Source organism: Coccinella septempunctata, chromosome 2, assembly GCF_907165205.1.
Source record: "Coccinella septempunctata chromosome 2, icCocSept1.1, whole genome shotgun sequence".
Lineage (NCBI taxonomy): Eukaryota > Metazoa > Arthropoda > Insecta > Coleoptera > Coccinellidae > Coccinella > Coccinella septempunctata.
In genome coordinates, this window is record NC_058190.1 from 30403670 (window position 1) to 30475758 (window position 72089).

Consider the following 72089-nt stretch of genomic DNA (forward strand, 5'->3'; position numbering starts at 1 on the left):
ACCAATACCGACAGACCAATACCACTAGTTTAAATTGCCGTTGGTAAAATGAACACTCGTCCAAAAAACAGATATCGAACATGTAGTTTTGATTACCGTTGATCATTTGACTGACCACTTCACAGAACTGAAGTCGGCGATCGGGATCATCCTCATTCAGTTCCTGAACCAATCTTATCTTAAAAGTATGGAATTTATGCTGTCTAAAGCCGGCCACAGACACAGAGAGAAGACGGCGTGCAACATGCAACATGCAAAGAATGACAACCATCAACGCTCGTGTGTGGGCATGAATGTTGCATGTTGTCCGTCATTCATCTCTTCCGAACCATCCTGAAAAATTGCATGATGCGCGTAACATGAACGTCCGTGTGTGGCCGATTTTATGCACGAACGGACTACACCAGTGCAGTAGGCAATATACATACAGCTAATCGAATCGAGCAGCTGCAGCTTCAGTCTTCAGTATTGCTTCGGCTCGAAATGCACCAAGGACGATGTCGGACCTGAGAAATCTCTCCCGCGATTTCCTAACGGAGTTCATAGAAATTTGTAGGTCCTTCCCATCTTTGTGGAAAACAAAATCGAAAGAATATAAGAATATATGGACCGATCGAAAATGAATTACGCATATTTATGATGTAATACTTGCTTAGATGAAAGATGTTAAAAAATCCGCAAAAATTGAATCGGTAAAATCAAAAATTAACGCCCTTCGTAGTGGATTCCGACGGAACTTCAAAAAAGTATTGGAATCCAAACGATCGGGCGCAGGAGAGGATGAAGTTTATGTGCCGACTTTATGGTATTATAACCTTCTTCTTTTTGTCGGTCTTCAACTTTCAAACGTAATTCTTGTAGAATATGGATATGGGAAAATTGGTCCCTCTTCAAAAGCCATTCTTCAACCTATTTACTCCTTGATTTCCTCTCTCGAAGCGACTTCAATTTATTCTTTTTCATCAAACAAGCGTACGCCACTGCCATCAAACAAATATTTCTCATATCCCACTGATGACATTTTCGAACGGACGAATTCTCGCACTACTACTATTATAAGTGTTCTTTGCGCATTATTCCGCGTTCTTTTCTCTCATGTGTGTGGGCAATAAGTGCGAAAGTTGATGGTTGTCATTCTTTGAATGTTGCATGTTGCACGCCGTCTTCTCTCTGTGTCTGTGGCCGGCTTAAGGATTCTCATGATTGTTGTGCGTGAAACACCAGATACATCGGACAATTCACTAGTACTAAAGGTCGGATACATTGCTACATGGCATAAGACTGCCACGTCCCTCGATTTGCCTCTTATATGCACCCTCTTTTTGTTTCCGACTGAACCAGTATCGTCAAATTTGGCAACCAGTTGCACAACGTTAGCAGTAGATACATCTTCACTAGGATGACGTTCGCGCAGCGTTGTTATTTTAAAAAAATAATTTTATTATTTCCACCCTTTCTTCTACGGAAATGACAATTTCAATAGGGAATACTCCTTCTGACGAAAATGATGTATTTTTTATGAAATATCTTTGAAACGTCACATTTTGAAATAACCATTTCAACCGTTTCCCAAAAAAAAATATTTTAAGCAAAAATGAAAAATAAAAATGGGTAGGTATTTAAAGTTTAAATCGTTTCATATAGATTGCATAAGTTGGCAACATCGACTGAAATATGCCTTGATAATAAAGGACAACAAATGCATTATCTTGATGAGATAGACAAAGATGGCTGTCTATGAAGTCTGCAACGAACGAGGAAGGTCGTAAAATTTTATGGGATTTTTATGGCCGGTTGCAGTTGAAGCTCGCCAGTAAGTACGCACCTGTAGATCAACAGCTGTTATTTTATAAACAAGCTGATCGGACATTGTTCTTTTCATTGTCTTGTATGCGCTGTTGCCAAATCGTAAACTCCGCACAAAGCGATTTAAATTTTAAAACCCCATATTTGAAGGATGATTTTGAATAGTGAATTAAAAAAAATCATGAATGAAACTCATAATTATTCAGTTTAAACTTGCATATGGAGTGATAACCCAAATTGAGGAGAATTCCCCATTCTACTTCATCTACAGTAGATGGATATTTTGAAGCGAAATTTTAGGGTCAGATAGTACCCGATACGATCTTCAAAATTAGTTATCGCAACATCCCTCACCTTTATTTCAAATCAAGCCATTGTGCCCACCCACTCACATCCGTTAGGGGGTTGCAGTTACGGGGATGCAAAGAGCGGAAAAGTTGTTCTCCCTCGATTCATAAATGGACGGGTCCGAGCGATTCTCCACATTTTCATTTTAGTCGGAGTTTTCGTTGAACCATCCTGTATACATGAGCGGTTTTCTTATCGCTGATACATTTAAAATGAAATCTTAATTTATACGAAAATTAATTCAGCTACTGTTGCGTCAGAGGTAAAGTCTGAAAGTGCATCGAAGGTTAAACCTTCTGGAACTGAACCCTTATGTGTCTTGGAAAAAATCACTTTATGACTGCTATCCAGCAAGGGGGGTTGAAATACCAAAAACTCGTCCAGAGAAGAAGTGCGGGACTGATATCAGCGAAAACATTCGTAAGGTTAGTAAGGTATCGACGAGTACAAACATCCGAGGCACCTTAGAGACTGGATTAATGATAATGATTAATCTTCTTTTTAGCAAGTGATTGCGAAGACAAGATAATAAAATAGATACATTTGGTAGCAATTCTGGAAGCCTGAACTCTAGCCATCCGAACGACCCTGGGAACAATTATTATAATAATATAGTAATAAAATATTCCGATAATTATTTGGTGTTCTTATTCCGATATCAACTACGAGGATGTATTGATATCTAGTTAGCTTAGACTAGTTACATGCATAAAAAAATTTGCTTTTTTCAATTAATTAAAAGACGGGAGATGTCCACCGAAATTGTGAAAATCGAAAAATTGGAGTATCAAGCCATCATCAAGTACCTGTATTTAAAAGGGTTAAGAGGTAAGCAGATTTACGAAGATATGCTTGATACCCAGGATGATCAATGTCCTTCGTATGCGATCGTAAAAAATTGGACTGCAAGCCTCAAAAGAGGTAAATTTTACATTGAAGATGACGGCCGATCGGAAAGACCAGTTCCTGTGTCAGTCCCCGAAAATATCGATGAAGTTCATGACATGATTTTATCAGACCTTCGAATTGGGCTAAAACTGATATCTGAAGCTCTGAATATTTCATACGAAGGCGTTCATTATATAGTTCACGTCAATTTGGACGTCAAAATGGACGTCAAAATGGATCCCCAAATGTTTGAATGTTGACCAAAAGCGTGCAAGGATACAACCATCACGTTCGATCTGTGCCCGATTTGAAGACCATGTACACTTCTTGAACTGAATTGTTACTATGGATGAGACTTGGGTACATTTCTACGATCCAGAATCAAAGCAACAATCTATGAAATGGCGACACTCTGGTTCTCCAAGACCTAAGAAGTTTCGTGTCCAAAAATCTGCTGGAAAAGTTTTTGCTTCAGTTTTTTGGGATTGCCATGGAGTAGTCATGATTGATTTTTTGGATAAGGGTAGCACAATAACCGGGTATTACAATTCGACATTACTGACCAATCTACGGGAAAAAATTAAAGAGAAAAGGAGCGGAAAGCTATCCAAAGGTGTTGTGTTTTTGCAGGACAACATCCCTGCACACAAATCTCATGTTGCTATGTAAAAAATTCGTGATTTAGGGTTTGAATTACTAGAATACCCCATTTATTCACCACACTTGGCTCCATCCGACTATCTCTCTGAAAAACTCAACTGAAAAAAGTTTAAAAGGTCGTAAATTTTCTTCCAACGAGGAGGTAATAAAAGCCGTGGAGGACTGATTTGCAGAGCAAGAAGAAAAATTTTTTTGAAAGGTCTAGAGACGTTGCAGGTTCGCTGTAATAAATGTATCCCAGCAAAATGTGTTGGGTAATAAAATATTTTGACATTGAAATTTTGTTTGGTTCTATAGTAGGCTAAGAATTATTCAATATATCCTCGTATAAGAGCAGAGTTTGTTGTTATTTTTCACTAGACCAAAAAATACAAATGCAAAAAACCTAATTTATATAGGAAATATGCAGGAAAGTTTAATTTTTCGGCCTCGATTCTAAAGGTTCATTATTACTAATGAATGGATAAAGGATACCTAAATACATATGAAGAATACGTGCCGAGTGTTCTTTTCTTCACGACACTCGGTATATTCATTGTTGTATTTATAAAGGATATCTTTGACGGCACGGAAACAAAGACTTTTTCTATTTTTGATACACAGATAATTAATTTATATTCTTTTGATTACTCCTCAACTAGCATTATTCATTATTCGAGTTGAATGGGTTTGTTGTTCGTCTCGATCCTCTGTTTCTCCATTATATCGTCATTAACTCAACAATTATTACAGGAAATTGGGAATATATCATGATACCAACTTATGTCCGGATCTTCATTTCCACATCATTCTCATTCTGTCTTACAATAGTCAATTATAGGAAGAACTGTTACTCGATATGGAAGAAAGTAGGATGAATAGAACGATTAGTTGGCAACTATTCAGTTCTTTTTTCAAATAGACCAGAATACGAACAGATGAATTAGTTTTCGCATTCGATGCGTTTCTTGATCAGAATATAGCACAGTGTCGAATAAAATTCTAAATTACATATGTCTGACCATTGTCCACAAGGAATAACTTCAAATATTTTTATTTGTGATACAGCTTCGGAATAAAATAGGGAAAGGTTGATCCTTAGCTTAGTACTACATATAAATAGTTTATACTTATTATTTTCTTTCCTTTAAACTTCTTCTTTGACCATCAGAATTTTAACTCCCTATTGCAAGGATAAGGAAAGAGATGGAAAAAGTCTTTTTACCAAAAAACCTTCATTCATAAACATACATTACAAAAGTTAAGAGGAGAGGAGAAACATTAAACACATACTCACATTTGAAAATTTAGTCATATAATTGTTGTCAGTCTTTGTTAACTTTATATAAAATTATACGAAGACTACTCAAGATATTTTCATGAAATTAATTCGCGTTTTTGTCAGCGGAAGTAGTTGTCAACTTTTTTCTTCAGATGGTATATTTGATATTTCAATAAATTATCATATTTTTCTATTGCCCATTGAATTTCAATGTGATTCTGGCCATATATTGTGTCAATTTGAAAAGGTACCGCCCTCAATATCTCGACCCCCATGCGAAATCAGAAAATATGCAAAAAGTATGCTTTGGTTTGTAGTGGGGACATTTTATACGGTTGATTCCAATCAATTTGTAAGCGTGATTACAGACAGTAAGCCTTAAAATCTTAAATGGGAAGGGGTTGAGGTTGAGTGACACCTAGTTCTGAAGGTAATGCGATAGCCTTTCCGAAAATTCCATACACTCGACTTCTTTTGTTAGTTATTCCGAAAAATTAAAAAAAAAGTAGAATAGTTACGATAGAAAGACTCACAAAAAAAGTTGGAAATAATGAAAAAAATTTTACGATAAAAGATTTCCAATATGTTGTCTATTATTTTGTAGCCAAAAATATGACCTATTTTCAATTTCGAACCTGACGTTTTGGATAACTTCAATTTGAATTTCCCGGCATGCTATGCGTACTCTCACTCTCAATTCTTCTATATCTCGGGGCTGTGTTTTATACACAACGGATATTGAATGATCCCAGAGGAAAAATCTAAAGGTGTCAACTCTGGGGTGCGTGGTGGGTATTTAGAGTAATTAATATACCAAATGTACGCAATCGACTAATCCTTGTATTCAATATTTTTATACATATGATATATTGGACCTTCCTACAAGCCAATAGGAGGGTCGGTTCCTTTCATCTGCGGACAACCTGTAAATTTAAATTACAAAAAATTATTTTTCTGCTGAATCTGTAGAATATCTATCTATTATGGTACGCGAACTTTGCTCCACTTTCAAACATAGTACTATAGTAGAAATTCTATAGAATTGTGTTGCATAGAGACATGACAGAATTGAGTTTACTCTATAAAATCTGTGTGCGGGAAAAATCCCTGCTGCATTTTTTTTTCTACAAATAATCTGTTGAATGTTTTTAACATCTTAAACGTTATTTCAAAATTGTCACTCACAATGATGAAATGTGTAATTGATAATACACAAATATGAAAGGAAAACTACGCTATCTTGAAACAATGTAATGATTGAAACTTGATCTTCAGAATGAATCTTCTTCATGTGGGCAACTAGTTTGTTGAAGTAAGTGTTCAAAATGATTTCCTTCACTTTCTTCATACTTTTTGGTCCCTTTTTATGAGGCTCATAACTGATCGTTTTATTACATGAGGATTTCTTCGAATTTCGCCACAAAAAACATTTATTCGATATAATAATTGTTCCTTCATCAAGATATCTGTTTCATAGACCGTGTTCTTCAAATAATCCCAAAGAAAGAAATCGAGGGGTGTCAGATCAGGAGATCTAGCAGGCCAATGTGGGGCTCCTCTCCTTCCAATCCACATGTCTGTGTATTCTCTATTATTAAAATTAGTATTAGTGAGGCATTCTGGAAATAAGACCATAGATCTTCATAGATCCAATAATGGCAATAACCAATGAAGAATTCGAAAGAATATTTTTCATATTCGAATATTCAATTATTATCCCCACTAAGAGGCAAAATGAGGTGAAAATTAATTTAGAAAATCACTAAATTGTCTGTAAAAGACCATAAATCAGGGGCGTTCTCCTGCAAAAACAAAACACCTTTGGATAGCTTTCAGCATCTTTTCTCTTCAATTTTTTCCCGTAGAGTGGTCAGTAATGTATAATAGTAATCTCCGGTTATTGTTCTACCCTTATCCCCTTATCCAAAAAAACAATCATGGTTACTCCATTACAATCCCAAAAAACTGAAGCAAGAGTTTTTCCAGCAGATTTTTGGACACTTGGAAACTTCTTAGGTCTTGGAGAATCAGAGTGTCGCCATTCGATCGATTGTTGCTTTGTTTCTGGATCGTAGAAATCTACCCAAGTCTCATCCATAGTAACAATTCGGTTTAATAAGTCTACATCGTTTTCAAATCGAGCACAGATCGAACGCGATGCTTCTACCCTTGCACGCTTTTGGTGAACATCCAAACATTTGGCCATCCATTTTGCAGCAATTGTTTTCATGCCCAAATTGACGTAAACTTTATTATGAACGCGTTCGTATGAAATATTCAGTGCTTCAGATATCAGTTTTAGCCCAATTCGACGGCCTGATAAAATCATGTCATGAACTTCATCGATTATTTCGGGGACTGACACAGAAACTGGCCTTCCCGATCGATCATCACCTTCAATGGAAAATTTACCTCTTTTGAAGCTTACAGTCCAATTTTTCACAGTCGCATATGAAGGGCATTGACCACCAAGGGTATTAAGTATATCTTCGTAAATCTGCTTACCTTTTAACCCTTTTAAATATAGAGGTATATACTTGATTATGGCTCGATACTCCAATTTTTCGTTATTCACAATTTCGGTGCACATCTTCTTTCTTTTAATTTATTGCGTAACTCTGGTTTCCTTTTTTGACCTCAAACTTCACACTGACACTTCTAATTTGTTATTGTTCCTTGCTATGGTAACACAATATTTTTTTATGCATGGAACTTGTCTAGGCTAACTAGATATCAATACATCCTCGTAGCAGCAATGGGTCTGGTCCTGAGTTTTGTCAAATTTTAATGTTCTGTTTTATTGAAACTAGCAACTTCAACCTGAAAAAGAAAGAAATTTTTATACGTATCGATCGAAAATATCAGGAGTTATAGCAAAACGAATATTCGAGAAATTTGGAAAACCCCCTACATATCGGAAAATAAGTACCTGAGACACACAACTGAGCTCAATGCCCTCTATTCACGGTTTTCGTTTGTCCGTTTACTCATGAAACACTCTGTACATAGAAGTTAGAAAAATTGATAAAAAAATTGGTATTAATTGGTACAAAACAAAATCCTGTCCGCTGGACCAGCTTCTATTTTATTTCATCGTCATTTTGAAGTGCTGAGAACCAGACAACTGCAACGAGATAAGGCAAAACTAAACAAATAAAAATATGTTACAAAGAATCAATTAACAAAATGAGGGTCAAAGTCAAGCGCATCAATCCTCTCAGTGGTTGCAGGGCAAATAAAACAAAAGGGTGAATGAACGATGAAGTATGTCAAAAATAAACCAAAACAATGTAAAAATTTTATGGAGATGTTGAGATGATGAGAGTCATTTTAAACTATCCAATTATAATTTTAATGTGGACGAACAACTTATTGCAGAACTTCACACTGCACATGAATGCTGAGTTATTAGTACAACCTATTCTGGACACCAATTGAGATAGGGGAAAAGCCACATTGAGATGTCTAACTTTTTTCTTGGTCTAAGAGAGAGTTCCATGAATTCCCGGTTTGGCTTGCAGCACGAAACCAACCGCAAGAAACTAATTATAAAACTGAATGCTGATGTGATGGCATTTTTATTGAGTCAGCTGGCTAAATCAGTTTTTCTGTTGGCCAGAACGAAATAGACAATAGAATGGATATTGCCGCTTCAGGAAGATGTTTGAAATTATTGGAACAATAGCACGATATACGTCGGCAATTTAATATTTTTATTCATCGTGTTATGATTCGAATATTTAATTGAAAACGGAACGTGCTCGTGGCCCAAGAGAATAAATCAGTGGGGATATAATGACGGTTTTTTTCTTATCCGGAAAGAAGTGATTCATGCCAGCTTCGCCATTTTGAACATGTAATTAGCCGGATAGATAAGCCCTATTGACAGCATGTAAAAATTTAAGCAGATTTTATTAACTTTAAGTTGTCATCTCAATCTCAACTTGTAAGATGTAAATTTAAAGCACTCATCCAACAAAACAGCGTGCCATATATCAATGGCTTGCAATGGTCTTTCGTGAGTTATAGATTGCGCGATCTAGTGAAAAACAACGAACTATCACTTATAGTTATAGGATAAACGGTTTCAGAAATAAAGCTGATTGTCATCCTTAATGAATCACCTTGTATCAGTATATACTGCATTCACTTTTATTTTAGCACTCGGTTGGCCATGGAAATTTGACACATTCCATTCTGTATAGTACGAAAATGTGGGGTTATGACGCTTGTCAAAACATTTTTGGGTTTTAAATCAGTGCTATGTTGTCCGTTCTACGTGAAAGTCTGAGTAATTACATATTTTATTACAAGGTCGAATCACTTCGGAAAATATGAGGTCGTAAATATGTCACGAACATGATTGACGTTTATACAAACTGGAAACGTAAAATACAAGAGATCAGTTTTTAAACATATTTATTTTTGCTATGGAAGAAAATTGAATTATTGAGACATAATATGCAGTAGCTTGAGGATTATTAATGTTGGTTATCTTCTTTGGCCAGAGATTTCACATTTTTTCAGGTCATTTTTCTATATCACTTATTCTCAAATGGTGAGGTGAATGAATTTTTCTCTATAGAAGAAACATTATAACTTTCGTTATCTTGACCAAAGTTCATGATATCTATTCAAAAGGCAGTCCAAGTAGATTTTAGAAATAGATGCGTTATGTAACACTTAACTCTATTTCTGTTTTTTTTTTCTGGAAAATTTTAATTGCCATCCCTTAATTCCTACCTACTGATATAAAGCCAAACAGCATACACCTATCATTGACCTTTCTTCATGCATCTCTCTGTACAGGGCGATTGTTCATATTTTACTCAATAGTTATCTAAGTTGATATTGGTTTGACAAAAATGTTTAGAGGAACATATATGAAGTATTTTTTATATTTTTAATGGCTTTCAGAATTCAGTAACAGGAAATACAGAAAAACATCGTAAACATAATGCATAATTTTTAAATCTCACAAACGGTTCTATCGAATGAAATGAATTACGGAATGTAAATTTTCATTCATTTCATGAATCATTTTCGAACACAAGATATCACCCACGTCTTCCAGTTTTCTCATTATGATCATTACGTACCATAAAAATACCAAAAATTCGAAGAACCCAACTCTTGAAACTAAGTTGGACGCTATCTAATGAATATGAATGAACGTATTCCTCATATTTTCTCTTATAATATAAATTTCGAGTAATTTGATGTTCAAAAATTAAAAAGTATCCGTGAAATTTGAAAAATTGGGTAGTTTCACAGATTTAGCTAGTTATTCTGAAGGTAATTTTGTTTTTCCAGGAGTGGCACAGCTCAGTGCGAAAACTTAAAATAGATAATTCTTTTTAACAGGGCCGAATCGGCAAAATTGGCATATAGGAAAAAAGTGTTTCTTTTGAGCTCAAGAATCTACTCTAAAAATTTTTGTACCTACGAGTCAAATAATCACCCTGTAAATGTATTGGGTCGATTTTCGTTTGTTAGTTTGACTTTTAATAACTTATGGACGAAATAACGAATTGCCTTCATTTTTTGACCATAAAACAAGATGTATAAAAAAGGTTCTGGACTTACAGCCCATCTTCTGCAAACGCCATAGCTAGAGGATGCGAATGTGCAAATGTTTTGAGAAATTTCTTCAAAACCCGAAATAAGACGAGCTGAGATTCGTTAGCAGATCAAGAATATCACTTTCCCTGCCACTCAACTTAAATCCTACCCCAATCGTTGAACTTACTCAAAAATCGAATTGAATGAAGATACAGATTTGCCACTTTCAGCACTTCAAACTTCAATAAGAAAACTAAGAAAAGAGAAAGGCATTGCAGAAAAAATATTATTTTAACAAAATGCAAAAAAAAAGCTAAGGGGTATTCCCGAAACTTCGTTCTTCGTTAGCTGTTTTTGAAGTTCAGTGTTTTTTATGATCGTCTATCTAAGGTTAGTGAATCGATATGCTGGGGTTTATTATTGCACCAAACTATTTTGCAAATTTTTGCGAATTTTCACTTTGCTCCTTTCAAATAAAATGCGTGCGTTACCTACTCGAAAATTATTCAGAATTGAAAAAAGGAAAGTGAAAGTTCACGTAAATACTGAAAATCTCTTCGGAAAAATAATAATAACACCCTCAATTCAATTTTTCCAATATGTTTGTAACGCACTGTCCGGTATTTTATTCCTTGCTATCCGATGGTGATTCTTGCTATGACTTTGAATATTAAAATTACATTTTTCGAATGAAATATATGCGTTCATTGCTCCATAGATAAAAATAACAGAATTTCAGGTGTGGAGGATTCACCTAAGGCTCTGTCATAAAATAAAATTTTCCGCCCTTTTTATTACACTTTACCTTGGAATGACCTTGAAGATCAACGTCGAAGTAAGAGTTGCCATCGGATAACCAGGAAAAAATACGGAAACTCTTATATCAAAACTTTTTTTTCAACATTCCGTTAATTTCTAGAGTCCCTATAAGTAGGATATTATTATAGCACTTCTTTGAGGCAGGAGCAAAAAACATAATTCCACAACACGCGACAATTCTCAAGGCTCCAACCTTGAATTATTAAATGATAACAATATTCAGTTGCAGTTCAATCATCCGAACTTATTCGAACACAGAAGCTCCAATTTAAGTTTCATCGGTTGACGGTCTTGTTAGACCGAAGAATTATTAATAATTCGGCTTGATTTGTTAGTAACTTCGAGGAATGACTTTTATCAGTTCTAGCACCGTGTGAGACGAAATTCGATACCACAGATTAATATTTTTCCATAGTCGAATGAGTAAGTAGCATTGTAACTCAAGAATCGTGAGGAACACTTCGTTTATGAAGACCCTTTCAGGATACGGTACAGTTGTATTCTGCTTTTCATCTGTAAATTACAAATCTGTAGCGTACGATCGATCTGTCTGTGTCCGGTTGACAGATTCGTAAATAATGCAATTCTGGAAATGTTCCTGTAACTATCTTCTTTACAGTGTTAGTTTTGAACTACTTATCGTGAATAGATACGGATTCCTACGAAGGCGTAGAAGGGCGGAATTAAACAAAATTCCGAGTTCAAAGTCGGAATTTTACTAAATTCCGTCAGAGAAACCATACAACAAATCAGAACATTAATTTGTGTTGAATCGCACTAGTTTGGGCTAAACAATAATATAAGACATAAATTTTGACGGGCATTTTCTAAATGTGTGGATTGGCAGAGGTGGGCCGTGTGTGTAATAACTTTTTAAGTAGTTCTTTTTCAAACATTCACCTTGAATTACAATTATATATCGGGTGTCCCAAGGTGAGTGGCCTATTAGATTATTATGGAAACTATTGATGGTAAAGATTTCAAATTTTGTTGATCGATATTTGCCCATGTAAGGTACATTTTTTTAATAGTTTCACATTTCCAGTGTTGCCGGATCTACGACAATTTGGCAACAACTTTGTTAGTTTAAATGGGACATCCGGTATTTCTATTTTTTTATGATACTCCATACAATATCAAATTTATTCACTCTTACTTTTTCATACCTATCCTTAACGGTTTTTGAGTTATTAATTATTTTTCGAAATTTTTTATCAAATTGGTTACGAAAATGACTCTAGTTCGCTTAATATTTGAGATTTAAGTCAGAAATTTAGCAAGTCATTAGATAATGATCTGATTCATGTCACTGCTTTTGAATAATAGTTGTCAGTTATACAAGATGGACCAAAAAAATTTTAAATTTCGTTATTCTCGTGAAATACGTTCAATAGCAGAGAATAAGTGTAAACTGCATCAAGGAATACTTTTTCGTGAAATTGATCAAAAGCAGTGGCATGTGTGGAAAAAAAAAACAACCGAGAAAAACACCTTAACACAAAAGCGAAATCCACAATTTATGTTACCTTCAGAGCTGTAGGTAGTTCTGAAAAACTCTAGAAATTTTTATCTGAAATTAAGATACATCGATAGAATAAAGAAAACGTCCCGAAGTAATGACCTAATAATACACACAACGTAAAGAAAAACTCTATAAGGCCCCCAATATTTCTAAACTCGTAGGCAAAAAAATTTTCGCTTCTTTATGTTCACACCCTGTACAACAAAAAGAGCTTAAAACAGAAATACCGTGCGCCAGTTACCTGAAGATAATGGATCGTGGGGAAGAAATGAAGTTATAGCTAGAATTAAAGAAAAAAGATGAATGCATAAAATGGATATATTTCAATAGCAACGCAGAGTATTCGAAAAATGGCAAAGATGTCCGGCAATCTACCCAGCATCAAAAATAACCTCCTTCTCTACTCCCAAATTCTTAACGAAAAAACGGAACTTTTTGGCTTTACAGCAAGAAGGAATTTAAAAGAATACCTTGTGTCAGTGGCATAAAGAATAAGGACAGTACTTTGCATCTCGGGGTGAAAATCCAGCATCATCAAAGTAAAGTTATAGCTTGTCAAACTTAGGCAATTTTTTAGGCTTCCCACTTCACTGGATGCTTTGGTTATGATATCATATTGATTCATACTCGCCGTTGAAAGGTGAATAAGGAGTTCGTAAACGTAGTGTCTGGCGTTCAACCCGTGAGATAGTGGTGGAAGGAAAGGGAATCCGGCAAACGGTTTGGTGCTGGTAGCTTGGTGCTTGTGACTGACAGTAGCCATCCTGACAGCTCGGTATTCACCATCTCTTCCTATCTTTGGATCCAAAACCGCAACATTACACTATGAGGGAAATCGTACATCTTCAAGCCGGTCAGTGTGGAAACCAAGTTGGAGCAAAGGTAGGTGGAAAATTTACACTTTCCCTGGAATTTCAGTTGAAATATTCTCTAGTCTTTGCTCTCAAAAAAAATAGCATAAAAACTCATCTGTGAGGGTGAATTTTTCATCACCCCTGGCATTTCAGAAGAACTTTCTTATCTTCCCCATGAAAAGCTATCACATCATCTTTTTTTTATTTTTGGGGTACTTTGAGATCTTGTAACTAATTCGGAGGTGAAATTTTTCAAAATCGGAAATACTGCAGTGCTAATCCATTTTTTTTGTGTACTCACCTACAAGTAGGCATTGTTATTGCATCGTCTGTATAGTTTTTGGAACACGTTCATTCCCAAAAAACATCCTCAATCAGGAGATTCGAATTCTGCAATCATTTTCAAAACTTGAATAACCTTCGACTAGTCATTGACTTTTGGTTCCTAAAAGGGAGGAAAATAGGTATAGAAAACTGCACTTAAAGGTTCCATGAAAAACCAACGATTCAACTGTTTACAATGGAATTCGTGATCATTTAAATGAACTCAAGAGGTGAAAAAACATAGTTCAAAATAATGCAGCGTAATCTGACAAAATTTCTTGAAATTCTTATTTTTTTTCGAATGCAATTTTTAATGAGAATATTTATCGCGATCTTAACTGATTTACTCAACCAAACTGGCTTCCTCGAGTAAACTCCGAAATTAAACAGATGAAAAGGTTGAGTAGTTTGATTTTATCACTCAATGGGATTATTTAACAAACATATTTTTAAAAGTGCACACCTGATATAAAGTGGATATCAACTGTACCTAATAGTGTAAGAAGTGATGTGATCTGGATTAATTAATATGATTTCAATGAAAATATATGAATTATAATGATCGAATCGATTTATTTCAATAAATTGGTACACACTGTTGAAAATTCTACGTCTGAAGACGAAACGAACAATTAATTTGAGGTACCCTTAGAACAGTTTTGGGATATTTTCTAATCTATTTCGTTAGCCTTCTGCTGCTAAACATAGTTAGATAATTATTTAAGTATCTTATTTAAGAAACATTTTTGAAAATTTGAAGAACGTAACAAAATTTTTTGTTGACGTTGCGAGTGTTTTTATGGAAAAACCTAGCGTCTAGCAATGCACAAAAATATATTTACGGGAATTTAGAAGAAAATGACATAGACAGTCTTTGACTCGTACAAGCATTTTAACAGTAGATTTTTGAGGGCAAAGGGAATACTTTTTTCCTATACCATTTTTTCTGATAAAAGATACATCCATTTCAACATTTCATAGTGAGCTGTGCCACCCCTGGAACAACAAAATTACCTTCTGAATAACTAGCTAAATTTGTGACACTACACTTTGTGGATCTTTTAAACAAAGTTGTATTCAGCCAAAGTACCCAATTTTTATTTCACAGATACTTTTTAATTTTTGAACATCAATAAATTACTCGAAAACGGCGCATTATACGAGAAAATATGGAGAATACTTTTATTTTACAAAACGTTCAAATAGCGTCCAACTCAATTTCGAGAGTTGGGTTTTTTGAATTTTTTGTATTTTTATGGTACGTAATGGTCATAATGAGAAAACTGGAAACTGATGACTGATATCATTGTGTTCGAAAAAGAAACATCAAATGAATGAAAAACCATATTCCGAAATTCATTCCATTCGATAAAACTGTTTGTCAGATAGAACTAAAAATAACATTTTTTTATGATATTTTAACAGTCTGTATCTTTTAAACCGAGACGAATCGGAATAAATGGTATAGCATCTCAAGAATCTACTGTTAAAATATTTCTACTAGTCATTGACTCATCCTGTATATTGCCACATTTATATTATTAAGTAATGCTTTGACCAATTGATTCATATATCATTAATCTATTTCACCTGAAAACACACTTACATTTTTATAGTGTAAATTCCCACCGTCTGCGTCTCAATCATTTCATCGTAAAAAAACAGTTATATTTCTTTGGCATTCAAGTTAGTATTTTACAAATTCTGATTGTAGTAATTATAGTAGGTATGAGATGAATTAATTTTAGCTAATCACTGTCAATATCAATAAAAATGTTGTAGTTCGTTGGCGAAAGATAAAATTCCGAATTTTGTGCACTGCTGAGACTTAGCCAAGGTGAAACTGGAAGTCGTCCATTAATTGACCATTTTTATGAACCAATTCTCTTCTAGTGCAAATGCAACACAAACGCACACCATGGATACAGTCCAAGTATGAGGTGCTTATTCATTTAATTAATTGGTCTAGTCACCTCATTCTCTCACGATATTGGATCCAGCGCCAATTAAACAGATTTATTATGGAATATTATGATGTATTAGTTTTTTACTGATCCCATTTTACGTTGCACGGCTTCACTCATATTCGTCTGATATACCTACTTGGAGTCACATAAAAAGCAATATTTGTATTGAAATTTTCATCTTCGTGATACCAAAAGGTAACATATTTGATATTTGAAATGTGCTGTTCAACTTTGTGATTGATGTCTTCTCAGAAAATTGTAAATTGATTCTCGGATATCTGATCTCGGTTTTGTGAACTTTTAAGCGACTGTGAGGGTGCAGTGAATTTTGCAAGTTTTTTCCTCAATCGCTTTTTTGAAGCTCCATAACATTTTATTATGTGCAATCGCTTCATTTTGATTTACTGGATTTTCTTGAAAATTTTTCATCTTCGTGTTACCAAAAGGGTTTAGTGGAATATTTGATTATGAAGCTAAGTCAAATATCAGCATAAAGAGACATGAAATAGTATATCCGTCTAATATATTCGCTAATGCTGGCATGCTGAACAAATCTGCGAAAATGCAAAAGTCGTACCTAGAGTAATGTAGGTACTCTCTATGATATATTCCAACTTTTTTTTATAAAACATTCAAAGGTCATCATCAAATTATCAGGCTTTGAAGTTTTGGAACTAAATACTCATTGCTTGAAAGTTCAGCTTCGTATGTAGTTATCTCTTTCAAATTTGATTGAAACGAGAATCTGCTAGGGGTTTTTCTTAGGAAGTTTTCATAGGTACCGAAAATTTTCAGTCTGTGAAAATGTGGAGTCACGTTAGGGCTACGTTGAGACACAGAATATTGAAATTCAAAATTTCGGAGCCTACTTGACGACACCCATAATGTGGAGCACCCCCTGATAACAGTCACCTAAAAAAATAATTAGAATCAGAAATCACATTTACAACCTGCATATACAAACTCAAGTAAATTAATGTTTCGATAAAATATTAAAATTTAATTAGTCTAAAATTAAATTTGTGATCTTCTATTGAGATAAAAAAAAGTAATCCTTATTTATGTTAGATTTAATAAATTATCTGAGATTGAAAAATATGTATGGCCATACGAACTGATGATACCAATGCTCTTCTGGTAGATTATCTTGTTGTTGAAAGGTCTTCGAAATATTTTCCTTAGTATTTTGGTACTCAAAATTTTTCCCAATGAAAAATTATTTCAACTACTCTAACCATTGAAGTAATGAACTATGTCTGTGATATTGTTTGAAATATTTCATCCACAGAGTTTGAATAAGCAAGTTATTACCATTGTCATTCAATATAGATCTATAAAGATTTTCTTTTCATCCTAGACAAAATCTGACTATTTGGTATCTGTTTCATTTCGAATAAAATTCGACAATTTTTTCTAATTATATTCTCATCGCTTTAGTCGTTGATATTTGGAATAATAGTAAGGATTGAAATTTAGTCAAATATTCAAGCTAGCCATGAAAGCGTAAAATGAATAGAAGGAAGTGGTCATCGAAAGAAATGTATCGATAATGTTATCAGTGAAATTTGCAGAAGTATCCAAGGCAAATGAGATTCAGTCAACTCGTGGAAATAATTACTACTACAATTTTCTATATGCATATCTTAAAATTTATTTAATGAACTCCAACCGAAGAACATAAATAAAGGTAGAAATGTTGGTGGATATCGTTGATTCGAGATAACAATTCAAAAATCAAACACATTTGTGAGTGGGAACTAACACAATTTTTCGAGTAATTCATAGGATCGTGCTCTCAATAAATTAGTCATAATTCCCTAGCAAATAAACGAAAAAAATTGGACTCGCTTTCACAGAAACCCTAATCAGAAAATAAACTCCTTATACTTAGTCATCACCATTACAATTGCATGAGTAACATTTGCGTGTTACGCCAAATTTCATACTGGGTTTGATTGTTTTGTATATAATGCATAAGAATTCTCTACCCGATAAGAAAGGCCGCTTTGTAGATTTCGTCTTCAATCGAAAAGAACAAAATTAACGTGCACAAAATTTATCATCTGCAAACGTCAACAAAAGACGAGGAAATGAATGGAAATTTCAAATATAAGTTATTCATTCTAATTTTCCCTCCAATTAAAACTTCCCATTGAATTGGAAGCGAAACTGAAACAATACATAAATTGTAATGAGCAGTATACAATCGATTTCCTAACTTATTTGTTTTCCATGGAAAAAAAAGAGTAATATGCTGTACAGGGTGGGCAAAATTGGTGATACCTGAACTACAACTTTTTAATACAATGAGATAGAGGAAAATGAATGTACCATTCATGTCATCGTTTTTCGAGAAACTAATAACGCCATCAAATGCATTCCTCCATCTTCTTTTGTTTTCGAGTTATGGGCCAAAATTGAAATTTGGGCGATTTCATTTTTGATCATTATTTCAGTTCCTGTTTGAGCTAGGTTGTTGAAATGAAAATATTATACAGACAATTTTTTGATAGCAATCCAGTGGCGTACTATGATTTTTTCCAACAGGTATATTTGCTGAGCTACAACATAAAGTTGTGTTTTTTCTTATGGAAACAGTGGTTAAAAATAATCTAGAAAGAATCGCCATTTTTTTTTCCGTTTCAGAAATATATCATATATATCTACATCGCCCTCAGATTCGTTCAGATATTATAAAAAATACAGTTGGTATTTATGTTGAATTTAAAATTAAGAGTATTATGGAAGCTGAATTATAGATTTATTTTTCAAGAAATCACAAATCTCGTAATTTTCGAATATTTCCACAATGCCGCCAATAATGACTTCGAATTCTAATAACTGATAGTTGTTCTAAACCGAGATCAAACCATGGAGGATTGAATCAAGTATTCAAAAGCTGAATAATAATCAGACCATGCGTAGAGAAATATTTTTGCGTGATTCAGCCTACTTAATACTCAATCATTTGAAATTCACATATAAACTATATTTTTCATAATATCTGAACGAATCTGAGGGCGATGTATGATGTATGATATATTTCTGAAACGGGAAAAAAAATGCAGATTCTTTCTAGGTCATTTTAAACGACTGTTTCCATAAGAAAAAACACAACTTCATGTTGTAGCTCCGCAAATATACCCGTTGGAAAAAAGCATAGTACGCCACTGGATTGCTATCAAAAAAGTGTCTGTATAATGTTTTCATTTCAACACCCTAGCACAAACAGGAAAGGAGATAATGATCAAAGTTGAAATCGCCCAAATTTCAATTTTGGCCTATAACTCGAAAACAAAAGAAGATGAGTAATGCAATTGATGGCATTATCAGTTTCTCGAAAAAAGACAACATGAATGGTACATTCATTTTCTTCTATCTCGTTGGGTTAAAAAGTTGTAGTTCAGGTATCACCAATCTTGCCCACCATGTACAATACAGGATTCTGATCTTCAAATAACGAACAGTACTGATGGCTTTATTTTCCATTCCATTTAGAGAATGCCAAACTTTTTGCCTGCTAGAAAAAACTACATATTATGAATCTGTCTAAAGGAAACATGAATTAGGTCATTTAAATATTGTGGATGTCATATAATGCTACTCCAGCAAACAATTCACCACAATATAGTTTTCCCCTCAATATCTCCAGAAACGACTTTTAGAATTGCGACCAAATATGGATTGCAATGAATAAGAAGAATTCACTACGCATATAGTCCTTTCTAGTCGTAATTTCAAATGGATTTGCCTTAAAGCGAAGATTTGCATCAATCTAATTGAAGACCGCTTCGTTTAAGGCTTTATTATTTTAACTGGTATTATAAACTGAATCATGCATGAATTGAGGCTATTTTTTTCTAAAGGTTGCTGGCAATGACGATCTTGATAGTGGAAGGTTGCATGGAAATGAAATTTTGGTCTGTCTTCTAAATTTTCTCTTGTAGAAAATTGAGGCAATTTTCCTAGTTTTGGGGAATCACACTTGAAAGTATCCTATAAAAAATTAAATTTTTGGGATACCAGTGATCGTTAAAAGCATAAAATTTTCCTAATTAAGGAGAAAATATATATTTTCTTATACCCGAGGAATTTAACAATCAAACCAATTTCAGTTTGTGAAATCACACTTTATATACCTAATTCATATTAATACCTTCAACCATTTTGATCTTTTTGCTAGAAGGATCCATTATTTATTTTCTAATGACTGAGAATGAAAGAACGACGCCGACGATCTAAAAAACGACAAAGGAATCAATCTACTATCCAATTCTACGATCATTAAATTCATTTATAAAAAAGTATATCTATTGATACTATTCTATCTGGCACAACAATCTCTACCATAAAAGAAGTCATTTGTGGATTCCTGGAGGTCTCATATATCATTCATTCGCAAAATTGAGGACAGCCGTGCAGTGAACCTCATGAAGGAATTATGGAAAATGATAATAACGGACTACATATTGCACATTGAAGATAATTGTAATTTTAATATCGCTCGTATAATTTCACCTCGATGAATTCTGTATCTAAAAATAATCAGAAGAATCTTTTTATCCCCGTTGTTTGCTCAACAGAGCTCTTTATCAACAGATAACGTTTGAATAAATGTCATGTCCGAGAACGTAATGATTGATATATTTTTATGATGAGGGTAGAATATTATAATTGGAGGTACTTGCAGCTAGAGATTGTGGATGTGGGTAGTCTTTCTGATTATGGGTTATTGCCAGTAGAATGTGGTTGATTCCAGCATGGAATGAAGATATGAACTGCATAAATTGAACCGATTAATTTAGTTTAATTGGAGCAGGATTTGCATTCGTTCGAATTCTAGCTACTGATTCAACGAGAGGGTGATTATAAAAAATTTTCAACTCGACGTTGACTTATAATTTTGGAATTTGCAAGGGAGTTTTTAGTTTTTATATATTTACAATCAAACAAAAAACATAATACTTTATTTACACAGGAATAATACCATCACTATAGAAAAAGTCAAGAAGAAATGCATATAAATCAGTTAAGAAAGTTTTTCAACCTTATATATTTCCAGTGGCTACTGTTTCTATTTATTCTTAAGAATTTTTGAATCTTCATTCATGTTGTCGAAAATTTTCTTTGCAACAAAGAACGGTTGTTGCCTATACCGATTCTATCGGTATTATTCTAAGTTTGACATGACCTACTAAATCCTTTTAACAAGAACTCCAGTACTAGTCTTGATGTCTTGAATTAGAAATATGTATAAGATATATGAAATGATACATTTTCAATTGGACATCCGAAAAAATCTATATTGAATTTTAGCATGTTAAATAAACAAAAAATAAAAAAAATCAGCTAGTGAATCAAGTGAAACACTATGGAACCATAGACAAACGCTATTATGATTAACATGTGGATTTCAAGGTACGAAAAAAAAGTTAATTTCTACTCCAAAATCTTGGAAATAGTTCAATTTTACCCATTTCAAATTGATTATTGGGAATACAAACTTAAAACAGTAAACTGATATCTTCGCCCACCTGAACATGCTATTGTGATAGCGAAGAAACACGTGTCGTGGTTTAAAAACTCATTTCGTGAAAATGGTATAATCTGTTTTAAGTTCAATTATGGATTTTCATCAAGTATCGGCTTCATCAATTCAATATTGGGAATACGAATTGGCTAGATCTGTTTTTTATGGCTGAGAACGAATTTATTTCAGAACAGAATGATCAAATTAAAATCATTCAAAGTATTATCCATTGCTGGCTACAGTGGCTACACCTTATTACCACTATCAGGCAGCTACTAATTCCAAATTGATTATTGGGAAAACAAACTTAAAACAGTAAACTGATATCTTCACCCACCTGAACATGCTATTGTGATAGCGAAGAGACACGTGTCGTGGTTTTAAAACTCATTTTGTGAAAATGGTATGATCTGTTTTAAGTTCAATTATGGATTTTCATCAAGTATCGGATTCATCAATTCAATATTGGGAATACGAATTGGCTAGATCCGTTTTTTATGGCTGAGAACGAATTTATTTCAGAACAGAATGATCAAATTAAAATCATTCAAAGTATTATCCATTGCTGGCTACAGTGGCTACACCTTATTACCACTATCAGGCAATTTTCGAATTCTATTTCGCAAAAAAGCCTCGTCTTTTGAGAGATCCAATTTGTGATACAATTTTCGATTTCTCTGCTACAGAAGTGTGTCGGTGATTTGTCAAATCGTGATTCATCGATAACCAGAAGGGCAATATCTGAAGAGATAGTGATAATTTATTGATGCTTCTTTATAAAGTACATAGTATATTCCACAAGTCAGAGACTTCATATTAGAATATCACAATTTCAGGATGATAACCATCTGACATCATTGTTAGAATATACAGAGTGGGCTTTTGGAAAACATAACAGACGAGATAACAGAAAAAATGCTTGGACATATTGACTTTTAATTTAAGAGTAACAACTTTGAAGATCAAATTCATAATCATATCCCTTAAACCCTTAATTTTTGAATAGAAAGAAGTGGGGTAAGCGACAGCCCATTTGAAAAGCCTTCCTATCCTAAGTTCAGCATATTTAATATTTTCAATTTAATCCCTTCGTTTTCGAAATATTCATTCAAATTTTGTCCAGTAGTGTTCATTCTGCTGAGCATGCTGTGAGAATAAATCGAATTTTCACAATTTTATTATTTACAATTTATATTATTTGCGGTTGAAAATCGTCAACTCCAATATATCAGACATCACAACAGAATAAATGAATAAAAATTCGATTGATTCAGACAACATGCTTGACAGTAGAACAGGTGTAGTTCAAAAATGTGAATATTTCGAAAACGAATGGATAAAATGAAGAAAAAATTAATTAGGGTGAACTCGATATATAGGAAGGCTTTTCAAATGAGGTATCACTTATCACATCTTCCTATTATTTAAGGGTTGATGTTGTAACACTTGGGGTTGGAGAGATATGGTTCTTAATTTGATCTTGAAAGTTATCACTCTGAAATCAAAAATTGATGTGTTCCATAATTTTTTCGAAATGAACTCATCTGTCTGTTATCTCGTTTCTGTCGTTTCCGAAAGCCTATCCTGTATAGAAAATAAATTAAATCATTTGATACACATTTTTAATGATATTATACCATTCTCCATTAAAAATATAACACGAATATTCAACAATTTTATAATAATAAAAAAAAATCTAGCCAGAACTATCAAATTTTGAATAATAATTATAAAATACCGTTTTTCGTCAAGACACAATACAATTATTCCAAAAATTACTGTCAGAAGATTAAATTTTCAAATCACTGGACAGAAACTAATGCACTCTACAAAACCCATGATGTCACAATATTTCATTAATAATAATGTCTTTTATCCTCCACATAATATCCATTCTGTGTCCTGTGAACATAATGTACATTCTATACATGAAGAACCTTTCAGGATGAATAAACAAAAATATTCCACAGGGAAAATTTTTGCGCGTGAACAAAAAATTTAAGCATTAGGTACTACATGCGTAAAAAACAAATATTAACCAAAAGTTCCATATATGGCCATAACACTAATATCAAGTAAGTATATATAATACCAATAATAAAATTACCACGTGTATCTCCGTTCAATTATACCAAAAACGGCCTTTATTTTCTTTCTAGGCAGTTCTTTATATATTTACGGTCTTTACTGATTAAATATTCCTTGACGATTTTTTTGAACATATTAACTGAGAGAACGTTGACCAATTGTTTTTTCCATTTTAGACTCTACTATACAATGTTCTTTTTATCGAGTGTATTGTGAGTGTTTCTATATTTTGGAAGATCCCGTAATTTTTATATGCATAAACAAGACATTCGTAAATGTATTGATGTACCTAGATGAAAAATTTTGTATTTTTATTCTTCTGAATGCGTCCACTCCAACTAATCTTCTCTGTATCCTAAGCCAGTCCAACACAATTGTTTGGGAAAAATGATAGCGCTCTCGTTTCTTCGAATAAGGGCGCAAAAAAGTCAGGTTAGGTTCATTCATTCAACTATACGTTTTAATCATTTCAGAACAGGAAACAAAGATTTATTTCAAAAAAATTTTAAATTTCAATTATGTATATCGAATATAATTATTAGATTAAATTCCCAGCCCCGACTCTGGGGGGAGCTGGTCAATCCTTGCTCATAGCTCCTTGTTGCTACCTCAACAATTTTCGGATTTTCCATCGGAAGATAAGAAATTTCCACTCCATTTCAGTAACAGCGGAAAGCCTATCCAACTTGTAGTTCTTGACTCATCCTGGCTTCCGCTGGAGATACGGGTAGACCCTGGAATATTCAGAAAGAACGCAAGATAAATATAAATAGTTTGACAAATGAGTCTCATCTGCCTCCTTCCCCAACGTTGCTTGGAATACTCTAAATATGTACCAAATGTCTGCGCGTATATTTCCGTCCTTTCGAAAAAACGAGAAAGATGACTCATAATCGGAGGGAGTCCCAAGAGAATAAAAAGACGTATAGTCTATCCAAATCCGAGAGGCCAGCGTAAACAAACTGACGAACGCGTGATCTTATTTGAGGATATCCTCTTATTGGTCAAAGCTTTAGGAACGCCATGTGTGCAGGCGAAAGTAAGAACCACTCTCCGCAGAACCGCATTACGTTTGATTCATTTTGTATGCGAATTGTTGTGCAGAACTGCAGAGGTCATTCATTGTTTTGTCTTTCGTAAATTGGTTTACAGTTGTAGCAAGTTATTCAAGTTACAAGCATTTAAGATAATGTCAAGTACTGATACTGCTGAGGAATCGCGTGTTGACTTAAGTCCTCCAAAAAAGAGACGTCTGAAACGACACTTCAGTGCCGAGATAAAAGAAATTATTTTGAATACTTATAAAATTGAGATGATTCAAAATGCAGGAATGTGTTTAAAGGACGTAGAACTCCGAGTTGCTGAGAGACTTGGCATTGGAGCTCGAAGTGTAAGGAGAATTATTTCTGAATACATAAATTCCGGTGTTCTATCACAGCCGGCAACAAATCAAAATCGGACCACCAAATGGGAGTCCTTATCAGATTTCGATAAAAATGTAATACGGCGAAAAGTTCACGAGTTTTTCTTCAGAAATGAACACCCGACTATAGAGAAAGTATTAAAAATAGTTAATGAAGACTCGAATTTGCCAAATTTTAAGAAGAGTACCTTCTCTATTATATTGAAAAAACTTAATTTCAAATATGGACGTCGCCAACGCAACAGTTTTTTAATGGATCGTGACGACATTAAATGTTGGAGAAGAAAGTATCTCACGAAAATTAGGGCCTTCCGTGATGAAAACAGGAAGATTTACTACTTGGATGAAACTTGGGTAAATGCCGGTCATACTAAATCCAAAGTGTGGACCGATGAAACGGTTACATCTTCTCGGCAAGCGTTACTTGCTGGACTATCTACTGGATTGAAAAATCCGTCTGGTAAGGTCTTGAATTTTGAGTTTAACCCTCGTTTGAACCTCGGTTTCATAAAGCTTGATCAGAGAATCAACGATGGATTGACGGATGAACGTCAATTAGTTTTCAGTCGATAAGTTGGTCATAAGCATTCGGAATATCATTCTTGCACCAAATAATTATCTATTCACGCCCATTTAATGATTCTCAACTGCTACTCCTCCAATATATTCGGAAATATGAAAGTTTCAATGATTTCCTTCGGGAAATCGAATGCCAAATTGTTGATCGAGCAATCAAAGTTTTGTGAAACTTGATGTAAGTACCTTTTTGGTGAAGAACAATTTCAACATTCTTTTTCAAATGTAGTGAATATATTTTTCCAGGCAAAGGGCAGAGAATTATAGTATGTCATATTGGCAGTGACACTGGTTTTTTAACTGGAGGACTCTGGACTTTCCAATCCAAAAAAACTGGTGACTACCATGAAGAAATGGATGGTCAGTCCTTCGAAAAGTGGTTTGAGGGTATACTTCCTAAATTGGAGGAAAATTCTGTAGTAGTTTTAGATAATGCTCCTTACCATTCAAGGAAAATGGAAAAAATTCCTAACTCACTATTCAGAAAGAGTGATATCCAACAATGGTTGAGGGAAAAAAATATTGATTTCACCCCTGACCTCATAAAAGCGCAATTGTTGAAGATAGTCAGGCAGAACAAAGAAAAGTTTGAAAAATACATCGGGGATGAAACTGCAAAGGCCCAAAATATTACCGTTCTTAGATTACCGCCCTACCACTGCGAACTGAACCCTATTGAATTGATTTGGGCCGATGTCAAGAATTTTGTGGCAGATAAAAACACCACATTTAAAATGACTGACGTCCAAAATCTTTTTCAAGAGGCTCTCTCACGGGTTACTTCCGAAAGATGGAGAAAGTGTGTGGAACATGTCAAACAAAAAGTTGAGGTGAACATGTGGAAATTGGATAATATTATGGATGATATAACACCAGTCATCGTCAACTTAGAAGAAAGTTCTGCATCTTCTGACGACACTACGGACTAGTCACTTTTACAAAAAATATTGTAACACATTTATATACATAGTATGTATTAAAGTGGGAACTTTAGATTAATTGTTCATTACTGAGACTCGTAGATAAGCATAGGTACATATTTTTCACCGGAACTGGAACACATAAAAAGTTTTAAAATATAACGCTCTCGGAATAAAATTTATTAGTACACCTCTGCGTTATCACATTCTTGACGCGTGATCATTGCATGGTGCAATGTTTACCGCTGGCCTCTTGGATTTGGATATACTATAGATACGTAATTATTTATATTTTTGTTTTTTCCGTCTTTTTATGTGTGTGCCAAAAATTAATCTTCAGACGGCACAACAACATATGTTCCATCTGATGGGGATACTTGAGATCGGAAATCTGAAGATTCTTCAGAGCTCATTTATATATTTGTTAATATCGTCAAACTATCAAAATTTCCAAGGACTTAATTAAACGACTTTGAAGTTTTTGATCATTTCAAATGAATATTTGAAATTGAGGTAACGATAAAATTTTTATCAATAAATAAATCAACGGCATGCAGACAATTATTGAATTCTGAAAAAGTACACCTCCGGGCTTTTTCAGAATTCAATAATTGTCTGCATGCCGTTAACTTATTTATTGATATTTAATTCACAGACATTAATTCCACTACTAAAATTTCAAAGATAAAATTTTTGTTCATAATTTTAAGCAACTTCCAATCCCAAAACAAATAACCACATAATTAAATTTCTCCTTTCCTTTCAAATTATTTCAAAATGACAGCTGCTGATAGTAAGTTGTCGATTTCCAGTTAAATCTCAAAGTTATCATTAGGAGTAGGAATTCGAGCGACCTATTCTTTTTAGGTATCGCCTAATTTAATTTGTAGTGATTATATTGTAAAGGAACTACGAAAGATTGTTCAATTAAATTGTTCTCCATAATCTGAACAACTTAATTGGGGTGTCTGAAATAAGCGATGGCAAACATTCATCATGTAATAATTACTTCACCATACTTTTCAATTCATGAAAATTGAAAAGAGTTGAGAACAGTTACTCCATTCACTTTTATAAAACACTCGGAATTTTGACACATTCCACAATATACTACGAAAGTTTGAGGTTATGACCAAAGATGAAATGCGTCTGATGCAGTGGCAGGGGATGGATATCTCATAAAGGAATTAATGAATAAGAATAATGAATTCTGCAACAAAAATCATCTTGCAATATCACAATTGAAGGAAATTCTTTGTCATCCTGTTCATTCACAACCTATGAATATATATGAAATAATATTAATTGATATATGTATATGTATACCGTCTTATATAATATTGTACAGGGTGTCCAAGTTAAAGTGTTGGTTCTTACGGGAAAATGCAAGTCCATATTTCTCAAACTATTCACACATTTTTTGCTCATTCTAATCTGCTCTACATGATGAACAGGAAAAAAATATAGGTTGCCCTTTGAGAAAATCAAATTTCGATTGAACTTCTATTTGAATTTTTAATTTTAATTTTTGAAGACCCTGTATATCAGATTGCTAAAAATAGGGATTAACCGTTTGATCCAATATGTTGACAAGAGCTGGGCAAAATTTGATTTTTATACATTCATTAGAGAACTAGTGTCAGCTATTTTAGTGAGCACCTATACAGTTGTCAAAATTTTAGGAAAAAGTCGAATATCTCAGAATCGGTTCTATATAGGACCATAGTTGTCATACCAAAGTTACCTTAAAGTTTGACAAGGAATTCAAAAATGCAATAATATACAGGGTGTTCCATTCAAAATAAGAAAGTTGATACCAACAGGGAAAAAACGGAGCGATGTATTCCTAAAATAAATTGAAGGAAGCTTGGTGGATCTCTATCAATTGATCAGCAGTGTATAAAAGAGTATGAGTGTAGGTATGGACTATGTCCATTCGCATGCCATAAGCATTCGATGCAATGAAAAAGAATGATCCCTGAATTTGGAAGGTTGAAGTTGCGCTTAAACTTGGAACTTTCTAGCCACGTAGAAAACAGATGAGGAGCGGATTTCTATGATAAACCATGTCAACAATATGGTTGCTTCGCGGTGTTTTCTATTCGTCAGTTTGAGTGCACCAAAAAAAATAAAAAATTACGACAATTCTCAAGATGCCTCTTGGCACTAATTTTTTAAGTTACTTCATTGTGTTCACAACACAAAATAATAGAGCCTTTACGTTTTATTACGACGTGAATCTTTTATCACCCAGTTTGAAGCGTCATATGAATCATCAGGGCATCAAGCATACTGACCGTTATCATTTAATTTTGTTTATTGATACCGTGAGTGTATTTGGATGTGAAACATCGCTTCAGCGGAATCTTCAACATCCTCCAGGTCCAGGGCAATGATCCACTCGATTCACTGAATACCTAACATTCAATACCAAGTTTTCAATTGGTCGGACGCTCAAGTCATGCTCAAGTGATATCATAACAAAATTCGTCTCGACTGACTTGTCACCTAAACATCGAGCGAAAAACCATATTAACCAAACTTACGAATGAACAAAAACAGATTGTAACAGACTGTGATCACCGAAAAATATTATCAGTTATGGTCTGATGGTTTATGCATAAAATAGATCCAGTGGTCCGTGTACATTTGTATCGTTGATTGTTATTGTTTGTTTGACGAGGGTGGCTCATATGGTAACTGATGATGTACCTATTCAGATTCATATATGAAATGTACCTGCATCAAATGAGGCTAATGAGTTGGCCGCATCTCCAGAATCTCTTTGAAATAGAAAATAAGCAGCAATTTTATCTTTTTATTACTCTGCAGAGCTATCTAGTTCGAATTCATATATAATTTTGTGTAGTATCTAAATCAGATATCTTTGAATGAATAAATGAATGAAATGATGAATTCATGTAAGTAATCTCAAAATGATTAAATTAATTTTCACCCCAAAAAGGCTGAAATAACAACGATCAAGGAAAATTGTTGCACGTTATTCCAAGGAATATGAAGGATGTTATTTCAGCCTTTTTGGGGTGAAAATTAATTCAATCATTTTGAGATTACTTACATGAATTCATCATTTCATTCATTTATTCATTCAAAAATAAGGAATAACGCAGGAATAAGGTAGATACTGAGACAGTGGAGCACTAGCTACATTCTGAACTGTAATAAATTTTACTCAATAATTTTCTGAAAAAAATTACTGCTCAGCACTTATTCATGTATGCAGCACTTATTGAGCTATTTTAGTAATTTTAGTTCATTCTATTACAACGGCAATTACTCACAAGCTGTCTTCAGGTACAATTGAGATAACTGTAGAATATTTTTATATTGTGCTCTTCAAAATTCTGATTAAATAAGGATGAATAACATCGAAATATTTGCCTGCTTGAGAAGGAGTTTAGTTAGTCTTTCTTTCACTGGCAATTTCTGCCGTGAATTCGTATTCATAAGTAGGTACAGTCAGATGATTTGGTACAGTATTAATTTTATCAAAATAATATGATGTTTGCTGATTGTGATAAAAGTGCAGTTTCAATTCTTTGCATTTGAGGTTTTGCATACATGTTTTTTTCGTGTTCAATGAGATATCCTTAATTATTTATGATGATCATCACGTTCTTAGCCGAATAAGTTTTTTTTATATTATTTCATGCGAAAAAAAATTTTAATTACCAATAAATCCTTAAATGAATATATGTATCCTCAGTATCCTCATCTGTAATTCCACGTCAGTAAAACTCATTGCTATTATATATTTATTGGATACTTCCAGATTAGATAAATAATCAAAATATCTAATCATTTACGCGAGTACTTTCCAAAAATTGATTGTGTACTTTTAACAATACTATTTCCATGATGATTACAATCTTTTTTTTTGTTGAGTAACAAATTTGTGAAATTGTTTTTATAGATAGTCTTGCAGCACTTTATGCTTTACAATCTGTAGTGTAGTGTTTCTTCGCTGTAAATTAAATTAAACAACTGGTTTATATGGGGTTTTCATTAAAAGTCAATTCGCTCAGCTCGTCAGTTTGGAAAGCCAGATATTTTTTTATTCGTCAAATGGAAAAAAAATGGAAAAAATTTTCCAGTGAAAAACAAATATTCATTCATGTTATTCACTTTCCGAGGTGAATCAATTTTTTCAGGGAATATCCTTATGAAAAAATTTCTCGAAAAGTCTCGCCATTCACTACAATTCGAAACCTGCTGATACTGAAAAAAGACGTTCTTGAAGTGCTGCCCTTTTTTCAACGAAAGTGGAAACTATTGTAATATTCGCAACTTCTACCGATGGTTCGAGTGTTCTGGCAACACCAACACCCCACATTTTGGTAGTCTTTCCCCCTTACGGCTTATACGGATGGGGAGAAAGTCTCGTGGTATAAACTCCTCTTAACTACCCAAATTTTATCAATTCTCTTTCATGATGGTTTTCTTATTGGAGATGAAATTCAAGATATTTTTGTTGATTTCTGCAGAATAGTATAACAACCCACTTTTCGACGGTGAAAAGTAATGTTGATTGATCTAAAATTATTTTATTTTTGTTCTGTAGTATTTTCTTGAAAGAATAGTTTCAAAAGTGACATGTAATTACTCGAGATTCTGACAAAATGCTCACCCTAACCAAGAATCCTTCATATTATTTGATACAGAATGGTAAATGAATTGACTTTTACATTGTTCACCCTACAATTTCAACAATCGCCTCATGAATAAGTAAATATATATTTCATAGCCATTTTCCCCGATAAAGTGATACATGTCAGTCGTTCACCCTCGATCTTATCATAGCATAAGATCAGAAAATTATTGTAGGTACATTCTCTTACATATTTCATGAAATGTATAACAAAATCGATGAGCCTTTCGGAGTCATTGCCCTAGGACATGTCCGTGAATTGATGACACTGTTTATTGATTTTCCGTACGATCATTTCTGTGTCTAATAATCGTCCTGAAATTTGGGTCATTCATATACATTATACTGTTGGGTTTAAATTGAATAAAAAGTAATAATATATAGGCATCATTCATCACTTATACTAGCCAGCTGAAGTACTTTATGATGGGAAATTATGAATAAAAGAAAAACCTGCAAATTCGTATTCTTGTTTATTATTTGAAGAATTTCTGAAATTTTCGGTTAGAAGATAATTCCACATTCTGCTCACAATCAATCGCTGTTATCAGCATTATAACGAGCATATGCATTCGAATATGTATAGGTACATATGTATTGTATTCAATTTCTCAGAATCCATTAAATGGTGAGATATTATTATTCGAATAGGTATTATATATACAGGCTATCTGTAAATAAATGCGAAGGACTTAGAGAGATGATTCCTCGATGAAAAGAAGCAGGGGTAGTTCCTATAAATTTTCTTCTAAATCTACCTACCTTCCAAGATACAGCCTTTGGAAGGCGATGACGAGTTGACAGCTCTTAATTTTTTTTACGTGTTCTAAAAAACACTGAGTCATAAAACTAAACTTAATATGAAGCACTAAGTAGATGTTACTCACACAATTTTTTCAGATTTCATAACTTTACTATTAATGGTTGAAAATAACAACCCCTTATATGATGTTCCTTCAAAAATTGTTTTCGTGGGATAGATTTTTGAAAAACAAAATTCTCTTATGGTTTTCCATTCAATTCTTGAGAAAAAAGTCTCTTACGAAATTTCGATACAGTCGATACTTTTCTCGGAATAAATAAAAACTTACAATCTTATATGATCACTGTTCATTCAATTTCATCGTATAAGTTAGTGTTCCATAGAATGACTACCTCCCGCTAAAATATAATTCATGCATCAACTCTCTGCCTCATAGACCTTCGTATACTGCTTGTAAGTTTTCATTGATTCCGAGAAAAGTATCAACTGTACCGAAATTTTGCAAGGGACTTTTTTCTGCAGTATTGAATGGGAAACCATAAGAAAATTTTATTTTTCGAAAATCTATATATACCTATATTACAATCATTATAAACGTTATTCTTTCCTTGATCAAATCCACATATTTGAAATGGTAAGCCAAAAATAATGAAATACAAGACTGATCTCTAACATACGGTAGTCCAACGCAGACAGAAATAAAGTCAGACTCAGACAATTCCTCTCAATTTTCTCATCCTTACGTCTTCTTCGAATAGCAGTCTATATTTGAGACGTTCCTTTAAGAAACTCCATTGGTCTAAGGTTCAACAAACTCTTAATGAGTCATTATGAAATTCAACTCCGGACTAATTTTCATCAGTAGAAATTCAGAATAAACGCAATTACCGCCTCAATTAAGAATATGTTCTGTTAGTTTGCTCACTAGTTGAAGTTAATCTTCTAGATAAGTTGAATGAGCATAAAGGCATCAGAAACATCTCCGAGTTGATTTTAAAGCAAAAAACGCAAAAAGGGTCTATAATAGCTCTTGAAGTAGTAGACAAATATATTTTGGCATGCAAAACTTAAATGTTTTCTGTTTCCAACAGTCTCAAATGGAAAAGTTCAAATTCGACCAAAAAAGAATAAAAATTTGATCATACATTGATAAAAGCAGTTTTAACAGGGCTGCAGAATATTTCATGTAGGTACCTACCTGTGTAAAATGAATTTTCCATTTCTGGTAGATAACTACACAAAATACATATATAGATAAATTTAGAGAAACTACATATAGATGATTAGACAAAAATTCTTCCAATTCATTATCAAATCAAATCTTTTTAATTTTCTTTTTTCGTACCAAAATTTTCTGTGGCATAATCTGAAGTTTTTTCGCTTTCAATAAGACACTTTTTGCAACAACAACGTTAATACTTAAATTTTTTATCTATTATCCCGAAAATAATTGAAAATGAACGTCTTTTTATCTGGAAGATCGGCACTTCCCAACTATTTCAAATAGCCTATTTTGTGAGATAAAATATTTTTCCGACTATTTTTTATTTCTTGAGAATCTACATATCCTAGCATTCAATGGTGCTAATTAGATGTTACTAATGATGAAAGAATAAAATATTGACATCCTAGAAAATTACTTTTGTTATAAACCTATATATATATATCGAGTCCCAAAAAGTTTTTTTTCTGTCACAATATTTCATTTTTCATTACCTATCTATACAGGGTGTTTCTGAATTGACGCGAAATATTTCAAAGGGTGATTCTTTAGCAAAAATTAAGGGTGATTTTTTATATAACTTCTTGTTCAACACACTTTTCCCTTCAAGTGACAGCCCTTTAAAATTAGGTAAAAAATTTTTTTTAATGCCTATTTCCGCTTTGGAAAAATTCAGAAGAATGAAATTTGGCAGATAACTGATGCTTATAAAATGGTAGTTTTTTAGTGTTTTTGTAACCCTACAATGTAATCACAAGGGGCTGAAAAATAAAAACCCTATAATATTTTACATCAGAACTTTTTAATGCACCTATATTCTCCTATTTGAAAAATTGATTTGAAAGGACAGACTCAATTTGCAACTTTTTTATGACTTTTCATCATGAAGTTCTCAGTTTGATCACAAAAAAATTAAATACTGCTCAGACTCTTTTCCCATAAATTCACAGTAAGTAAGCTGCTGTCATATGACAAATAGTTTTATTGTCCTGATTTTCTCTGTGTTATTCTTTAATCTCTGAAGAACTAAAACTAATTAAGTAAATAAATTTAAACGGGCTGTAACTTGGAAGGAAAATGGTGTTGAACAAATAGTGATATGAAGGCCCTCCTTAATTTTGCTAAAGAATCACCCATTGAAATCTTTCGCATCAATTCAGAAACAACCTGTATATCTTGAAAGAAATGATAAAAATGTAGCCATTAGGCTTGATAGTTGAATGCTTCAAATTTTTTTTTGTTTTCAGTTTTGGGAAGTCATTTCTGAAGAGCATGGTATCGACCCCAGTGGAATCTACACAGGAGACAGCAGTTTACAATTAGAAAGGATAAATGTTTACTACAATGAAGCTACAGGTGAATATAGATACTAAAGAATACCTATCGAAGTATACCTTCAAATCCAATATTTCTCAGACACTTGGTAGGTATACCTATCCTAAGAAGGGCAAACTCGAAATTTCTCATATTTTTTTCGAAAACTTTGTGGGAAAAGAATTGAAAGATAATGAATATAATGCCTGTTTTGGTTCGATTTTTCGATGGTTCCTGATCCGTTCAAAACATTTCATTTATTGTTTTCTCTTAGCTAAGGTATTATTATATGGATACAATCAACTGTTTTATCAATTTATTATGAATTGCCAAAGTGGAAAAAGTATTTCTTGTCCTTGACAACAATACAAAGACATATTAACGTCGAGGAACTATTATATTCTTGTGACTGTAATAATGTAATTCAAGAAACGCATTAGGCCGACTTCCAAAATTAAACAGGAAGCGGTAAATGGGTAGGTATTCACGAAGACTCTTGAAGCCCGAGAATTGTCGCCAATGAATCACCGAAACATAGGTTACTAAACTCCACCGTATTTTTGCGAATCTGTTTTAGAAAGATATCCATTACGTGTTACGTAGGATATTCTTCGTTCGTATGTAAAAGAAAAAGATAGGTAGTTTATTCAAATCCTAAAATTATGGAATTGTGAAGTGGCAATTTTTACCGAAAACATGTTTTACCTATAAAATAACGGTGAAGAGTGAAGAGAGGAATTTATTTTTAAATTGTTTTTCTTAATATAAGCATCACTGAGTCTGCCTTCATGACCTCCCTCATTAGTTTACTAATTCCATTTGAATGTTAAGATAATGAGATTTTTTCTGGATTTCATTTTTTATAATGAAATCAAATAGAAAAATTCTCACGCCTATACGGGTTGTTTCTGAATTGATAATAAAGATTTCAGTGTTCTTCAAGGAAAGTCAAGAGGGGTTTTTCATAAAAATTTTTTGTTATAAGCTTCTTACACCCCAAGTCATCGCCTTTGAAGCAGGCTGCTTCTGAATATTTTCATATTAACTAATGCCAAGAAAGCTTCTGTCCAATAAGTCATAGAACATATATTTTTAATCATTTTTTTAACTAAATACTATCTGATTTTTTCTTGAACAATATAACAACTTCAGGAGGGTAAGTCAGAACTGAAAAAGTTATATGTTGAAGTCCTCTTCTGAAGTCAATTTTTCAATTGGAAAACTGTTGAAGCGTCACAATTTTCTGATAAAAAATATTGTAAGACTTACTTTTGTCACTTCTTGGTTATGACTAATGATATAACATCGAAATTACAAAAAGTGCCAAAAATTGATATACTGATGATAAACACTACAACAATCTGCCAAATTCCATACCCCTAAATTGTTCCATATAGAAGATATTCACCGGAAACTTGTTTTCCAGCTTTTTCAGCTGTATAGGCGTCAGAAAGTTTTCTTATTTGATATTATCAATTATTATCAAAAAAATCATTATCAAAAAATGAAATTCCCAAAAATCTCATCATCTCAACATTCAAATGAAACTAGCAAACTTTTATCGTTTATTTGGAAATACATATAGTTTACGATAGAAATTTAAAATGAAAATTATAAGATCACTAAAGTAGGTACTATTTCATAATGAGGGTCATGAAGTCATACTCAATGATGCGTTGATATATTGAAAGAAAAAATATTTTATATTGAAAAATAAAATCCTTCACAGTTATTTTGTATTACTTAAATAGGTTAAACATGTTTTCGGTAAAAATTACCTCTTCAAAATTCGATAATTCTCAGGATTTGGATAAACTAACTATTTCTTCCACATACGTAGAATATAGGTAACACGTACCTAATGCATATATTTCCAAAAAAGATCCGCAAAAATAAGGTAGAGTTTAGTAACTTATGTTTCAATCTTCAATGATTCATTGGCGACAATTCTCGGACTTAAGGAGTCTTCGTGAATTCCTACCCATTTTTTGGAAGTTAAGAAGGTCTCTGATATCACGTCCTGAATGTTGTCAGTGTTAAATCCAGAAACCTTGTATATTTCTCAAAAAAAAAAAATGAATTCTAATTGATTATCAGCTATCGAATAATTGATCTATTCGAATAGAAAATTGTAATTAATGCCCTTATTTTTTTTTCAGTTGCAACCCGTAGCAATGGAGGAAAATACGTCCCAAGAGCCATCCTTCTGGATTTGGAACCAGGAACAATGGACTCCGTACGATCAGGCATATATGGAAGACTTTTCCGACCAGACAATTTCGTTTTCGGACAATCAGGCGCTGGCAACAACTGGGCTAAGGGGCATTATACAGAAGGTGCAGAATTGGTAGATGCTGTCCTGGATGTAGTTAGAAAAGAAGCGGAAAACTGCGACTGTTTGCAAGGATTTCAACTCACCCATTCACTAGGAGGTGGTACCGGATCTGGCATGGGCACCCTCTTAATATCCAAAATCAGAGAAGAATATCCTGACAGAATTATGAACACCTACAGTGTTATGCCTAGCCCCAAAGTATCCGACACTGTTGTAGAGCCATACAATGCTACCCTTTCCGTTCACCAACTTGTAGAAAATACGGATGAAACTTACTGTATCGACAACGAAGCTCTGTATGACATATGTTTCAGAACTCTCAAAGTTCCGAATCCAAGTTATGGCGATCTCAACCATTTGGTGTCTTTAACAATGTCTGGTGTCACGACTTGTCTCAGGTTTCCTGGTCAACTCAACGCCGATCTTAGAAAACTGGCTGTCAACATGGTTCCCTTCCCTCGACTTCATTTCTTCATGCCAGGCTTTGCCCCGTTAACCTCCCGTGGCAATCAACAGTACAGAGCTCTTACAGTACCAGAACTCACTCAACAAATGTTCGATGCTAGAAACATGATGGCCGCTTGCGATCCAAGACATGGAAGATATTTGACCGTCGCTGCTGTCTTCAGAGGAAGGATGTCCATGAAAGAGGTTGATGAGCAAATGCTTGCTGTACAGAACAAGAATAGCAGTTACTTCGTCGAATGGATTCCGAACAACGTCAAAACAGCCGTTTGTGATATTCCACCAGTTGGTTTGAAGATGTCGTCTACATTCATAGGAAATACCACTGCCATCCAAGAACTGTTCAAGAGAATCTCTGAACAGTTTGCTGCCATGTTCAGGAGGAAGGCTTTCTTGCATTGGTATACTGGAGAAGGTATGGACGAAATGGAATTTACTGAAGCTGAATCCAACATGAACGATTTGGTATCAGAATATCAACAATATCAAGAAGCAACCGCCGACGAAGATTTCGAAACTGAAGAAGAACCAGCTGGAGACGACTTCAACTGCTGATCTCACCTTTTTTCCTAGATTCAATTTTTCATCTTTTCTGGCGATGTGACGAACTAGTCTTCAATATTTCTCAATTATCATCATTATTTTAGGAACGAAATAATTTATTGATACCGAAATATTAATTTTTAGGAACACTTTTCATACTTTTATATGGAACAATATTATAATAGGTATAAGTGTAAGGTCCCCATCCCCAATTCTAAATTATTTATTGACTCGAAATGAATTTATGTATAAATTATTGAATGTAGATCGAAGACTGATTTTCTACAGATTTTGTGGGGCTTATAGTTATTTATTCATTAATTTTAGAATCTTTTAAATAAATAAGGTTATTGAATTAAACTTTTTTTCTGAGCTACATACTCTTACAATTTCTCCTTATTCAACTTCTAGAGTTGGAGACGAAGGCGATTTCACTGATTTCATAGATAATTTGAAGGATTAAAGAAGCGGATATGTTATTAAAAAATATACACTTTTAACTATTGTTGTATAAGAAAAACCATTTCTTTCTAAATTCAAGCTGATACTCTATCATGAGTATCGTGCAATTTGACTTACTTATTTGGAGTTAGAACTATAATAGATAGTCAATTATAGGTACTCAAATAATATTATATCCATAAAGAAAAATTTATCTATGCATGTATTCTTGCTATCACATTAGATATGGAACAATTGAAGGAAAATAAATATGCCTCCGTAATTCCTCCGTAATGCCTCCGTAGAAAAGATGGCAGCACGTAACGAACGTCTTTTTCCAATTTCACCAGGGTACGAATGGTAGCCAATGGCGAGACTTTTCGAGAAATTTCTTTATTTGAAAATTCATTGAAGAGATAATTGCACCTCGGAAAGTTAATAATATGAATGAATATTTGTTCATCATGAATACATTTTTATTTTTTTTTTCGTTTGACGATTAAAAAAATTTCTGACTTTCCGAGATGACGAACTGATTGAATTGAATAATAATGAAAATCGCAAATAAATTAGGGGTTTCTGACGTAAGATATTTATTTTCTCTTTTTGAACTGACCACTATAACCCCTCTTAAATGATGGTATAGCAGTGGGCTTGAAATGAATGTGCGTAAAGTTGGCCCAACACTTTCCTGTTTTCGAAAATATTTTTGCTGTGCTCAATTGTGCTAGGTTTGTGCTGTGGGGATTTTTTTACAATTCCATATACGCTTCTCAAGATATTCCACAAAATGTATGGAATGGGTCAGCCCAGCACTTTTAGAAAAAATGGATTTTTATGCATGAAACAGATTGTGCTATACATGTACTGAGTTGTGCCGTTCGAATTTTCACTAAATTTCCTCTCATTTCCTAGATAATCGAAAATGAAGAAAAAAGCCAAGCACTTTTGTTTTTTGTTGTGCTGATTTGTGCAGTGAATAATTTCTCGAAAATTTGTCGAATTTTCTGGTAAATCGCGAAATTGAAAAGAAAGCTAGCCCAGCTCTTATGTTTTTTCTTAACAAAAACATATGGAAAAAATTGTGCTAATCGTGTACTAACTTGTGACATTGAAATTTTTCTAGTTTCTCAAATGATTTTGCAAAATAAAAAAGTCAGTCCAGTTGGAAATTTTTCATATAGTTTTGCTACATTTGTGTGACTTGTGCTGTTGAGATACTCAGAAAAAGCTCCCCACTTTTTTCTCAAATGGTGGGTATTAAAAAAATCAGTAGTTTGTTTCAAAATCAGTGTACATGGCAACAGGACTAATATTCATACCATTGAGGATTTCCACTCTCCATAAACAAAATATGGCTTCTGAAAAAGATCAAAAAGGAAAATAAATTCAATATTTATTCACTACATTCTGGGAAAATGGACGTTATCAATACTATAAAAAATATATGTATCATATGCATCATAAACTATACAAAGTTAACAATCATGTGAATAATTCACATCTTCAAGGAACAAATTTATTTCAGTATTTAATGAACTGCTTATATCCAAGTGATGATTCAAACTAGATGATAATAATTTAATTGTCCTTGTTTTTTAATGTTCCATAAAAGATATTGCACTAAACACCACAGTCCAAAACTATTTCTTTTTTGGATCACTGCCTCATGTTTTTCAAGAATGTAATGAATGGATTATAAACATTCTTGTCTAATATAGTACTACACTGCACAGCAATATTCTTTAACTTCTGTTCATCAGTACTTTGTTTATACAATTCGTGAACATTAAACTCATCAACCCCATCTAACAAATCATTGAATTCCTCTTCTTTATACTCATTTGAATTCCTGGCTTTATTGAATAATTGTAATGTAGGCATATGGGAGGTTCTTCTGGTATTCTTTAGGAATGTTTGAAACTCTTCGTTGCAGCGTGGATTTACCAGGCAATAAAAACTACCTAAACTGAATTTGTGAATATCTTGAAGTGTGAATTTTCTTCTGGGCTCCATTTGAAATCGATATAGATGAGTTAGACTGAAAAGGTCAATCGGTTGAATTTCATAGTGAGTCTATAATTCCATTATCTCTAATCAATTTTAGATTATGTACCTACGTATTTATGTATTACAATTCTTATCGATTTTATGAAACGTGACCTAGCTAAGAAGCTAGGTAACCATAACGATAAATGACACCAATAAACCTTGCTTTATCTTATATTCCATTCTTATTTTGAAATTCACAACACTATAAATAAGTGGTAGAGAAAAATTCCATTTAAATATTTTATATTCATTTGACAGTTCATACGATATAGGTTAAGCAGATTTTGAACTGAACTACTGAACCCGAAATGCATTTTGAACTACTGAAACTTGGAACTACGATATTGAACTTGACAGCCTCAGCCATGGCCCACTAGAAACGCTATGTCTACAAGAACTAGCAAAGAGAAAGAGAGTTGATTTAATCTTTGGTTTATATTTAGTTTATGTAGGATGCGTTATGCGTTTGCGATAAAGATTTATGAATTCTGGAATAATTTTATATATTTCAATATATGTAACCATTATGACCCCCTGCTGCCACCTTAAATATGATTTAAAGGATATAAAAATTTATCGGGCATTGAGCATAATAATATTTCTGGAAATATTAAAAATGTTACTCTATAGAAATCTTCAATGGATCTAGTTAAAAATTATGAATGTGGGTGGACCGCAAATAATAAAACAATTTGTAAAATTTATTGTTTTTTTTTTAGTTGAAAATGATAAGTTGTCTTTCGATTCGATATTATCTTGAATTTCTTCTATGTATTATTGTTTTCTGATGAATGTAACCTGTGAATTATAACGAGCGTTTTGAAATTATAATAAATTGTGAATTTTACCTATATCATCTCTAAACCAAACGCATGCATGAAGAAGGAAAATTGGGCGATGTTTTCGTGGATTTCCTATTTTACTGAGTTCAATTCAATTGGATCTGTAATTTTTCAGGTAAAGACAAAATAGTAATTTGTGCAACCGGTTGGGAAAAGCATTATTTTTCGGAGATTCCTTTTAAATCTGGTCTGGGTCTGGTGTCGAAAATATTTAATTTTTGTAGATTCAGTTTGAATTTCTCCTGATTCTAATCGTTGTAAATGTAATTCAATATACACTCGAAAAAGCTATCAATATATCACCCCATTTGACGGTATATGTATAGATATAAATTTTGAACAGGTGGATGTATTTGGTTTCCCTTGTCAACATTGCTTGAATGGGGTATTTTCCTAAAACTCAAAAAAAGAATTAAAAATTATTTTTGGAAACCATTTTCCATTGGTTAGTCACCACATAAAAGGTTCCACTCAAAATTCAGTAGGAAAAAAAATATAGCCTTTGAAAAAAAATTTGTGAGAGCTTGTGACGTAGAATGCCTTTACTAGAGTCTAGTAATTTTTGTGAATTCGACAACATCGGAACTGATCAAGAGGATATTATATAGAACTTGGAACATAAATGCATTTATGTATTTATGTTCCAAGATACAGAATTATATCTTCCTGAAACCGATGACAGTTTCTGACATTGTTTTAAACGTCCTTGTGGAAATGGAGTCGAATTTTTCAAAAGCAAGCAGTGAAAATTTACCACCTGTAAACTTATTCCTATTGATGACTTTAGGAACCTATAAAATATATCAGCAATGCCTTCTTTCATCAACAATAACAGCCCAAGGAAGATCGAATATTAACTGACAATAAACAACCATAGACTCAATAATATATTATCAAGTCTATGGAGATCAGAAAATATTGATGAGAGTCATTGATGGCAATACACAACCATAGACGCAATAATATATGGAGATCAGAAAATTTGATGAGAAACATTGATGAGTGTTCCAACGATGCCGGATTGTAAAAGTGACGTAGAATGTTTCTGGGAGAATGCCTCCGCGATGTGAATTTCCGTAATTAAAAACAGGCAAAATACAACTGTTAAAATAGAAAAAAAATACTTTTCCATATATTTGAGATATGAGGATTTCGTTGATATATATTTTGAAATTTAGGAAAATACCCCATTCTAGGTGAATTTTGTGATTAATTTGTCAGGAGTTCATGACAGCACTTTGGCAGTTACGCCGAAAAATAAATTGAGATTTGTCGATATATCTGATCGTAAGGAAGAATGAGAATAGATTCATTCTTTGGTCACAGAGATTCGAATGCTAGTGCAGATTTACCAAACGAGAGGAAGAGTATTTCTAGAAGAATGAAAAGATTTCTAAATTATAAACGAGACAAATGGTGGAGCTATATCATCTGTTTGATAACATTTGTAAGTAGTAGTAATTCATACATTCATTAATAGTTACACCATAATGACCTGGAGCAAAAGGAGAAATAGTTTGCGTGTACACATAAGAAAAGGAGGACCTTTTGAATTTTGAAGGAGGCATCACAAAAAATGTTTTGTATCGAGGTGAAATCGATGATTTCATCCTTGGAAGATACATACAAGTGCAAGTGCTACGGTAGCATTTGCTGCTGTATACACATTCGATACTTCTCTGTATATTTCCTCTTTGAAAATTGATGTGACAACAATGTCCGAGTCAGCTATCTCAATTTTGATTGGCGATATCTCACTCCTGTCTTTGCCAACATTCATTACAGAGACAATCATTGATTCATCTATGATTCATTCCTTCTATTTTTGGTTTTGGTTCAGTCTTTGCGGTATAGATGGCGCATCGTGATGAGAATTTTTCAAAACGTCGCCCCGACTTCGTATAAGACCCTCGAGCGTCGTGTGTGTTCTTCAGTTGTGTTTTCTTCGGGACCCTCTTCGAAGATTAGATGATAGACAGAAAAAGAGGTTCTATGATGTATGCACTTTCAGCGGTGGGAAAAGCATCTGCAGGTTTTCAAAGATGTCAGGTGTACATACCGTGTCAGATTATGACACTGTATATGCCCTACGCGTCTCTGATAATAAATTCATGTTAAACTGACACTTTGCGTGGTGGGGCTGGCCGTACGGAAGTGTTGAAATTGGTAAAACAATTTTTTTCGAGTCTGTTAGATTTTTGGATATGTGGACCCAAAGGAAGCTACTTTTAAAGAGACTGACAATTCGAACGTGACGCAAGGTCACAGCGGTGTCAGATTTTCATACAGATGGTTATACTCGGTGTTGCAGACGTGTTGGCCCATTAACTGACATTAATCATGGGGGATTTTCTTAATCTGACATTTGAAGATGATAAAAGGCATTTTTTTTAATATCGCCCTTCCTGTACCTCTAATCGTTTCTGTATTCATTGTGAAAGTTGTAGATAATAAAATTCAATACAACTTTTGCCTGAAGCAATTTTTCATACCTTTCCTTAACCGTTTTTGAACTAGAGGGTGATAAGGGCGAGGAGCTTATCTACACATGCGAAAGGCCAAGGTCAATATAGAAATCCACACTAATGTAGGTATATTCATCGCCATATAACGTGCGTTCAAAAAAATTCGTCGTCAAGTAGGCTATGGAATTTTGAACGTCGATATTTCGTGTCTAAACGTAATTCTTAGCTCGTGCTTTACTATTTTCCAGGTGAACTGTCATTTTAGCATTTTGGGTTGTTGTTGAATTAAAATTATCAGCAAATTATAAAGATGGTTTTTACGTACGTGTGAAAGACTTTTACTATTGAATTCTACTTCAAAATTGGAAAGAAAATGGAAATATTCTGTTCCGGCGACTTCATTGAAGCCTATGTTGCTGTAGATTATTAAGAATGAATTTTTCCATTGTACTGTTTTGCTATGTGTTGACGAAACAGGTATGTTCAAAAAAAAGGAAGTGGTATACCAAAAAAGAAAACTCTAGAGTTCAGTAATAATGAAAACATGGTGACAGAAGCTCGACAAACCTCTCTTCAGATTTTATCTCAAGTGGATGGAGTATCCGTTGGCATATGGCACCCGATTTTGAAAAAAAGATATCCATTTGTTTTCATAAAGATTGACATGTTATCAGAAAACTGAAATGGTTGTGATTACCTAACCTTGTAGCATCCGAGAAAAATTGGAGTTCAGTATCATACTGAACTGATGCATACTGACAGTATGCATCAGTAAAAGGCAAAATGTGGACCTACTTTCTTTTATGGAACTTCAATAGCAGAACGTTATGAAGGAGAAAGCATCATGCCTTTTTATAGCTGAATTGAATTTTAATAAATTGTCCAATAGCTATTTTCATGTAATTCAGTTCTTTTAGTTTAGTCATGGATTTTCAGTAATGACTGAATCAATTCAATATTTATAGAGAATTAATAAACATATTATTGAGAATCTTACTGTGATCTATTCATATGACTGAAGTAACTAGAACCTTCTTACAAAAAAACATACTACCACGATCAATTCAAGATTCATGTCTCTTACGTATGAAAATAGTGGACGGTTAAAATTTTTACGAAGAACTTTTCTAACCGCCTCAGATTGTTTGGATTCTTGTCATCTTACTCAATGAAAGAAATGCTTTTCGAAAGTTGGGTGAAATTTACAGGTAACCTTTTCTGAAAAGTGCCTTTCCGTACAAAATTACGACATATAGGTTAATGTCATCATTGTTTACATTTTGGGAAGATGAAGTAATTCAAGGAAAGACATACGTTCAGCCACCGAACATCAGCCTTCAAAATTTCATAGCCTACTTGACGACGAATTTTTTTGAACGCACGTTATCTCAAAAATGTTCAAACGCAGAAAACATTGCTTAGGAAAAAATTTGTAGAAAATGTTATGCGAAAACAATTTGAAGCTCAGGGGAGAACATAATTAAAAAAAACTTTTCTGACTTTTAAGGCCAATTTTTATTGTTTCGGCTTGCACATACAGGCCTAATTTTTGGTAGAGGTATTCTACAGGGTCCAAGGTATCTCCCTTCATATTAATCTGACTCTCTCGAGTAAATCCCGAATTTCCCTCTTGGGCTCCCCAACTATTATTGGAACTACAGTTCTTCGGAATTTTTGTTTCCAGTTTGAAATTTCTTCGAAAACCACATATCAATAGGAGGTCTGTAGTGGGAGGAAAACATCATTGAATTTGAATGAGGCGTGATTCCCTTTTGAGTCCGGATAAGAAACAGTCAGTTGCACCTACTTACCTATATATGGTTTTTGTCTATACTCACAAAAAAGTAAGTACGTGATAATTGTGTTTTCTATCTACAATTCATATTTGATAATTGTGCAAACCGTTTTGAAGGCCGCTTTGTCTCTCAATGGCTTAAGTGAGGCTTGACCTTCCCCCCCTTCAGAGAAATATCCAGGAGGATATGGCACAGAACTAGTGCAAATACAGTAGTGGATTGCTATCGGGTATGGAATCACGAAGGCCGCACACGAAGAGCTAGAGGTCCTAAAAGACGTACGTCTTTTGGTCAACGGGATCGTTTTAAGGCTCCAAGGTAATACTTCGCCGGATCACAAGTTTTGGACTTTCTTCATACCATTCTCAGATTCTACCTCAGACTTCTATCTCTCAGTCCTAGACCTAGACACCAAAGATTATAGAGTTAGGTAACCTAACCTAACCTCACTGTATAATCTTTGCTAGCCAGAGTGACTGGCTTATTAGTTCAAAGAACAGCTGAATCGGGACCTTGAATGAAATAACATTAGCATTTGGTGGAAAACGAGATCCTGAATTTTCTGTGGAAAGGCATGTGTACCACCTTGTCGCAATTACGGTATGTGGGGACTGGGGTCTTTTGTTTTTGGTAACTCACCTCTGAAAGGCAACAACCTCGGAGCGTTACACCCAGAGGGGGTTATGGAACCATATGTTCTGCATTATATTTTCAACCCGCTTTTCCAACACGACAAGGCAGGACCAGATGTAGAAATACGTTGGCTCTCTTAGACGACAACCAAGTTGATTTGTTGCCTTGGCCTTCTAGATTTCCTGATCTTCCTTCCATGGAACACGTCTGGGACACTATGGGAAGAAGATTACTCCGTTAAGCACAACCTTCACAGACTCTAGTGGCTCTCACTCTCAAGACAAAATTGGCTATCTTTTAAGGAGTATTCCCTGACGTATTTGTGAGTGCATAAGACAACGTGGAGGTCCAACACATTATTTACTTTCCCCCTGTTTTCTACCGTTAGAATTTTCTGATATTTCGATCATTTACTTACTTAAACTCAAGACACAAGAAAACAACAAATTATTTGAAAACTAATAGGTGGTTTCTGATTTTTTTATTTTTGAATGAGTTTCCGAAAATGAGGTAATCTGTTTTTTTGGTATTAATGGTGGTATAATTCAGGGAGAACCAAGTAGAAATATTCTTGAATTTATCTTGGGTGATTTTTATCGTTTCCGAAATTTCAGGTGATGATGTAAGGAAATTGATATAATCTATTTACATATTATAACTTCTCAAGTTATTCTTTGAAAATGTGTTATTTTAACTTGGGGCTGTTTCAGGTCATCACCCTTACAGTTGGATTTTTAGCTTTGCTATCAAAGACAAGCCTTTATTATGTTCTTTTTCGGAGTATGATTGATATGCGTGGGCCTGTCCTAATCCTGATTTTGATTCTGGACTTCTGGATTTTTTGCTTCAATGCTGCTTTATTTTATGGAATTAAATATGTGAGTTTTTTATGTGATAGTATCAATTGAGACACAGATAGTATAATGTGATATTTTCCACAAATGCTTGATTGAAAATGGCTCCAAACTATAGTGTTGGACTCATTTGCTTAATATAAGATATAATAAATATAAGTCGTCTGTGCGGCCAGCGTATTAGCATTGTTTACTATGCTGCAACTCATACATGCTGCCACAACGCGGTAAAGAATAATTGAACCAATGCTCTCTCTACCCTGACATATCTCACCAAGACTCAGCAAAGGTAGGTGTTCGGACTGTTCAAACGTACAATCTATTGTAATATGGATAAGCGGCCATTCTCGAGGCTTTGTTTACCACTTTAAAACTAAATAATGAGCGCTTATGCAGGAAATGCAGGGCCTCTCATAATGGATTTTTTCGGGACTTCCGGGTAGCCAGCATAGAAAAATACCGTGTATGTAGCCGACCGGTAGCAACTTTCGGCTTGCACTCGGGCGCTCGATTTCAAGTGCCCCTGTAAATGGTCAAAGGCGGCCAGCATTTTCGTAGTACCGACTGTCAATGCCCGAACTTTGAAGAAGTTGGAAATCCTGAGTAGCTGCGCGAAAATGACCAAAGAGTTTTATCGAATAATAAACGCAAAAAATTTTGGACGAATTAGTAAAATAGCATCCAAAAATAAAACGGTTGATATGTTTAATGTCATGAAAAAATTCAATTAATAGTTATTTATGTACCAAGGACGCATACGAAGGACATCGATCACCAAGGGTATTAAGCATATCTTCGTAAATCAATTTGTTACTTTCTTTAATACAGAAAAATGATAAATTAGTCTTTCAATACTTTTTCGTTTGTATGAAAATATAATTATATTTATGATGTATGAGGATATATTGAAAAATTCTTAGTCTACTAAAGAACCAAACAAAATTTCAATGTCGAAATATTTTATTACTCAACATATTCTCCTCTTAATTGGATACATTCATTACAGCGAACCTGCAGAGTGCATCGTCTCTAGACCTTTCAAAAGGTTCAACATTCAAACATTTGGGGATCCATTCTGCAGCAATTTTTCTAATGTCCAAATTGAAGTGAACCAGATGATGAACGCGTTCGTATGAAATATTCAGTGCTTTAGATATCCGTTTTAGCCCAATTCAACCATAACAGAAACTGGCCTTCCCGATCGGTCATCATCTTCAATAGAAGATTTACCTCTTTTGAAGCTTGCAGTCCAATTTTTCACGGTCGCATACGAAGGACATTGGTCACCAAGGGTACTATATAAGCACATCTTCGTAAATCTGCTTACCTCTTAACCCTTTTAAATACAGGTACTTGATGATGATAATCCAATTTTTAGATTTTCACAATTTCGGTGGACATCTTTTTTCTGTTAATTTATTGCGTAACTCTGGTTTACTTTTTTGCCCTCAAACTTCATACTGAAACTTCTAATGAGTTATTGTTCGTTGCTATGGTAATGGAAACTTAGGATTGCCGAATTGTTCTCATTATTTTTCTATTATACATTTTTTCAACCGTAAATTTCACTATACAACAATCATGATTCTCTCAAAAGTGACCTGATGCATCTAATTCGATGAACTTGGAACTGAACCTAGCGATATGTTTATGATTTGTTTCGTTTTTGCGATGTCGGAGTCACCTTCCACAGTCCCGTACTTGAAATCCAATGAAATTTTGTCGAAATTGCGAAATTCTAGGGGTTGTATCTCAGCCATCTTGGATATTTTATATAGACAATTTTAGATTAAACGACTTATTTTGATGAGTTCTACCTTCTGTCAAAAAAAAGCCTCACCTTCGAAAACACCCTGTATATTCACTTGAAAAAATATACATATTTCGATGGTATATGATTGAATAAATTCGTTTAATTTGAATAATCTCCAAAGGTTAGAGGTATGTTCACATAGTAAGTAGTAGAAAAATCATAGATTAATAAAACAGGAGATAGAGCATTTCGACAAAAACGCATTCACAAAATACTGCCATAAATATGAATTTGGATATCTTGGGTGGGGGAACTGGACAGGGGCTGATTCAGAACTACTTGCAGTGAATATTTCAGATAGTCGGCAATAATTTTATATCGAATGGAAAATAAGTATGTTTTATTGCAAAGATTTCGAGTATTTTTTTTTAAGACAACTATTCAAAGGGATATAGAAATAGTAATACCAAAACACCTTTTGTAAAAAATAATTTATTTTGAATACAATGTTACCATACACTAATGGTCAATATGACCCTAACCTACATACAGATTATTTGAAATTTTATTCACTAAGTATATACTGAAAACCAAAAATTACTTTCATGAAAAAAATTCCCTTTAAAATGGTTAATTCTCAGATCAATAGAAGTGGAAGCAGCTGAATTTTATGGAATTTGTATAATGAGAATCTGAGAGAGTTTGTTCATTGAAGAAATTCTCAAGTTTTTTGAACAGACTAGGCGGAATGAAAAAGTAATGTTATACTATAAACATCTACCAATGATTGTGAAATCAAAAAGAAATGATTTCTTATTGCATAGAGTTACCCATGAAAGAATCCCTAAATTCGTGATAATAAAGCATCATTTTTTTTCTTTTATGGGCAGTTATAAATTCAATTAAGTTGTATTGCATATCAACTAATAAGCAGTGTTTTAAACTTTCATTTTCAGCAACTCAAATACTTCAACAACCTGCTTCCCCCTTCAAATTTTCATACCACCACAAAAATGCTTTTGGGTGTTGAAGTGTATCATAATTAAGAGCAATTTTAACGAAACTGTAAACTTTAACTGAATAATAATGTTACTTTAAAGCAAATTGTTTCAGGTCATTGCCATATTTATGTTTTTTATGCATGCAGCTGTCTTCAAAGAAATTTTTCATAAGGTATTTGCCTCGGCTTTTCAAGCTTTCATCTTCAATTTTTCCTCCTAATGAATAGACAACGGCTTGTAGGGTAGCAAATTATTTCTTGAATTGAAGTACTGACGACACACTCGTCGTCTCAAATCGGTTTCGACTTCAATTAGCTGTTTTTCAATTTCTGTTCTCCGCGTGTTTATTCCTGCTAAAATTTTTCAACTGAAATTTCACTTCGAAATATCTTGATAACAGACATTTTCATTCAATAACTCATAAAAATAATGGGAATATCCGAGCTCCATTTGAATGGTCATAATATTGTGTTCATAATTACAGTAGTAGGTAGCATAATTTTTACATTGCCATTGAAATACATTTTACAAATGAAGAAAACTTTTTTGATTATCAAAAAATGTTCAACGCCGTGTGCCTCAAAACATGACCTCTACTCATTTTTATGGCTTTTCATTCCTAAGACGAGTTCTATTAACCATAGTAGTTTAGAGAATTTTTTGTACCACCCTGGGTGGGTATGTATCTTACTTGTTTTATTCTTGAACTACAAGACACTTTCATTTCTGCAAATACTGAACTGGCATTCATGTTTGATGATTTTGATCCCATTTTTCTTCCATTTTCTTCAAAAACTCCAGTACTGATGACAGGCACAGTATTGGCTATAATTAAAGCATTGTTAAAGCAATTAAAATCTCGTTCTACTGTTCATCTTGAAACCAGGAAGGATGTTTTTTAAAAAAGCATGATTTATTATAGGAGAAAGAGAATCTACCAAATTTCAAGTTCACCTCAAAACTAGAAGTTGTCAGAAATCACTTGCAAAATTCCAAACAAAGTGATATTCAGACAAGAAAGCGAGTTAAAAAAGTGGTAATGTACCTATCTTACCTCACTCGGGATGGCACATTTTTCAAATTAACAGTAAAAGGCGATTTCTCTCATTATACTGTCTGGAGTGTAAATTACTAGAGAAATGTAAATTGTTTTCAAGACCCAGTCTGGTCTGGTCGTCTGGTTTTATTTCTTGGAAAACTAAAATTTAAATAAATTATTTTAATGTACAAACTCAACATTTCAATGTAAGCACAAATCATTAGATCGTATTCAAACAGAATTCGACCCTGGCGTCCCCTAACTCCCTCCCCTGATTTCATAAAGTCGTGTACTCAAACAAGAATAAAATATCAAAAACTCACCGGAATAAGTGAATCGCTTTCCTCTTCCATGTATAAATGCACTTTTATTTCAAACACACTTTTTTACGGCACATCGTTGCATATTTTCCAAAATATTACGACGTGAATGATTGAAATAATATTTTGACAATTACAAATACACACGCCGTCTTAGAAATTTTGAAGCGATCAGGAGGGGAATACAAGCGAAAATTCATTTCATTGGTGGTTGCATGGAGTGGGAATTATTGGAAAAATGAACAGTCTGGAAAATAGCTTATGTTCCATCTATTTAATCTATGAGAAAAATGAGGAATTTCAGTTAACATACAGTAAAGGCGATTACAGTGGAAATAAATAATTTCGATTTTTTACTTCATTATGGATAACACGTATAAGTCAGTTACCGAATACATAACTTACGTCTTTTAACGTCTCTTATCGCGAAATCAACTTTTTCGACATTATAATTCTTATATTGACTCCCTCCCAGTATTCTTTTGTAGTTTCTGACCATTTTGTAGGTATCCGAATTTACCCTACAAAAGAACCGTTTTTTATGAAAATCTATACTTATATCGTTATCGGCGAAAAAAATATTAACCTCAAATTTGGACAGAACGTAGTTTATACCTCGGTTTAGAACGAAAAATGGTTATTTTAATCTATTTCATCAGTGCTAAAGGTTTGTTTTTAAAACAAATAGTGATTTGCATGAATCTTTAATTTTTTATTTATTATCAAACTCAACTGTGCGACAAAATAATGGTGGGATGTGTAAAGTGTAGCATCGCAAATTTTGTGATGGTGCAATGAAAGAATGCAGAAGCATAACATTCGATTTCAATAAGTTTGACAACCATTTTATCGCCAAATCATCCTAACCAACAAGAAGTCTATCCATTTTCTTTAAAAGCGCAACTACCCTGATTGAGAAACTAATGACAAACTTCTCAATAAGGTATAGGTACATAACAAATTACGTAATTCAAAATGAAAAATGAACCGAATAATATCTGTTTTTTATCGAGAATTATGCCCAGAAAGAAGTCTAACATATTGTCTTTGTTTTCCAGAAAAATGCTGTTCTCATCTTTGTATGGATTATCACTATGCTGGTGAACTGGAATATTTATGTTTTTGCTAGGTTGATTCATTTGGTGGATAAAGCAATGGATGAAGAAATTGAACTGAAAGATTTATATGTTGATATAGTACACCTATATTTCAATGTCGGTAAGGCAAATTCCCTCAACAGTTCAACTCTCTTGGACAACTTCGAAAACTCATATTCATGCGGATTTTCATTGATTCCTGATATAAATTAATAATTTTCGCTTTATTAGGTTTTTGGTTGCTGATGATCAGTATAATATGGGATTATTGGCAGACAATATCTAATATAACGGATATTCCAGAACTAATAGATTTTTTGGCACAATGGCATGCCAGATCACATATGCCTTCAGCAGGGGAAAGTTCTTCGTTGCCAGGTTATCAACTTTTTGAAAAATATAATCCTACAGATTTAAACATTTTCGGTAACTTCCAAATGGAAAATGTGTTATTTACAGCCGTGTGCACCGACTCATTTGAGGCGAGATTAACGTTAATACTGGATTATTCCTCTGATTTCTATAGCAGTTACCGTAGCAACAACCTAATTAATGTTAATCCTGTCTTAAATAAGGCGGTGCAAACGAGTTTTACTGAAAGAAATGATAGACCGTGCAGATTTTTTTGCAGATAGCGAGTTCACAACACCGAGGACTTCGAGATTTGCTGCACGAGATTATTAGGATATATGGAAGAATGTTGAAGTTGGACACCCACGAAGGTGGCGCCCAGCATAGACAGCGCCCAGTAACGAAATCTGCACTAGTCGCATCGCTACAGAAAACTGAAATATCTAATAAAGAAACCTGTTTATAATTACAGTTTATATTATATGTATACGGAATTGAACTATAGATGACGCTGCAATGCAAATAACGAATTTATTTTCCTTTAAACATAGGAATTCTATTTAAGTTGCAATGTTGAATTTGGATTAATTTTAATATATTTAGTGTGATATGAATATTTTTTTGTTGCAACATTGAAATTGAAGTGTTTGATTCATACCAATCTTAAGAATGAGCAGGAAAGATTTCTTTCCTCTCATTCTTAATGAGTTCCTCCTCTGTTGAAGGTTATGAGTGTGAGAATTTGAATGTTTCGGTTAAAAGCAAGAGGTTCTTCGTTCGAAATTATCGGGAATTGAAGGATATTGTACTTTTCTCAGTGTAATCTTGATTATGTCATTAGAAAATTCACAAAAAATTACCGAATTTTGATTCGAGATTGCATTAAAAATTCCTTTTTTCGAATAGGAACTCCTCTTTTTCCTTTTACTTGATGAGATGCATGGGCGTAGACAGGTAGGAACAAGGATCGCCAGAATTCTCGGTGCCCCGCACATCAGATACTGACTAAATTTTCGAACTTTTCGATTTTTGCTAGGCCAATGTCCGTCTCTGGAAAATCCTCATTCATATAGATAACAGGCGAAATTAACTTATTTTGGAAAGATGCTCGGACATTTGATTTTCGATTCAAGAGGGACAACTTCTGAGATATAATTCGAAACCGTATCGCTTCTACCTTAAGTGCTACAACCCCAACCCCTATATTTTGAATAGGAAAAATAGGGGGTTAGTAATAACTCATTTGAAAGGCCTTTGTGTCTTGAGTAAGGCTCATTTGATTTTTTGTCATTTGATCCATTCGTTTTCAAAATATTCACATTTAAATTTTAAACAACATCGGTTTTCTTCAAGCATGTTGTGTAAATTAATCGAATTTTCACTCATTCATTCTGTGAAAACTTTATAGTAACTTAATAATTAATTGCCATTTTGATGATAATTCATTGAAACTATAGAATAAATTCGTTTAAATTTGATTGATTCACCCAACAAGCGTAATGAAAAACGGAATAACAAATTCTCTACAAAATTTGAGTTTGAATTTCTCCGAAACGAATATATTGAATGAAAAAAACTTAAATATCCTGACCTAAGAATGAAAAAGCCTTCTAAATGCGTTATCACTTACCCCATTTTCGCTATTCAAAATAGTAACACTTGAGGCGATATGGTAGTGAATTTAATCATAAAAGTTATCACCCTTGAATAAAAAATCGACACAGCATTTTGTCGAAAAAAATTTATTTTGTCCGTTATCTCGTCTGTTTCGTTTTCAAAAGCACACCCTGTATTAGCCTGGAACTTCAAAGTAGAGCAGAATTATGTGCATATCCTTGAGGTAAATCTTTAGAAAACCCTTTTTTGGTCTGGCGCCGTAGTCTTCCAAGAAACAAAAAAAATTAAATTAATGATTTCCTTTATTGTCTTCTCAGAGCTTTATCTTTAGATTCCATCTCTTCCTGCTAAGATGAATCAGTCTGTATAATCATTGGTAGATAAGTCAATTCCGAACAAAGCAGAATTCTTTAAAACGCCAATTCATACGGATGACTCTAACACAATATTAGAACTTTCCAATAAACTCAATGACATTCTCATATTTCAGCCGATTCAATGGGACGTATTTCAGGAAAAAGACACATAATATCGATTTTTATCGTTTAAACTCTCAGTTACAGGTAACTGACTCAAAGTGAGATAAATAAATGTCAATGCATTTATGCACGAGCAAAATTTATCACGATGCATAGATAGTGCATTCACCGGATTGAGTCAAGGGTCTATCAACTGATATTTTTTATCTGCAGACTTTTTGTCCATTAAAGATCTGACGATAAGATGGGTAAATAAAAATGCAATAAAATTGTTGATGAAAATTTGAGAAAAAAACAGGAGGTGGTTCAACTTTGCAGGATGACATCGGCATTTGAAAGGGTTGTTCACTTATTAATCTGATTGTAGCATGGATTATTATAGAATAGGTATATCTTTAGATACAGATATTCCTTATAATATTTTTGTTTTGCATCTTGATAGAGCCGATAGTAAAAAATCATCGATGAATTCAAAAGAGATTGAGAATTATCCTACAATAACTTCCTACCACTTTTTAAGATTTTCAATGGTATATAACACTTACTAATAAAAAAAATCAACACGTTACGACCTAAATCGAACTAGAAAACCACCTGAGGTGGTTCTGGAGATACCACATTTGTTGGCACTTACTGTCTTCGTAGCATAGATACAGAATGTTTAACGAATTTTTCTCGTTTCTTCCTGAGGCCATATCAGAAGAACCACCCGGTATATTTTCTTCATATTTGGCAAACGTGTTTCTTATTCAAAGCAAAAGTATCATGCAATAGTCGCAAGGAAAATCCAGGTCCGGGTTAACAAAAATTATGAATCGTTTGAAACCTGGAAACAACACCCTGTAGATTGAAATTTTGAAAATCTGTTTTAATATTTGAAAAGACCTCAAAAAACTAAACTGAGACGCAGACAGTTTTACAGAACAAATTTTTAACGTAAAAGTGAAGTTTTTTAGAACTTGGTTTGAAGTGACTTTTAATGATGAATTATCGACAGTATTGAATCCATGTATAAGGAAAATTAACGGCATGCAGACAAATTATTGAATTCTGAAAAGTATATTTCCGGGCTTGAACCCGAGATCGCTTGATTACTGGTCAAGTGCTCTCACCTATAGACAGGTGATAAAAGGATGGCGGGTTCGAGTCCTGCCCTGACAAGTACTTTTTCAGAATTCAATAATTTGTTTTGCATGCCGATAATTTTCCTTCTAGGTTTCAAGATTTGAATCGAAGTAGCAAACCTCCCTCACTCAAAGTAGTTATTAGGAGAAATACGATTTCGTCGGAAAAAAAGTAGTTTGAATGAATCAAGCTATATCACAAATACAGGGAAATGCTTATATAGTAAGGGTAGATAGAGGACAGTAAGGCGTCTCTAAATGACTTTTATTCTATAGGTCTATCTTTCATTATTTTTAGGATGTGTGATTTACTGATCATCACATCAGTTTCTACGCCAAGAAACCACTTTTTCAGTTTCTACGTCAGGAAACCGAAAATCTATATCCTTAAATGAATAAAATGGGAGTCCGTCTGTTATTTCCGAATGTCTGACTTTTTTTGAGTCTTTTGAGTTATTTGCACGTCATCTAAACTTAATCAACTCTTTTTAGAATTTTGTCTGTCCGTTTATTTTTTTTTGTCAGAAATAATCTCTAGTTTGGAGTAATTGGACCAACCGATTCTCACGGGACTTTGTCTGTTGGAAAAAGCTCTCCAAGGAAGGCTTCAGACATTACTTCTCAACTCCCCACTATTCCGCAGTCATATTGAAAAAATGATTAAAATTAAGAAAATCCCGTAATGCTAGTGGGAAAAGATAAAGTTTCCATTTAAAATAACAAAGTTAGGACTCGGCGGGAAACATTTGGGCCCCTGTGTGACCGACAATATCTTATATTTAAAAGGATTGTCAATAAAGTGTCAGAAGTTTTTTTAAATTTCTTCCCCGTTTTTTCAATTTTCTACTGAATAACCACTGGTATATCTATGGGAGATGATTCCCCAATATAAGGGTCCTGTAGCGTTCCTCTAACAACTGAAGAATAGAAGAATCATCACTTGGAAGACTGGACCTGGTCGAAAGGCCCTCCCAGTCAAAAGCAAGATTTGGATATTATTAATTTGAGTACTGAAGGCATTTCTAACTACGAGGGTGATCCTCCACCAAGATCAGCAGAAGATTTTTGACGCAGAGATGATATTCCTCCCAATGCAATTGAAAAACAAGTTATGTACCTATGATTATTTATTTTTTTCTTCAGTCATCATCAAGTCTTGAAATAAGTTTGGATGAAGGCATTATTATTCGCCTTTTTTCTCGTTTTCTGCTCTGTTTCTTTGTTTCAGATATTATTTCGAAATGGAAAGAGGATAAAGAAATTTTTATGTCAATGGAAAGGAAGCCCTTCAGTATTTAAAGCTTATTCTGTAAACAAATTTGTCATCACTACACTTCTCACGGGGAGACAGGGTTTTTTTACTGAGGTTTTTCCCTAAGCTCTTGTATCATACTCTAAATTGTATGGTACCCCGTTACACTAACCTTTGCTAAAACTCATACATATGCTATATTGTTTGATAACTAAAAATGTATTGCTGACATTCAAAAGAATATATATTTAAAAGGACTAAATCTGTGATACTTATTCGGCCGCATTTTTTGCGAGTAGTAGGTTTTGCCGACGTCATCGACGCCTAAAGCCTATACAGCTAGGTACTAACTGGAAACACGAAAGGTTGGGAAAAATATGATTTATGTAATGAATTTTTTTAATAACAAAAAATTTTTTGGTAATTTGAATGTTTTTTTAAAGAATTTTGCTAATTGGGTTATATCAAGGTGTACCATATTGCATCATTTTGCATCCATATATCATCCTTCTTCTCCTTGCTCATATCGATAGGATGCGATAAGTAGAAAAATCACAATTTATTGATAGTGAGGTTGGGGTCAAGGTGATATATCAATTAATTCTCTCCATTATATAATTTGTAATTAAAGAGATAGGTTTGCATGGGTGTTCTTATCTGAGAAAAAGTCTATAGGCGTTATGAATAAGTCCTTTCAGATTGTCGATGGAATATTTGATGAATATTAAATCAGAAATACAGAATTAATGCAGTTTCATCAAAACAAGTTAGCTATATTCGCCGATTGAATATATTTCAGTATTAAGTGTGATTCCAAGAAGGGACTTATGTAGGAGGTATTCTCATAAAAATAAGATTTTGAATCAACCAATGCAGAATACGTTCTTCGGTCGTGAGAACTTTTTCTAGGAAACTATACAGAACAAATCGATAGAAATCTTGGACAACAATGATAGATACATATCTACCTATTACTGATTTCGTTTCGTAATCGATTGGTTGTTAAGCTGAAAATCGACAAAAGGAACATGAAAATATCCCTTTTTTTAAACATCTCGAGCTGAGAAGAGTTGAATATTTTTTCTTATTATACAATAAAATATAAAGCAAAAGATATAAATTACATGATATTGGCGGTATATATCATTCAATAGATAACTGGAATGCCGCCATTACTTGAATGCATGATCATAATTTGAAGAACGAATGAAATTTGCAGGGGTTTTCGATGTAGGGGAAGGGGCTTTAAACAAAAAATACCCTCCATTTTCGTTAAAAAAATACCTCACAAAAATCTTATCCCTATACCTTATATCATTATCTATACGGAGTATAGCCGACTTGCGATCTTGGAGTTTTGGTTTCTTTTTCTTATTATCAGTTTGTACTTATGCACCCTTAGATGAAGAAGTACTCCTTGTTCTTCTTGATTTTTGTCTGGATGGAGGCATGCCATCAATAATTTGCGAATTATGAAGAACGAAGTCGTAATTTCTTATTATCACGATAATCATATTATTGATTATTATTATTGATCGGAAAAGAAACAAATAACGCCGAGAATTTTCTGCTGAAGGGTTTTTAGACAAATAATGAAAATTTATTGAAATAATTTCATTTTGACAAAAGCATATGATGAATACATTCTCGAATAATTCAAATATACGGTTTCAGAAATTCAATATATTATAGTATATATATATATATATAGCTTTCATAAAAGCAGTCGGTTGGCCTTGGAAATTTGAGGGTTATGAAGCTTGTCAAAACAACTTTGGATTTTGTGTTAGCAATTCTACCTTCTTAGTGATTACGTATTTCTCACAAAGTGAATTTACTTTGGAAAATAATTGAATTCGGAAAGTGTGATGAACATACAGGGTGTTCCTAAATTAGAAGTATAAACGAAAAGAGGAGATTCCTTGAGTAATTTTAAGAAAAAAAGTCTCATAAACATGGGACCGCAAACGATTGGTTTTCGAGATAGAGGGTGTTGAAAATAAGAATTTCTTTTCAAGTTTTTCTCTTATAGTATACATATATGTCGCAGGCTTATCATAATATCAGTCTAGGCTTTTTCAATATGACTAGGCGAATTGTAAAACTAACAAAGTAAATGAAAATCGGACAATATGTCTGATTATTTAAGACGTTTTTTAATACGCCTGACGCTTCTTAGTCTTTTTGTTATTGTACGTGATGTTTCTAGAATTTGACTGTATAAAATACGTCGTATTATAATACGACTGGCAGTGTACCAGGCAAATCATAGAAATCCCATATAGGACAAAAAAATAAATAATTATAGATTTTGATTATTTATTACAACATTATTACACATTTGCTTGTATATTTCATAAGGGATTTGATTTGGTTTGCGAGAACACTCTTTGAATCCCTGTCCTTCGAATTTTGGAAATAATCTTAAAGCTTTCCTTGAGGAAATTACCCTATTCTCTGGAATATTAATCACTTCATTAATGTGGCAATCTCATCCCTCGAAACCATCGGTTTTACAGTCCATGGATGGTACCAATTTGGTGAAAATCATTGGAGATTTTTACTATGGTTCCTAAGATATTTTTGGAATCCAGAGGTCCTTTATCTAGGAACTTCGATTGCTACGGTTTGACTTATCTCAAGAAGTTTCAATTTCTTATTACTCACGTTCAGCATTTTTTCTGCAGTCTTTTTGGCCCATTACATTACACTACTACAACTGTTTTTTTGGTCATTATCACTATTTCTTCATTTTTGCATAAATTACCCAATTAGCATGACAAGCCGTCAGTCCTTTTACCATACGACGAGTATAATCAATCAGAATCCAAAGTATTCGCGCGTTTTTGAATTTTGACAATAATAAGCCTAATGAGCAGCAGGCGTATTATGATACGCCTCATAAATTGTCAGTCAAATTGTGAGATCCTGGATTATTGCTGTGATATTGCAATATGCCCAGTCGTATTGAAAAAGCCTAGGCGTATTATAATATGACTGATTTTACAATAAGTCTACGACATATACACTACACAAGATATTCAACTGAAATTTGGATAAACATTATAATTAATATTTCACACCATATGACATGCTAATTTCGAGAAAAAATCTACAGAGTGATACATTTTCTGGAACACTGACCCCTGTTTTCCTCCAGAACTTTTTTCAGTGAACCAATAATAATTTGAAAAAATGTAAAAAGAAACTTTGTTGTTATACTGAACTTTATGTTATCTTGTAGTTTTGTCGTATTTGCTACCGATTTCTAGAAAAAAAAATTTTGAACGATTCTCTCGAAATCCTCAGAAAAATCCAAATTGTCATAAAAATTCAGTTAATATGCTGTGATGAATAAATTTATCATTAGTTTTCACAAATAAAATTAAACTCGGCATTTCTTATAGTGAATGTGCTCAATTTTCAAAAATTTCAAATTGGTCGTTGCTTTTCTGATAATAAAATCTTCAAAACTGTAACCATCTATTTGGGTTTTCCAAAAGAAGGAAATTCTTTGTCATCCTCTTCATTTAGAATCTGCCTGATGGGAGTTTAAATGAAGTCTAATGAAAATTACTTGCATCGTATACGATCGATATCATCTGATTAATCGTAGATTTCAAACTATCAAGGTAACTATTAATGAGGAATAAAAACGGAATGAGCCGATTTCATTTCAAAATAAAATTTTCTGTGACTTTTTTTTGGTTTGTGGCAAGCACTACTTTTGCATTGTAAGAAAATAGGAGCCGACAAATTGTTGTAGCAGCATAATTGTGACATAATGACTTTTTTTATGCCAAACTTACTCCGTTTTAGTTACAAAATCAAGAAAATATAGCGAAGAAAAAGAAGATACAATTCAGTACAAAGCCGAATGGATGGGTGTCAATGTCAAATTCATTGACAGAATATTAGCAGTGACATTACTTACGACAATTGGTGTGACGTGGCATGTGTCGAAATGACCTTGTACTTCCGATCCTATCTTGCACCTCCTCTGCTATAAATACCTATGGTCTTGGAAAAATCTCAAGAAAATTTTTTTCTGACTAACCGACTGCTCTCATCGCAAGTCTGCAATTTTTGCAATCAAAATGAAAATGATGAAATTTCTAAATAGAGAATGACTCGACCTATCAAACGATGTATCACAAATTCATACTTCCTATTTGAAAAATTGGGGGTTATACCTTTTCTGAAGGAGGACCAGGGGGTTGAAGGTATAGGGTTCGCATTTTTACGTAGAAGAATGACACACTAAAATTCAAGTTCGAAATCTTTCAGGATATCTCATGAATATATATTTACGTAAACCGAGATAATGAATTTATTCCATTTGGCTTTTCCACACTTTAAAGAAGTATGAGGATGTATTGATATCTAGTTAGCTTAGACCATTTCCATGCATAAAAAAATATTGCGTTACCGTAGCAACGAACAATAACTCATTAAAAGTGTCAGTGTGAAGTTTGAGGTCAAAAAAGTAAACCAGTGTTACGCAATAAATTAAAAGAAAGAAGATGTCCTGATGTCCACCGAAACTGTGAAAATCGAAAAATTGGAGTATCGAGCCATCATCAAGTACCTGTATTTAAAAGGGTTAAGAGGTGAACAGATTTACGATGATATGCTTAATACCCTTGGTGATCAATGTCCTTCGTATGCGATCGTGAAAAATTGGACTGCAAGCTTCAAATTTCAATTTTCCTTTGAAGATGATGACCAATCGGGAAGGGCAGTTTCTGTGTCATACCCCGAAAATATCGATGCAGTTCATGACATGATTTTATCAGACCGTCGAATTGGGCTACAACGGATATCTGAAGCACTGAATATTTCATACGAACGCGTTCATCATATAGTTCACGTCAATTTGGACATGAGAAAAATTGCTCCAAAATGGATCCCCAAATGTTTGACTGTTGACCAAAAGCGTACAAGGGTAGAAGCATCGCGTTCGATCTGTGCTCGATTTGAAAAGATGTAGACTTCTTAAACTGAATTGTTACTATGGATGAGACTTGGGTACATGATACGATCCAGTTCTCCAAGACCTAAGAAGTTTCGTGTCCAAAAATCTGCTGGAAAATACTTGCTTCAGTTTTTTGGGATTGCCATGGAGTAATCATGATTGATGTTTTGGATAAGGGAAGAACAATAACCGGAGATTACTATTCGACATTACTGACCACTCCACCTGAAGAAATTAATAAGAAAAGACGCAGAAAGCTATCCAAAGGTGTTTCGTTCTTGCAGGACAACGTCCCTGCACACAAATCTCATGATGCCATGAAAAAAATTCGTGATTTAGGGTTTGAATTACTAGAACACCCCTCTTATTCACCAGATTTGGCTCCATCCGACTATCATTCCTTACCTCATCTGAAAAAAAGTTTAAAAGGTCGTTAATTTTATTTTAACGAGGAGGTGATAAAAGCTGTCTAGGTCTGGTTTGCAGACCAAGAAGAAACAATTTTTGAAAGGTCTAGAGATGTCGCAGGTTCGATGTAATAAATGTATACAATTTAGAGGAGAATATGTTGAGTAATACAATATTTTGACATTATGTTTGGTTTTATAGTATTCTAAGAATTTTCCAATATGTCCTCGTAAGTACCCATACTATCGTCGCTCCTTTCGTTTATTTTTCGTTGTTCTCATCTGTTTCCATTGTCAACTGAAACTGATTTCAATTTGTTTTCTTTGGTGTGTTTATCGTAGTAGGCTTTGTATTTCATATTTAGTGTTTTACGTTTCTTATTTTTTTGATGTGTGAAATTTTCCATTTCACTAAGGATAAACGATAAACCGGAATCATAAGACGTGACTGGCGTAAGGAAAGTAACACGCCGATTTAGGATTTAGGTATCGTCGATAACGCATATGGATTTCAAGATTTAAGATTAATTAAATTAAAATTTGGTTCAAGATGTTGGTTCGTCATAAGGTAAATTCTTAGATTATTAGTCATAACAGAAGTCTGAGTATAAAATAATGCCGTGTCGCTTCTACGCCTTCGTAGGAGTATTATATATTTGATGAAAGTTTCCATGCGGAATTGTCAACACCAAAACTACTTTATACGATTCTTTTCGCACATTTCGAGCACGGTGGAAGAACAATTCGCCAAATTCAACAGGAAATATTACGATGAATTGCCGTGAAAACGCGGAAGAAGGAAGACCTAACGATTTCAATTCATCATTGTTCGCGACAGACATTAAACGAATGTATATTTAGCGAACTGTGCACCGGCGAGTGGGTGAAAGCGGTACCATTGCCGAAAAAGAATGAAAGTTCACGCAAAGTATACGCACGAAAATCCGACCCGAAACTTTTTACGACCGTCCGAGAAGTGAGAGTTCGACTGGCGAAAGTATTAAACGATGCGTGCGGGTCTACACGGACTTGGCGTACGAAAAACTTCGATCCGTATCCGCATGACAATGAGTATGCGAGAAAACCGTAAAAAAATAATAACAAAGCATAATTGAATTACTCTACCGGCGATTGTAGTCGATTCTGTACTGACACCGCGTAGGCGTGAGAAAGTTTGCGTAACAGCAACATGTAGGTACATACACAGGTACATTTCATTCAGAATTTATTATTCGTTTCAGCGAGTAAGATGAAAATTGGTTGGAAATGGTAAAGTTAAAGAAAAAAGGAAAGAGCGTTGACGTGAGATTTCCGCTGTCGGTCAAACGCATAATCAGAGCGGGCACCCGTCCAGGTAATGAACCTGGAATCGGTGCCTATACTCCATTCACTTTTATTTTAGCAGTCGGTTGGCCATGGAAATTTGACACATTTCCCTCTGTATAGTACGAAAATGTGGGGTTATGATTTATGACGCTTGTCAAAATATTTAAGCGTTCTAAATCAACGCTATGTTGCCCGTTCTACGTAAAAGTTTCTGTTATTACGTATTTTATCACAATGTCGAATCTCTTCGGAAAATATGTGACGAACATAAATGAAGTTTATACAAACTGTTTGAAGGCATACCAAATCCAGTTATTTGCATGGAAAATACAAGAGATCAGTATAATATCATAATATGCACTAGCTTGAGGAGAGTTAATGTTCGTTATCTTCTCTGGCTAAAGTTTGAATACGTTACATTAGTTGTAGATTTCAAAAATATTAACCCGAAGATGAAATGCATATGTTCCAGTGGTTGGGAATGGGTATTTCCCGAAGGAATTAACAGATAATTACAAGAATGTTAAATTCTTCAACAAAAATTATATCTTGCATCAATATAAGTAAAAATAATCAAAGAAAGTTTCAATCAAGATGAACTTCACCTTTGAACACAAATTTCACATGAATAAACAATTAGCAGGACAACTGGCGCGTATTTGTGGCTGTTCATCTTAATGCATTGATATAATAATAATAATTAGTTATTTATTTGTATCTTAAGACTTATAGGACAAGTCGAATGAAAAATAGAAAAATCAATTTTCGGGAACTTATTCTACGATGACATTCATCGAAAATCCTGTAGAAAACTTTTCGCATTAATTCACTCAAACATAAAATTCTCAAATGCTACCACTTTTTTGGGTCTCCCAATAGAAGGAAATTCTTTGTCATCCTCTTCATTCACAATCTTTCTGACTGTGGAAATATTCAGCTGCAATATAGGTCGTTTAAATTCAGATGAAACATTATACAAATTCTCTTACATTGAGTATGTTCGCTACCGTCTGACATATATTTTTTTTTTGTTCCCTGTGTTGGTCTTTTGAGCGGACCTGAATTCCAAATAGCACTTCCTGAAACCCTGTCTCTTTTTTCAATCATTTTTGAAATTTTCGTAATATCAATTGATGTAAGTTGTGGCAACGGTGTCATGACATTAACGACATTTCATGAGTGCCAACCTTACTCCGTTCTAGTTACAAAAACTTGAGAAAATTATTTCATGACCAACCGACTGCTAAAATAAATGTGAATGCAGTATAGCTGTTACTAGAAAAATAAGGGCTACTTCACCGAAATTGGCTATTGGACGTTTATGGAAAACTTATACCAATTTTGTGCTGAAAATTCGCATGTTGGGGTTATAAAAAAAAATTTCCCTTTATGTTCAGACCTCTGCAACTACCGGAAATTTTTTCATTTCAAATGGCACTCCCAGTATATCTATGGTCATCATGAGATAGCAGATTTGATAGCAATTTCAACAGTATGCCATACTTCGGGATGAATCTCAACGGGTGATTGGAATTTTTAAGGATAAGATTGTGAAAACGGGAGGTGAATATTTTAGGTGGGGAGAGTTTATTCAAAAAAATCTCCAGCATCATAAATATGGCTCTCAGGTGATATCATAACACTGCTGTAAGGAATGAAAATTTGCATGGTGCTTATGAGAAAAACATCGAGTTAGACAAATCAAATTTATCAAAACTCAAGTTTTTCAAATAATAACCATTTTTTTATTATTTCAATCGGTTCTAGGTAAAAAAGAGGGAGAGATACTCAAATTACGTCCAGTTTCATAATCAAATTTAAAGTCACTTTAAGCTTAAAGCTTCCTTTAATGTCATTTTTAGTAGGGTTAAAGGAAGCTTTAAAGTTAAAGCGGCTTTAGGTTTGATTATGAAACCGGCCGTTAACCCTATACCTAACATGAAAACTTTCAGAATTTCCAAGGAAAACTCGAATTGAATTGAAACAGCAATTCCGAACGTCAGTGAAGGAAACCACAGAAGGAAACTTGAATTCGATGTTCAGATCAATAAGATAAACCGTCTGTTCCGATATTCCTGAACAGTACTGTCAGTATTTCAGATACGATGCCTATTGGCCCAGTCGTTCGAGTTCTATTGTTATTCGATTACGGGCCAGTAAAACCAGCAATATCGGAACAGGCCCATAGAAAAACAGATTCACTTCAAAACCGATTGGAAGAGTGATGACGTATACTTCATTCAAATTTATTTTAGCAGTCGGTTGGCCATTAAATAATTTTCTCAAGTTTTTGTAACTAGAACGAAGTTAGGTTGGCACTCATGAAATGTCGTTAATGTCATAACGCCGTTGCCACAACTAATATCAATTTTTATTACGAAAATTCGAAAATGCCGAAAGTGATTGAAAAAAGAGACAGGGTTTCAGGAAGTGCTATTTAGAATTCAGGTCCGCTCATTCAAATAGTTATACCCTGATATTCTAAAATCCACAATACGTCAGACGATAGCGAACATATTCAATGTAAGAGAATTTATATAATGTTTCATCTGAATCTGAACGACTTATATTTCAGCTGAATATTTCCACAATCAGAAAGATTGTGAATGAAGAGTATGACAAAGAATTTCCATCTATTGGGAGACCCAAAAAAGTGGTGGCATTTGGGAATTTGTTTGAGTAAATTAATGCGAAAAATTTACTATAGGATTTTCGATAAATGTCATCGGAGAATAAGTTCCCTAAAATGGATTTTTCTGTTTTTCATTTGACTTGTACTATACAATGTAAATGTCTCAAGGTACTAATAAATACCTAATTATTATAATTACATCAATGTATTAAGATGAATAGCCACAAATACGCGCAAGTTGCCCTGTTACTGTTTATTCATGTGAAATTTTTGTTCAACGGTGAAGTTGCATCTTAACTTGAAACTTATATTGATGCAAGATGATTTTTGTTGAAAAATTTAACATTCTTCTAATTATCTGTTAATTCCTTCGGGAGATACCAATTCCCAACCACTGCATCATATGCATTTCATCTTCGGGTTAATATTTTTAAATCTACAAATAATGTAAGCCAAAGAAGATAACGAACATTAACTCTCCTCAAGCTAGTGCATATTATGATATTATACTGATCTCTTGTACATATTTTCCATGCAAATAACTGGATTTGGTATGCCTTTAATCAGTTTGTATAAACTTCAATTATGCTCGTCACATATTTTCCGAAGAGATTCGACATTGTGATAAAATACGTATTAACAGAAACTTTTACGTAGAACGGGCAACATAGCGTTGATTTAAAACCCAAAAATGTTTTGACAAGCTTCATAACCCCACATTTTCGTACTATACAGAGTGAAATGTGTCAAATTTCCATGGCCAACCGACTGCTAAAATAAAGTTGAATGAAGTATAGAAGGTGGCAAGTTAAAGCACACTGATATAATTCGGTTCGTCAGCAGAGGTGTAGCATAGACAACATCAACTGTAAACAAAATCGTTATTTCAAGTTTTTCCTTGATGACTCTGGTCGTACCCACAGTTCCTATGGAGAGCAGAGAAAAGGAGAACGATCGTCGTACTAAAAATGTGTCCCCGAAAACGGGGAACGTAAGCTAAGAGTCGCTGCGATCGCTACGTTTATCGATAAGGGGGGTGGAGATTTCCGCGTCAATTTTAAATGAACAGCCTTCATTTTATTCTAGGTTATGTGTCATCGTGATTTTTCTGATGATTTTTCAAATACCTTTTTTCAAATCTATATTAAATATGAGTTAATTATGAGTTGCACAGGACCAGTTTGTGGAAAAGAATATCGATTTTAAATTATATTGAACTAAGATTATTGTTTTATCTCTCCTAATTGAAATTATTTTAAGTAGTTAATCGATCTAAGTAAATGTAATTCAAAACAATTTTTTTTTTCATGATTTTCATTACTCAGAATAATGCCCCTCTATATAGTGGTGACGATATGGGAGAAAAACGATATTCTTAATCACCAATGAGCCTTGTGATTGAAAGAATAGTTCGAAAAGTGACGTTTGATTCACTAGTTTTGGGACACCTGTATATATTTCGAAATGAAATTTTTTTTCTGAAGAGAAAGGAATTTATCCAATATTCCTTACTTTTGATGAAGGAGTCTGATATAGACTCCGAAACGTTACAACTTAGAATTATTTCAACGTTATTTATTTTGAGTTCATTGTCAGGCAACAATTTTTTCTAGTTAATTTGCTCCTGACAAATTAGTGCAAGAATTTACGCAGGAGCACATCGTTGATTTCATTTTTAATTGATTTTGTTTCAGAGATTGGGAGTGAAAACCCTAAAAAGTTTATGAAGAGATTTTGATGAGTAGTTTAGTTGACCAAGTTATATTTTCAAGCGAGCATTTTCAATTTCAGCAGATATTTCAGTCTACCTCCGATACTCATCTCAAACAAATGATAACTATAAGGATATTTTGACCAATGTAATATCTTAATTTTGTTTGTCCATCTGTTTCTAAATTTTTCAAAATTGATTTTTCGGATACTGAATGTTTATCTGAATATAATTCTTTCCCAATCGATTCTAATATCGATTTTGAACTTGAATAATCAACACCAGCCATAAAAATAAGCATATTTCAATAATATTTTGATGTTTGCCCGATGCTACTGTATCGTTCTACCATAGCAACGAATCTTTTCAATAATCACATGTTTCGATAAGATTGACGTAAAAATCAATAAGGAATAATCTGCTCAGCAACAACGAAAGAAAATTATTCAAAACAGGAAAATTAATGTATCGAAGAATGAATATTTCAAATTCATCTTTTAATCGTTAGAAGTATGATACCTCTGAATTTGAGTGTTTCAAAGTGATTTGTCATTTCTTTTACAAGGAAGGTGATAGCTGAACGGTCTGAGCTATTGAAGTCAATTCAGAGCAAACTTTAGGAATTTCACTCATATAGAAGAAGAAGTGACTCAAACATACAACTAGCCAAATTACCCTGCCAAAACCGAAAGCGTACCACAATTTATTAGATTCTTATTGCACCAGGTCAGAACACTTGCCATGATCGAGTTATGCCTGTTTGTTGTATGTATATCTACAGCTATACGACTCTTTGTAACTTTTGAAATAATTGCGATAGCGAAATGGAAATTGGATTAGAATTGACGTTGTTTCTGGAATCCCGGTACCGGTAACACATTTTTTATCGGTAGTTCTGATAACGTCACCAATAACACCCAAAATAAAATTCCTTGAAGTTAAAAGCTTAAATAACAACTTGTCATGAGGCAAGTATAGCCTTTTTTGATTCTTCGCCGCAACAATTAAATTTGCCTCACATAAATAGAGAAAAGACAAAAAATTTACTTTTGTTAGAAGTCAATAAAAAGAGAGTTAGAGAAAATCTAGAATTTCTAGAAAAAAATACATAATTTTCGTGTATGGTAATGATAATGTCCTATAGATAATCTCAGTTTAAAAATATATTAACTAGTGAAAAATGTCATATGAGTTTAGACATACAACATATTTTTTGTAGAATTCAAAAAGGCAACAATATACAGTGTCTCGCTGTGAAAGTGGGCATAAAAAAGGCAACTTTACTCTAAATTCAACCCGTACCATTTATACCTATTGCTTTTATCGTCTAACTTGGAAAACTTGTATTGTGGTTTGAATCATACTTAGCCTCATCTGACTGGCTAGCGCAAATTGTACAGTTATTATTGTTAAAGATTCGATATTTTTTTAGATAATGCTGACGCATGAAGGTTTAAAAAATATTACACTAGCAGCTGTTTTTAAACGAAGAAGGCTTCCAAAAAAAATCGGAGTTAACTGCTATTGGGATAACAAAAAAAAAAGAAACATCCTATTCACAAAGCTTCATTCTCGAAAAAAAAAAAAAGTTATGCATAGTTAGCTGGTTGCCGTTGCTTTAGATTTTTCACAATTACGATGATATATTGAAAAATTCTTAGCCTACTATAGAACCAAACAAAATATTTTATTACTCAACATATTCTGCTTTTAATTGGATACATTTATTACAGCGAACCTGCAACGTATCTAGAACTCTCAAAAAAATTTTTCTTCTTGCTCTGCAAACCAAACCTCCACACCTTTTGATACCTCCTCGTTGGAAGAAAATTTACGACAAATCTGGTGATTTTTTTTTTTGTGTAGCAGGGGGAAAATCTGCAAGACAGACGAACCGCCCTCATCTCCTGAGGGGGAACAGTGTGGGGTTTCTCACTCTCCTGAGCTCGAGACCCACTAAAAACCCTACTGCTTCTTGAATTTTGGTTCCGGGCATTTGCCTATAAACCGTTCATCTCTTGGTCGGTTTTCTTCTCGCACACTATCGTGCTAGGATTTATGTGTTTATCCTCTATTGGATAACACTTTATTGGATGGTTCAATAAGTTTCTGTTGTTATTTTAATCTCTTTTTAATTGATCTCTTGGTCTCCTTCGGTAAATTCGCATTCTCCTTTGGTCGTAGTCCACTAGTCTCCTGAGTTCTTGATTCGGATGGTTTTTCGCTGTTTCGAATAATTTCTCTGCTTTTCTGTTCATGAATTCCGTTATGGTTTCCCATTTCAGGTCCTTATGAATCTGTCTATTCCTGACAAACCAAGGTGCATCTATTGCACATCGTAGCAGCTTGTTTTCAGTGGCCTGAATTCTTTTGATATGGCTCTTTGCCGCGAATCCCCAGGCAGCTGATCCATAAGTCAGTTGAGGCCTAGCAACGGCTTTGATTATCTTCAATTTTGTCTCTTTCGACATGTGGCTTCTTCTTCCTATCAGAGGATAGAGTCTATTCATCGCTGCTTTCGTTTTGTCGATTGCTTGTTTGATGATGACTTTTCCAGGTAAGTCCTTTGTCAAGCGTTATTCCTAAATATTTGGCTTCATTTTTCCAGTCGATTTCTTCGCCGTCAACATCCAGTTTTGTTGTGGGTCGCAGTCCTCTCTTCTGTAGTAATATTGCTTGGCTCTTGTCCATTGAGCTTGATTTTCCACTTTATGCACCAGTCATTTGTTTCGTCAATCGACTCTTGTAGAACTCGTTCTATTATTTCAGGGTTTCGGTGTCGAGTTGCTATGCCTGTGTCGTCAGCATATAACGTTAGCATGGTTCTTGGATTTTTCGGAATATCGTGGATGTATATGTTGTACAAAAGTGGCCCAAGTACTGATCCTTGGGGTACTCCAGCCTCTATATCTCTTGTTGAGGAGCATTCTCCTCCCACTTTTACGTAAAATCTGGTGAATAAAGGGCGTGTTCTAGTAATTCAAATCCTTAATCACGAAATCATGGTAACATGATATTTAGGGGGCGTTGTGCAGGGGCGTTGTCCTGCAAAAACAAAACACCTCTGGATAGCCTTCCGCGTTTTTTTTTTTAATTTTTACTTCACACTGACACTTCTAATGAGTGATTGTTCGTTGCTATGGTAACGCAATATTTTTTTTTATGCATGGAACTGGTCTAGGCTAACTAGATATCAATACATCCTCGTATTTATTGGAAAAACTCGTGCAGACTGTACTTGATATTTTCCATTCTGTATTCGATGAAGAGGTTGATATACACTTGATAAGGTGGGCAATATAGACTTGATTACCTATATTCATATCTGATTTGAATTAATTTCAGACCATTCTTCCAAGAAGATGCCTGAAAGATATTTATGGAACATATCAATTAAAAACATGACCATGCAATCACCTTCGCAGTTTGTCATCATCAAATAATCAGGCATCAAAACTGTTACTTGTTATTTGTGTTTATTACAAAGGCAGATGAAATGTGCCAGTTTGTATAAAACACCCAAAATGCATGTGGTATTGCTCTGATTGCAAACTCATTAATAAAAAATGTGAGAAACTTATTATATACGTAGTTTGTTTAGAATATCCCACATGTTAAAAAACTCATAAACGAAAATAGAGAGATACTTATTTTATTAATGGTATGTACATCCTAAACTGTATAGTTAGGTATTGGCTTGAAGCGATTAAATAAACCGTGAAGTTAACTAATATAGCCCTGAATTCGATCAAAATAAACTGCCATATAAATGTACACCATTTTAAATTTTCGAAAAAACTATATAAACAATATCAAAACACCGGGATTTACTAAAATCCTGTGTACCCATGCAGTGCGTCATATGGGTGACGTCATCAAAACTACCGGTGAAAAATGTATCACAGGTACCGTCATTCTAAACACAGCGTAGAATTCATTACAATTTCAATACAACAAACTTTTTATTACACCGGCATACGGTTTTACTCCCATAACTAAAAAAGGAAGTAACTTGAAGGGATATAATATGTCCATAATTTTTATTGAAGAACCACTTCTTGAA

The 72089-nt window shown here is 33.8% G+C and overlaps 2 protein-coding genes and 1 long non-coding RNA gene across 4 annotated transcripts; 2 read left to right on the plus strand and 1 right to left on the minus strand.

Annotated features, from left to right (window-relative positions):
* Nucleotides 1–13578: 13578 nt before the first annotated feature.
* Nucleotides 13579–38235, plus strand: LOC123306642 (tubulin beta chain). Its single transcript, XM_044888740.1, has 3 exons — nt 13579–13748; nt 34450–34558; nt 36676–38235. The coding sequence occupies exons 1-3, from the start codon at nt 13692–13694 to the stop codon at nt 37869–37871; spliced, it is 1362 nt and encodes a 453-aa protein (XP_044744675.1). The 5' UTR covers nt 13579–13691; the 3' UTR covers nt 37872–38235.
* LOC123306643 lies at nt 24349–40679 on the minus strand. Of its 2 annotated transcripts, XR_006536936.1 has the most exons (3): nt 40421–40642; nt 39623–40341; nt 24349–24363 (listed from the first exon to the last, which is right to left on the minus strand). It is a non-coding gene; the product is annotated as an uncharacterized LOC123306643 (long non-coding RNA). The 2 variants fall into 2 exon arrangements; XR_006536935.1 differs by lacking the exon at nt 24349–24363 and having other exon boundaries at nt 39684–40341; nt 40421–40679.
* A 1752-nt stretch (nt 40680–42431) lies between these two features.
* LOC123307870 lies at nt 42432–52849 on the plus strand. Its single transcript, XM_044890341.1, has 5 exons — nt 42432–42641; nt 46799–46966; nt 52114–52273; nt 52384–52530; nt 52784–52849. Exons 1-5 carry the CDS (start codon nt 42492–42494, stop codon nt 52834–52836), a joined length of 678 nt encoding a protein of 225 aa, XP_044746276.1. The 5' UTR covers nt 42432–42491; the 3' UTR covers nt 52837–52849.
* The last annotated feature ends 19240 nt before the right edge of the window (nt 52850–72089 follow it).

What these genes read in the sequence shown, in the direction of transcription:
- LOC123306642 (XM_044888740.1), top strand. Translation starts at nt 13,692, where the DNA reads ATGAGGGAAATCGTACATCTTCAAGCCGGTCAGTGTGGAAACCAAGTT. An exon ending in GAAACCAAGTTGGAGCAAAG is followed by an intron (nt 13,749 to 34,449) that starts GTAGGTGGAAAA and finishes TTTTGTTTTCAG; the next exon opens with TTTTGGGAAGTCATTTCTGA. An exon ending in TTACTACAATGAAGCTACAG is followed by an intron (nt 34,559 to 36,675) that starts GTGAATATAGAT and finishes TTTTTTTTTCAG; the next exon opens with TTGCAACCCGTAGCAATGGA.
- LOC123307870 (XM_044890341.1), top strand. Translation starts at nt 42,492, where the DNA reads ATGAGAATAGATTCATTCTTTGGTCACAGAGATTCGAATGCTAGTGCA. An exon ending in TCATCTGTTTGATAACATTT is followed by an intron (nt 42,642 to 46,798) that starts GTAAGTAGTAGT and finishes GGGCTGTTTCAG; the next exon opens with GTCATCACCCTTACAGTTGG. An exon ending in ACACCTATATTTCAATGTCG is followed by an intron (nt 52,274 to 52,383) that starts GTAAGGCAAATT and finishes TCGCTTTATTAG; the next exon opens with GTTTTTGGTTGCTGATGATC.